The sequence below is a fragment of the Carassius auratus genome, chromosome 38, assembly GCF_003368295.1.
Source record: "Carassius auratus strain Wakin chromosome 38, ASM336829v1, whole genome shotgun sequence".
Taxonomy (NCBI): Eukaryota; Metazoa; Chordata; class Actinopteri; order Cypriniformes; family Cyprinidae; genus Carassius; species Carassius auratus.
In genome coordinates this window covers 1,047,390-1,108,337 of record NC_039280.1, presented here as the reverse complement: position 1 = coordinate 1,108,337, position 60,948 = coordinate 1,047,390, and the positions used below count along the sequence as shown (strand labels likewise).

The window sequence follows — 60,948 nt, the reverse complement described above, 5'->3', positions numbered from 1 at the left end:
AGATGGAAAGTTCTTGTCTCAGAGCTGTGTGTGTGTGAATCCATTAGAAGTGATTGTCCTCCATCTGCTCTTCTGTGTCACGAGAAGCACAGGTGTGAGGATTGTTTGTGAAATGATTTCACTCATCTCTCCGTCTATTACTGTCACCTCTGGGAGTATTTTAGGCCGTTTTAAATGTGTGCATTCATAGAGATGTGTTTATAAACAGTAGCTGGACTGTAAGGCTGTGTCTAAGGCCGAATCCTCACTAACAGGTTATCTACTCTCTGTCTGCTTGTTTCCCAGATCATCAAGATTCACTTTCCAGCTGCTTCAAAACAAAGTAAAATGTTATGTCCTTCACGGCCCCAGAGTGCAAAACTCTTTCCTCCGCTAATCCATAAATGAAACCTTTTAGGATTTCTAAATGAATTGAACTGAATTTTGTGCTGACTTGCAGGAAATGATTGAGTCAGAGAAAGGTCTCTGGGCTCCTGTGTGTGTGTGTGTGTGTGTGTGTGTGTGTGTGTGTGTGTGTGTGTGTGTGGTGCAATCAGCAGAAAGCATTTACTCTGACGCTGAAGAAACCCAAGTGTGTGTGTGTGTGTGTGTGTGAGAGAGAGAGAGAGAGTGTGTGTGTGTGTGTGAGAGAGAAGGTGTGTCTGTGTGTGTGTGTGCGTGTGAGAGAGAGAGAGAGAGTGTGTGTGCGTGTGTGTCTGTGTGTGTGAGAGAGTGTGTGTGTGTGTGTGAGAGAGTGTGTGTGTGTGTGTGCGTGTGAGAGAGGGAGAGAGTGTGTCTGTGTGAGCGAGAGAGAGAGTGTCTCTCTGTGTGTGTGTGTGTGAGCGTGTGTCTCTGTGTGTCAAGTCACCTATATTTATATAGTGCTCTTAACAATACAGATTGTTAAAGCAGGTTTACCGTATTAAAATAAGAGTGTGTAATGCAGAAGAACAACAGTAAACACTTTTCATTTAAAGGCAGTTCATCACTGAATTAAATTGTCATCATTCAGCTCAGTATCTGTGCAATCAAGTCAATGATATGACAACTTAGCAAGCCAGAGGCGACAACAGCAAGGAGTGTGTGTGTGTGTGTGTGTGTGTGAGAGAGAGAGAGAGAGAGTGTGTGTAGTGACACTGTGCAAAATCTGTCTTGAACACAGTGTATGTGAAACACTAGATTAAAGAAGATCCTTAAATTATTATTTATACCAAATGCTGAACCCCTAACCATGTCTTGAACCATTTATTTTTGGCTAAATGACATTATTGGTGAATTTAAAGGGACTTAAGTCAATAATGAAAAAAGAAAGACTGGGAAAAAATGTAAAATAATTTAAAGTAAAGGAACCTCTTTGAAACCCTGCAAATGTTTAACAATTGAATCATATTCTAAATATCTTGAAAATGGCTGAATGTTTCTTGCTTCATCATATTCGGTTCTGAATTACATGAATCACTTTTTTAGATATTTAAATCCCAAACAGCATAATTGTTGTAATGGTTGTCAAGTTTGTGCATATATTAAACATTTTAGCTTGTTTCCTCACACTCCTTCACTGTTAAAACTGAATCATGCTTCTGAGTTAGTGTTTCTCTGATCCGTAAGCCCCGCCTTCTTTGTTCTGATTGGCCATCTCAGTCAACATTTGACATTGATGAGTAGTGTTAGACACAGCAGCCTCATTGCAAAATAAACGCAAAAACTTTCAGAACAAACCGAGTAGAGTGAACATCAGATAGTGGACAGGACAGGGTTTCCACGTCTGATTCGTCCTCATTAGTGTCTGTGGTGGTTACAGCCCTGATTAGTGCACTACTCCTGATCTGTTTCAGAACGCTTGCATCATCTGTCATGTGTTCTCAAACCTGAGTTGCAAAAAATCATTAAAATCCCTCGGCTAAATCTAAACTGAATCACGTGTCTGGTGTTGAGATTCTGATCAAACTGCTGATGAAATCCAGCAGCGGAGGTGAAGTGCGTCTGTGTAACGTCATATCAGCGTGACGCACAGAGAGCCTGTGCTTTATCTGCAGGACTATACACGCGGTCAGTCGTTCTGAGGTGTCCGGTCAGGGTTCTGCAGCGGTCACCTGTGTGAGGTCCTCTAGGTGTCTCCTCACGTCTGTCCGTTCATGTCCTTTAGAGGATCCTTCAGGGAACTAATCCACAGTTATTGAAATCTGTGGAAGTGCTAGAACAGTCATCTATATCCACATGAGCCCAGGTGTATCAGACACACATGACAGGTGTCTCCAGAGCTTCATGAGATCAGTCTGGATTATGAACACATTATCAAGTATTTTACATATGTGCAGTGAGAATATGAACAGAGTTATTCTGCTTGCGTCGAGTCTGTGAGCGGTTTCTGACCACATCATGATATTAGGCAGTGAACAAGACTTCATCTGCGTATTAGGTTTCTGTTAAAACCAATTAAATCAACTTTTTGATTGTATTATGTTCCACCATTATTACATTATCATTTGCATGGCAGGAATAAATGAAGAAACCATGAAATATATGCTGGTTGCACAACCCCAGACCAGAAAACCTTCTTTTCTCTATTTATAGGCTGTAGCGGTTTCTCCATCCTTCATATTACAGGAGTGTGTTCTTCAAGCGCCCTACTCAGTGAGCACTGACTGTACACTGTAATCTTATTTTACTGTGCATTTTTAAAGAGCCAGTAAGATGAAAATTCTAAGCATCCTATCACTGTTTATAAGTCCTGTACAACAGGTTTAAATCCATCCAAGGTTAAAAAACATTGTCATTTTGTCAAAATATCATTTTAAAATTACCTCAATTCTCAGAGATCCCCAAACGGTTCGCGCGAAGCTGTTCAAAAGATTCAGTTTCCTTAAACCCCACCTTTCGGTAGCATACTGTGTTCTGATTGGTCAACTAACATAGTCAGGTTTGATTGGTTGTTCCGCACACACCTCCACGCTAAACTATGCGTTAGCATCTGTTTGGGGTGAATTATGTCTTATTTCTCCCATCGCGAAGCAAACAGTAAAATAAAAAACTTGAACAGTCCCGCTGCTTTTCTTCTGTGTGTGTGTATTCAAGCCGCACGCTTCAGTTTGAATCTGAATAGGTTGGTTTCACGTGACGTCACATTGCTTCTTCGCGAACGCGCGAAATTCAGATGGAGGGCAGGAAGTGAATTCGCGAGGATCTGCCGTCTGTAAAAATGCCCATGTTTTGTGCAGTTTACGGCTGCTCCAATCGTTCTAACCGTGAAAAAGGAAAGGGTTTTTTCAGAGTTCCAAAGATTGTCGTCCATAAAGGTGAGAAATGTAAAAAGCTCACAGAACAACGACGTAAAAAGTGGATTTTAAACGTACGTCTGCGGTCGGGAGGAGCAGAGTCTGCTAATGCCCGTGTCTGCAGCGACCACTTTGTCGGAGGTATGTTTGCTAGCTAACTTTTTTGTGGCTGTGTTTATATATCTATATAGGTTGTCGTTAAATGCAAATTTACTTAGTAATAATTATTACGTTACCGGTAGTCTAATATGGACTTCATTGTGACTGTTTAGGCTGCCCTAGCGCTTTGGTTGACGTTGAGTCGGTAGACTGGGCTCCGACAGTCAACCTCGGTTACCAAAAAATTAAGCCCAAATCAGAGGCATCTCTGCAACGAGAGCAGAGGATGAAGCTCAAGGAAGACAAACAAAGACGGTCGGAATGTGCAGAGGCTATGTTGAATCTCCAACAGACAGCTGAGAGCCCGGATCTAACGCAGACAGCCGAGAGCTCCGAACCGAAGCAGTCAGCTGACATCTCACAGTCAAAGGACATCAGTGGGAATGGGACATTAAATGATCAAGGTAAATTATTGTGCTAAGATGTGTAACTAGCATTATTATTAAATGTTACAAATGTGATTGTCAGAAAATCACCCTGTGTAATTGGACCAGACAACTTGCATGTTTGTAAAAAGGTTGTCAATAAGATAACTTCATATAAACGCACATAATTCATATTCATGAATTTCTGGTGAAACTAATATATTATATAGAGTCATGCAAAGTGAGATAATTCATGCCGATATCTGTTATAATTGAAATGATTATGGCTTACAGCTTATGAAACCCCAAATTCAAAATTAGAATATTGTGAAAAATGTTTTGCCTTTTAAGTTGAATTATTCAAATAAATTAACTTTTGCACGATATTCAAATTTTGAGTTTCACCTGTTATGTTTCACCTGTGAGTTTCACTAATTATGTTCCCGACTGCTATATTGCAGACTATGCAGATGCCGGATGCCAGACGGAACTAACGATGGATGATATTGAGAAAATGGAGGATGTTCTGAGACAGAACACAACAGAGCTGGGAGATCTTCGGACCAAAGCACTGGACTCACAGTTCAACCAGGAGTCCTTTGAAAAAAATGAAGACAAGACAAAGTTCTACACAGGGCTTCCCAACTTCTTTGTTTTAATGCAGATTTTTGAGCTGTGTGAACCCTACATCACATGTGGTCCTATGTCTGTGCTGTCTAAATTTGAACAGTTCATCTTAGTTTTGATGAAGCTAAGACTAAATCTCCCGCTGAAAGATTTAGCTTTTAGGTTCAAGATCTCTCTGCCCACTGCTTCTAGAGTTTGGCATAAAGTAATTGACATACTTCATGACAGGTTAGAATTTCAAATTGAGTGGCCAGAGCGGCATGTACTTCAAGCTACAATGCCAATGGCATTCAGACAGGCATTTGGATGTAAAGTTGCTGTGATAGTTGATTGTTTTGAAGTTTTTATTGAGAAGCCCTCTAATTTACTAGCCCAAGCTCAAACGTGGTCAAATTACAAGCATCACCATACTGTAAAATTTCTGCTTGGTGTTGCACCCCAAGGCTATGTCACTTACATATCTTGTGCCTGGGGAGGGAGAGTCAGCGATAAACAGATCACAATAGAGAGTGGCCTCCTAAAAAACCTGTTACCTGGAGATATTGTTCTAGCAGACCGTGGGTTCAATATTGGTGATAGTGTCGGATTTTACTGTGCTTCACTACAGATACCTGCATTTACCAAGGGGAGAAAACAACTGTCAGCGTATGAGGTGGCAGAAACTAGAAAAATAGCGAATTTGCGTATTCATGTCGAGAGAGTCATCGGTTTAGTCAGAAGAAAATATCAGATTCTGCAAAGCAGGGCTATGCCCATAGAGCACATGGCAACAAAACCAGGTGAGGCACTAGCAATGATTGACAAGATTGGGGTTATTTGCTGTGTCTTGTCTAATCTTTGTGAGTCTGTTGTCCCATTAGAGTAAGGAGGAAGGGAAGGACAAGAGGGAGGGACATCATTTTGTTAATATGTTTCAAATGTAATATTTCTATCCAATAATCCAATTGTACTGGCGATATCTATTATATGTAATGAAATGGATTCCAATGTACTATTGCACACCATGTTCTTGTAGTTATTTTAACACTTGTTGAAAAATCTAATCTTGTAAATAAACCACCATGTATTATTCTGTATTCTCAATAGCATTTAATCATAACAATATTCAAAATGTCATGTCTCATACAACAGTATTGATATAACGGCAATGTATCACACAGCCCACTTTCAAGAGTGCCTGGAACTAAGTAAATAATGTTTCATCATATTTTACACATGTAAGTTTGTAACTTGCTGTCCCAGTACTTCTGGAAGTAAACAGTTTCTAAAAAAGCACTCAACTTTAGGAATCACATCATCCCAAAGTTCAAAATCAGGCAAAATCCTTTCCACAAAAATGTCATGACAGTTCCACACAACAAAGTCACAGTACTCAGCACCTACAATGTGAAGCTGTGCCTGAACTTGGTAGTAGTAGTCATGACTTCGGTCCAGTTTAACATTATCTCCATCATTGACGAGGCAGAAACTCTTTTCCCCTGCACACATGCGCAGATTGGCTTCATCTTGGTGAGAGTGTGGGCACTAAAATCACAGTGAGAAGAACATATGAAAAATAGATTAAAGGAAAACACCATCGTTTTTCAGTATTTTTGAAGGGAAGGTGTGCTGATTCTTAGGTATAATTCTTGGTCATCGCCATGGAGTGTCGGTAAGGACACGGAGACAGGAATTCCAGTTTGGTTACTTTAATATCCATCAAGTTTGCCGGTTACATTGGTATGTTGGCATTGCTTTATACAAACTTGTGCATGGTCATATGGATATAGGCATGAGTGTGTATTTGTGGTCTAAAGGAAAGGAGAAATAAAATTACATAAATCAAGTGATTTAGAACAAACAAGATAACATTATCAAATGTAAACAATCAGTTTAGCATATAAACTTATAGAATGTAAACCTTAGAAACTAAGCAGCATATGTAAACATATGGAGATATGCATTAAATGTACATTTGAAACATTAACCACACTTCTGAACTGATTAGCATTCGAATTAGGTGGAAATATTGCACAATCACAATAATGATTTGAATATGAAGATTCTACGTATACATATTTGGTCTACAGCGCTTATGTTTACATAAACAAATGATCTTGCGGAGCCGCGGGTCTTCCGCGCGATCGTCTAATCTTATACATAAACATCTCAACAAATGATCTTAATCAGCGTTAACAACACCATCCAAGATAAACAAACACTTACTTTTGGTCATTAACGCACACGACTTTGACAGGAATCAGGAGAAAACGACACAAACCATCTCTTTCTGACCATGCAAAACGAAGCTTAAAGGTTCTCCGATAACACAGTGATTTGATTGGCTGCCCTGTCGCGTGATCAGTGCATGATAACTACGGTGGCCTGGATGCTTGTTAACCTGGATACCCAAGAGTGTCCAGCAGATGGTGCAGTTGACTTTACTTTTCTACAGCCGCCCCTACATTTGCTGTGCAAATGTAATTTCTAACCTCCTTGTTTAGTCTGTTGCAGGGTCATTATCTGGAATGGCGGGCAGTGTGATAAGACGAGACACTGGTCGATGGTAGTGCTTGTTTTTTACTTCAATTTCTGCAGAACGGACATTGCCATCTGATCCAGGGTATATGGTTACTACTTTGCCGACAGGCCAAAGAGCTCGGGGGAGTTGGTAGTCAATTATCATCACAACAGTCCCAGGTGTGAGGTTGCTGGAATCTCTCATCCATTTCTGCCGTGGTTGCAGGGTGGGCAAGTAATTCTTTATAAAACTTGTCCAAAATTGATCTGCCAGTACTTGTGATTGCCGCCATCTTTTCCGACTAAGAATTTCGGATTCTGGGTAAATCACTTGTGGTAGTGATGCATCTGGCCGCCCCATCAACAGGTAATTTGGGGTCACTGGATCTGGATCCGCTACATCAGAAGAAACATAACCCAATGGCTTTGCATTGAGTATAGCCTCAACTTCTATAAGGAGTGTTCTGAGGACTTCCTCTGTGAGAGTTTGGGACCCGATGATGGTACGCATGGCAGTTTTAACAGAGCGGATTTCACGCTCCCACATACCTCCAAAATGTGGGGCATTTGGGGGATTGTATTGAAACTGAATCTTCTGTTTTGCTAACTGGGTTTGGAGGTCTGGGCTCATGGAACTGAAAGCTGTCTGTAGTTCCTTTTCACCTCCTCGAAAGTTGGTGCCCTGATCTGACAGGATTTCAAAAGGCGTTCCACGTCGAGCAACCATACGCCTAAGGGCCATCAGAAACGAGTCTGTATCCATGTTACTCAGTAAATCCAAGTGGACACAGCGGGTCGTCATACATTTAAAAATTATTCCCCACCTCTTTTCATTACTCCTTCCTCGCTTTACCAGGAATGGGCCGAAGCAATCTACACCTGTGGAGTAGAAAGCTGGTTTCATCAGGCGGAGTCTGGCGGGGGGAAGCTCTGCCATTTTTGGAATTTTAGGTTTAGCTCTCCACTTTTGACACTCGACACAGGAATGCTGATGGCGCCGTATTGCTTGTCTCCCTCTGAGTATCCAGTAATATCTTCGCATTTCTGCAAAGACCCTTTCTGGACCAGGATGGCCGAGTTTGGTATCATACTGCTTTATAAGGAGGCGGGTAATCGGGTGTTTTGGGTCCAAGACTATGGGATGCAGAGTACTGTAACTCAGGTTGGTAGTTTGCCGCAGTCTTCCTCCTACACGGATGAGTGCAGTCGTTTTATCCAACTCTGGTGACAAAGTGAGCAGACTACTGGACAAAGGGATTGGCTTGCCATTTGTTAGGGCCTGATATTCTGTAGGGAAACTGTCTAATTGGGCTTGCCTCAAAAGACTTGATTCAGACTGCTGGTACTCCAGTGCTCCTGGGTCACCCGTTTCCCCCACCAACCCCTGACTGGATCTGCAAGTAGCTTCCAGAAGTTCTTCAAAGGTTGAGAATTGGGTAGCATCTGGCAGTGATAATCCAGTACAAGTCAAAGTGAGGCCACAAAACTTTGTGTTACGAAGCTCGGTGGGGTCCTCATTCAGCCCAATGACAGGACTTTCTGGCCATGTTGCGGGTGGTAGGTAGAGGAAGTCTGGCCCTTTATACCATCGATTGGGTTGGGATAATTCAAGCAAGGTTTTGCCACGTGTGATGTCATCTGCAACGTTGTTTCCTGAATCTACATAACGCCAGCAGTAACCTTCTGTGAGTTCTTGTATCTCGCTTACTCTGGTTCCTACAAAAACTTTAAATCTGCAGGACTCTGATTTTAGCCAAGTGAGTACTGTTGTTGAGTCACTCCACAAGAATGTGTTCCTAATTTCCAATGATATCTCATTATGAAGTATCTTGGCTAACTGCGCTCCAGTGAGGGCGGCACAAAGTTCAAGCCTAGGCATTGATTGTTGCCTTTTTGGAGATACTCTTGATCTGGCATGGATAAATGCCAATTCCACTAGGCCTTGGTGTTCAGTGCGAAGGTATGCTACTGATCCATAGGCTGTCTCAGAGGCGTCACAGAAGATGTGAAGTTCTCGTTCTGCCTCTGGGATATCCAGCATGGCTGACACATAACACCGAGGTATGGTGATCAGTGGTAGATGTTCTAGTTCTGCTTCCCATTTTTGCCAGGCTTTTAGCAGATCTGATGGAAGAAGGGGGTCATCCCATTCTCTTTCCTTCACCCACAGTTGTCGCACTAAGGTTTTAGCCCTGGTTGTGAAAGGTATTATGTAGCCTAAGGGGTCGTACTGGCTGGCGAGAACACGGTAGATATTTCTCATCGTTACCTCATGGTAGGATAGAGGACGATGGCGGTAATGGAGGGTGTCTACCACACAGCGCCAGTTTAATCCCAGGGTCATCTCTTGTGGATCTGATTGGCTGAGGGAAATCCACAACTCTGTGTTCTCTGACCTAGCCTCTTTGGGGAGATGGCTAACCACTGAGGCCTCATTGCTCGCCCACTGACGGATTTCAAACCCGCCTGAACCCAGTAGGGACCTTAACCCATTGATCAGCTCCTTGGCTTCTGTCAAGGATGCAGTACTCTGTAAACAGTTGTCAACATAAAAGCAGCGTTCAACTGACTGTCGTAGCTTATCACCAGGTTGGCAATGAGTAAAAACGTGTCGCTGTACTGCGAATGTCGCACAACAGGGGCTACAGGTTGTGCCGAATGGAAGAACCTGCCACTCGTACACATCAGGTGGGTTTTCTGGCTCTAGGTCTCGCCACAGGAACCTTAGGAGGGGTCTGTCTCTGGGGAGCAGGCGGACCTGATGGAACATTCCCTTTATGTCTCCACTAATGGCTACTCTATGTTCTCTGAAGCGGATCAATACTCCAAGGAGAGAGGGGCCTAGAGTAGGTCCAGGTAACAGCTGCTTGTTTAGATTTTGACCATTGTAGGTGTATGAGCAGTTAAACACCACTCTATGTTTGCCATTGTGGGTGACAATATGGTGGGGTAGATACCATGATTCTGTAGATTGGGCTGCTTCTTCAGGTGATATCTTAGTGGCGTAACCATTTTTCTCCAATTTCTGGATCTCGTCTTTGTACTTGTTAGCTAATGTTAGGTCCTTTGCCAACCGACGTTCAGTGCTACGGAGATGGCACATAACAGCATCCTTTGGAGCATGTAACAGAGGCATAGTTTTAACTCTCAAAAGTGGAGTGGCGTATCGTTCAACTCCATCTACTTTTACTCTGACAGTCTGTGTCTCCAGCATGTTCAGTGCTTCTCTGTCCTGTTGTGACCTTATTACCATCTTTTCACAGCGATAAGGCAGGATGTCCATCTGCCATAACCGTTCAACGTGATGAAACAGATCTACAGATGGGGAGCAGTTGGATGTGAACAGACAATGGGATACTGATAGTTGTTCCTGCAGATGTTTGGAAGGGCCTTGCAGGGTCCAGCCAAGGCGAGTTCTGACTGCAGCTGGACCCCCAGGTGGACCCAGTCGCACTGGTTCAATTGGGGTGATAAGCTCAGGGTGATCTGAACCAATAAGAAGAAGTGGGCAAGCTTTCACCAGAGGTGGTATAGGAATCCCTCTCAGGTGTCTGTACCTTTCCTGCAGGGTACTCACAGGGTAGGTGTATTCTGCTAAACCAAACTGATCAGCTGTGAAGGCCCCCTGAATGCTGAACCTTTTCTTAGGGTCAGTTGGAGTGGATAAGCTGAAGTTTATGGAAGTGCCATGCAATGTCCTGATGTCTTGGTGTACTGTCCGTAAATTCAGTTGCTCAGGTTTGCCTTTTAATCCTAGATGCTGTGCAGCTGTGTCAAGCAGAATGGTGCGCTCTGAACCGTCATCAAGTACAGCAAATGTGTCCAAAGCTTTCTGTTGATGATGTATGGTAACCTTTACAACTTTCAGGAACACCTTGCCACCACAACGAGGTTGGTCTAAGTAAAGAGTCTCTGTGGTGGAGTTGTACAGACTATTGTTCTCACTGGTAACCTCACCTTTCCTTTGGTTGATGTCGTGGAGTATGGAGAGGTGTTTGGCTTGGCAAAGATGGCACGGTCTCTTTAGGTCACAGTCCTTGGCCATGTGAGAGCGTGCACATTTCCAGCATCGTTTATTGTCTTTGATCCATCCAACCATTTGCTCCTTAGTTAATGTTGTGAATACGGTACACTGGCTGAGGTAATGTTCTGCACAACAGTATGGACAGACGGCTTTGCGCTTGGTAGGTAATTTGGGATGAACTGCTTTGGATTCAGGTAATGGTTCTGTGGCCTGTCTTTGTTCTACACCATGCAATACGGTCGTTTGTTTGCTATATCCCCGAATCACTGCCCTTTGTTCTCGTTTTATGGTTTTTGTCTCATCAGTTGGGTCAAATTCCATACAGTTGGCTTCTAGCTGTAGCCAATCTGCAAACTCGAGGAGGGAGAACTTGGTCTTATCTGGGTTTCTTTTGAGGTGATGTCTCCTAAATTGGGTTTGTTGTGAACGAGGAAGACGGTTCAGAAGGCGTTTCACATTTGATCCACTGTGCAGTTCTTCAATCCCCTCCTCCTTCAAGGCTTTGAGCATACCGACTATGGCTTGGACTCTAAGGGAAAAGCTGTCAAATGCCCGCTCATCACCAGCATGGATAGGTGGCAGATTCTCCAAAGTCTCTATTTCCCTTAGCACAAACTGGTAGGGCCGGCCATACCTTCTGTCAAGGGCTTGTAGAGCATTAGTATACGGCGTAACTGACTCTGCATGTGCTAGCACCAGTCTGTGTGCATTAGGTACCTTTACATGTTTAAGCAGGATGGAGTATTTGTAATGCTCTGGTAGTTGGGGGTGAAGCAGGTTGTCTAGGGCAATCCTAAGTTCCACATACTGGGCTCTGTCTTCTTTAATGAAATCTGGGAAGGTAGGGCCCTCTACTGTTGGAGGCCAGTATGATGAGGGATGGGGAATGTAGGGCACTGCATCAGCTCTAAGATGAGATGTTGTAACTGGGTACGAAATTCTTGACATTGGCTCAGTCTCTGGAGCAAACTGACTTTGCACTGGGAAAGCTTCAGAAGGTGGTGGTACTTGATAGTATGGGAGCTGGGTGGTTTGTCTCGGTCTCTGGTCTGGGAGAGGAGGTAATGGTTTCATCCAGGGTTCTGCACTGGCATGTACATGTGTTCTAATCGGATCTGCTGAGGGGCTGCAGCATGGTGAGGCATAATGGTGTGTCGACAGACTGGTCTCTCTGCTCACTGGGGGTGGTGACTGGAAATTAGTGTCTCTGATTTGGGTTCTCCTCAGCATTTGAGACAGCTCCTCAACGAAAGGGGGTTGGGTGCTTTGGGTTTTCCCAGGCTGTGGCCAAGGATGACGATCTGGAGTTACAACATCAAGACTGGCATCGGATTTTGGCCTTCCCTTTTCCACTGATTTCAGGATCTGGGTTCTAGGTGTCTGATGCCGAGATGATGCTTGTGAGGAGTGAGCAGATGTTTGAGGAGTACTGTGTAGCAGGACTTTTTCCAAGAGTTCTGTTTGGCGTCTAGCAGTCTCGCTCTGTTGCCTTGTAATTTCCATTATCTGCAGCATGAAATCTTCTGATGCCCCAGCTGTTCCAAATAGGTGGTGAGAGGAGATGGGGGTTGAAGTCACCATTACCTTCTGTTTAGGTTTAACAGTCTGTCCTGATGGGTTCCCAGTATAGTTGACCACATAGTCGTCTAGGAAGGCAGGCCTCTGGATTGTTCTGCGTGGGCGCTGGGATGAGGCAGGAGCAGATTTAGATATTTCAGACTCTGGAGTTGCCATGGTAACGACCCGGATCCGGCTCGAAGGACCAAATTTGAAGGGAAGGTGTGCTGATTCTTAGGTATAATTCTTGGTCATCGCCATGGAGTGTCGGTAAGGACACGGAGACAGGAATTCCAGTTTGGTTACTTTAATATCCATCAAGTTTGCCGGTTACATTGGTATGTTGGCATTGCTTTATACAAACTTGTGCATGGTCATATGGATATAGGCATGAGTGTGTATTTGTGGTCTAAAGGAAAGGAGAAATAAAATTACATAAATCAAGTGATTTAGAACAAACAAGATAACATTATCAAATGTAAACAATCAGTTTAGCATATAAACTTATAGAATGTAAACCTTAGAAACTAAGCAGCATATGTAAACATATGGAGATATGCATTAAATGTACATTTGAAACATTAACCACACTTCTGAACTGATTAGCATTCGAATTAGGTGGAAATATTGCACAATCACAATAATGATTTGAATATGAAGATTCTACGTATACATATTTGGTCTACAGCGCTTATGTTTACATAAACAAATGATCTTGCGGAGCCGCGGGTCTTCCGCGCGATCGTCTAATCTTATACATAAACATCTCAACAAATGATCTTAATCAGCGTTAACAACACCATCCAAGATAAACAAACACTTACTTTTGGTCATTAACGCACACGACTTTGACAGGAATCAGGAGAAAACGACACAAACCATCTCTTTCTGACCATGCAAAACGAAGCTTAAAGGTTCTCCGATAACACAGTGATTTGATTGGCTGCCCTGTCGCGTGATCAGTGCATGATAACTACGGTGGCCTGGATGCTTGTTAACCTGGATACCCAAGAGTGTCCAGCAGATGGTGCAGTTGACTTTACTTTTCTACAATTTTACTATGTTCTTATCTCAATTTAGAGAAATTAATACATACCTGTCTTTTTCAATGTGTGCACTTCATCTTTGCCCAGTGCGTTGTGAATGTGTTAGCATTAAGCCTAGCCCGATTCATTCCTTAGGATCCAAACAGGGATGAATTTAGAAGCCACTAAACATTTCCATGTTTTCCTTATTAAAAGACGGTTACATGAGTAGTTACACGAGTAAGTATGGTGGCACAAAATAAAACGTGGCGATATTTTAAGTGGATAAAAAATGAGAACTATATTGTATGGCGGAAGAGCACTTAGTTTGCAGCACTTCGACCTCAGCGCGCAGTAACATCATCGCTCCTAAAAACCCACCCTCCCCCACTTAAACTTCTGTAGTCAGGAGTGATGATGTTACTGAGCGCTGAGGTCGAAGTGCTGCAAACTAAGTGCTCTTCCGCAATATGATGTAGTTATTTTTTTATCCGCTTACAAAATCGCCATGTTTTCTTTTGTGCCACCATACTTACTCGTGTAACTACTCATGTAACGGTCTTTAAATAAGGAAAACAAGGAAGTGTTTTAGGAAATTCATCCCTGTTTGGATCCTAAGGAATGAATGGGGCTAGGCTTAATACTAACACATTCACAACGCACTGGGCAAAGATGAAGTGCACACATTGAAAAAAGACAGGTATGTATTATTTTCTCTAAATAAAGATTCGTTTTCCTTTAACAAAGATAATTTCTGTGTTTTTGCTCAGTTTAGGACTTGATACTAGACTCGTACTAGAGATATAGGGAATTTAATACAACAGAGACTGTAATGTTACCTTAATCTCGCAGATGCCAGTTCCGTGACAGTCACAAGCGACAATCCCATCAGGGGAGGACCCCATGTATGGCCACTTGGGGTTCAGCCAGAGACCACTGTCCATACAGGAGAAGCCTGCATGCTCCCGAACCATCAGCTTCTCATATGCTCCTCTTGCTTGTGCTTCATGTTTGCATCCATAACTGTACACAGTACACATGCAACACATGAAACAGAAAATTATTACTTTGTATTGCACATGTACAGCAAGTTCAGTGATTTAAATGCCATTAACCTAACCCCTATACTTAGTTCTAATCCTGCATAACCCTAGCTTTATAACCCTATAACTAATGTTTATCTTTCAGGGCTGTCCATACCATGAATCAACTATGAAAACAGTAAACATTTGTTCATGCCTCATACCCCAAATCTTACCTTTGCCTTTCCCTAATTCAAACCCTAAATACCTTGTAGCGGCTGTGATGAACCTATATGCTTCTGGGTAGCATATGCCCTTGATCAAGCTCTTGGATGGCTGCTGGGGGTTGGTCTTAAGCACTTGTTTCAGCTTTGAGGCCGTTACACGTCCTGCTCTTTGCCTAAACCAAACCCTGCTTGCACTCTGACTTCGAGTTGCCCTCTCTACAGCCTGAACATGAGACAGGGTGAGCTCTTCTAGCAGAAAATCCTGGCATAGCTCTCCAAGCTCTTTGGGGGGTAGCTGCAGAGTCTCCGGTGTTCTGTATTCAAGAACAGTTTTAGGAAGCATGCAAGATTTGGGGATGAATTCTTTGTGGTAAGGCTCCCTAGCCATCAGTGCTGCACTCCTTGGACAGTTTTTGCTTAATGTTTCAAAAAACCTAGCATATGTTTCTGACCCTCTCTTAACTCTTGGGCATGGTAGTGATTTCCCAACCTTGTTGTCAGTTGTCCTGCCATCAATGGAACGGTCAAGCTTTATTTTTTTTGCTTTTGCTGAGGAGAAGTCAATCAGAGCTACTGGAGCAGCAGGAATCTGAAAATAAGTTAACACTGTTAAACAGTGTCCCAAAATAACATTCTCTGTCCCACATTAGGTTTGCTGTGAACGTGTCACCTTACCTTTTTTACATGTGATGGCATCAGCCACTTGCACTGCTCTGTTGTGCAGGAAGCGGAATCTCGCATCTTTACCCCAACTTCAATGGAAAAAAGAACTGCCCCTACATGAGAACACGATTCTGATAGTCTGTGAACAGAATACAATATGACATTTTTTAAACCTCAAATGCAATCTGCACAAGTGGCAAAGTGCCATATATATCAGCACATTTTGATTATGTGCAATATAGCCCACTTATACTAAAATGGATGGAGTAGCACTTAACATTAATCAACATGTTTATTCCTTAAAGCTCTCTCTCCGCTGGTTCTGAAGTACACAGTATGCTAGCAGTACGGTGTGTGTGTGATCTCGTTGTAAACATCCCAGCCAACATAAATTACCTACCCTGCCATGCAATTGCAATGAGCTGCAATGACTTCTCCAACCTCCTTCGCAATAATCCAGGTCTTCAGAGGTGTTTCGCTTGACCTCTGAGAGTGGTTTACCTTGGAACATAGACGACTGTCAGACTAACGTCGTCGTTAAGATGTGTTGCATTACTGCTAGCGTCTTAGCACAAAAAATATAAGAACACTCACTCTGGCGAAGACCAAACGATGATCATCGTGGAGCCGTTTGACACCGAGGTTGTGGACCCATCCGTTGACAAAAAAGTTGTATGCCTCCATACTTTTGTAGGCCTTCATTTGCTGTCTGGTGTAGTACGATGTCTGAAGGACCAGATAGTTGGTGATGTCAACAGCCTCAACTGTCGGTAAATCTTTCAGTTCTACTGAAAACTCACTCATCTTCATGAGGTACGGGTCACGTCCAACATATCTGTTAATTAACTCCTTGTATCTATATCTTGAAACTGGATCTAAATCCGTACAATACTGACTTTCTGCAACGGTTTCCTCTATAGACGTATTCTCCATGTTTACTTCCTGCCCTCCATCTGCCTTCTTCCCGCCCTCGCGCGTCATCTTAATCACGTGACTGAAACCCTGCTATAGAGTTCAGCGCGGGGGCGTGGTCACATTAGATATAACGAAGGGAGACATGAAAAACAGACATCGCGTTGTTTTCATATGGATTACTTTATCACAGAATATCTGTTAGCAGCACCTGGTTAGTTTTAAAGTAGACATGTCAAGCTTTCTATAGATATCTCTCTCACGTCTCTTCGTTGAGTATTCACGGAGTTACACTTCACTTTAATGAAAAATGGCAAAGACAGACAAAATATGGTCATGGAAATGATTGAAAGGTAAATTACAGAAGATATTAATGACTTGAGAAAGATCTTTTAGTAAAAGCAGTTGACTGCAGTTGAATTTAAGAACACATTTTAATAATTTGTGATCAAGACACAAGACGCATGTTTCTGAATGAATTTCTTTGTGATCCTCGGTCAGTTAGTGTTGGATGGCTAATGTTTTAAAATCTGTTTCAGCCTTAAATTAAATCATTTCATGGCTAGTAATAAAACCCCAGTTGAAAACACTTTTATTTGTATGTATATATTAATAACAGGTAATGCACAAACGCATATAAACAAGCAGCTGATGAGCTGTAAGAGGCAGCATGGGCTTATAGTTCATCTCTGCTTCTAGAAGTTGCTCATGCGGTCTCAGATTTAATGTTTAATGGCATTAATGTTGACATAAATGCTGAATTGCCACTCATCTGTTTTCTTAGATTCTGCTGAGAGTAACGGTGAGAAGGATCTCTGCTCTCTTCAGGAGAAGTTATTCTAAACTAATACGTTTCTGAACTTGTGAAAGAGTTATTTCATGCTGCTGCACAGAAAATGTGTGAAACATCTGTCGATTTATATCAGTCTCATTATATGATGAAGCTGTTTTAGAGATTTCCGCTTTAGCAGAGAGCAGAAGCTTTTCATTTCAGATGAGGAACTTGTTTAGCAGTCAGCGTACAGTTTTTAAGAACGTAATGCAATTCAGTTCAAGTTTATTTGTACAGCGCTTTTCCTGATGCAAATTGATGCAAAGCAGTTTTAGAGAAAATTAAAGTTTCTGCATTATATTTAGTAGCTAATAAGTGGTGACTATCTCAAGTTGATGTCCATTTGGCAGAAATGTACGGTAAAAACAAGCCGTCAGTTAATGACCTGTAATCAGACCGATGGAACATTATTAATGAACATTATCCAGACTGAAGCTTGTGTAAATCACAAACAGAGAAGGAAGTAGAGAAACATTAGTGTAGCTGCTGTTCCAACTAAGCAGAAAATCATGTGTTCAACTCAAGTACAATAATGTTAATGCACATTTGATCAGATATAACTACACTCACAATTTATGAGATACATTATTCGAATGCTTGGAGAAAGAGATGCGTTTTTAATCTAGATTTAAACAGAGAGTGTGTGTCTGAACCCCGAACATTATCAGGAAGGCTATTCCAGAGTTTAGGAGCCAAATGTGAGAAAGCTCTACCTCCTTTAGTGGACTTTGCTATCCTAGGAACGACCAAAAGTCCAGCGTTTTGTGACCTTAGGGAGCGTGATGGGTTGTAACGTGGTAGAAGGCTAGTTAGGTATGAAGGAGCTAAACCATTTAGGGCCTTATAGGTAAGTAATGATAATTTGTAACTGATACAGAACTTAATAGGTAGCCAGTGCAGAGACTGTAAAATTGGGGTAATATGATCATATTTTCTTGACCTGGTAAGGACTCTAGCTGCTGTATTTTGGACGACCTGTAGCTTGTTTATTGACGAAGCAGGACAACCACCTAGAAGTGCATTACAATAGTCCAGTCTAGAGGTCATGAATGCATGAACTAGCTTTTCTGCATCAGAAACAGATAACCTGTTTCGTGGGGTTTTAGTGCTCTTCATGTTTCTCATCCAAAGTGCACACACACACACACACACACCGCAGTGAACAGTGAAGCAGTAAAAGCTGCACATTTGTGTTTCAGGACAAATCCTCTGTGTCCCAGATATAGTTTTGTATATGTCTGGAGAATTGTGTAATAGAAACTGTATGAACTGACCTGGTGTCCCAAGCTTACTGTATGTGTAAAGGTCAAATTTCACATATTGTTTAAAATATTACAACACGACCTTTTCAGTGTGTCACATGAAAAGTATTTTCCCCCGGCGTAATTAAACTGTGTGTGATAAAGGGTGGAAATATCACACTTCACACCCGCTGTGGTCCAAACACATCTCGAGCAGTTATATATATCATCTGACACGATTAAACATTAAAAACTAGAGAAACACAAAGCCGGAAAACATCACATACATCTGTTGGAAAGCGCAGAATAATAGAGAAAATGTTTAGAATGAAAAGTTTTGATAAATGATATTAACCATATGAATGAATAAATACAAAAGTTGTCTCTTGCAATTTTTTTGGTCACACATTGTTTTAGCAAAGCTGCTTAACACTTTACATGAAATATTTACTCATGCTAGATGCATCTTCTTGTTAAGTATTTGACTTGTTACTTATTCTGTTTTTTTCCATGAAGATAGCCTTGCTGCTGACATGGTGTTCAAATTAAATTAATAAGTCATGCTTTCCACCAGTGGTCTCAGAAGAGCCCAAATAAACTGGAGATGTCTTGTGTTTGAGGATATTTGGGAAAGTGAGAGAACATGTGGCCAATTCATCCATTGTAATTGGATTCAGTAACCCACAGAGAAAATAAGATCTCCCCTCTCCGGTGTGTGCAGAACGATGGATATGATTAAATGTCAGCGTTCAGGGATTTCTTAATGTCAGTTTTAATTGTAGAGAAAATAATTTATGGATTGCCGCCTCGAGTCTCTCTTTATGGCAGTCAGACGTGAAAATATGAAGAACAAGAGTAGCGCATCGGTTAATGTCAGTGCGGTCTGTGTGTGTGTGTGTGTGTAACGCTGCTGTTTAATCGTGCTCTGCCTCATGAAACACACAGGAAGTGACAGGCTGTCAGCTGCTTTATTGGCCGTTTGACATTTAAACAATTAGTGGCATCTCTGGGCTGTGTAATGTGCTCGTGTGTGTGTGTGTGTGTGTGTGAATGTCCCAGCTCTGTGCCTGCAGTACTCTCACACTCTGATTGTTCTGGAAAACAACACCAGAGGCTTCGAAAATTCTGTGTCTTGTTATAACAAACATGTCCACAAACAAACCTACAGTGGAAATCTGTTCAGCGGTGATGATGGCCATCAGTGTGTGTAACCACAGATTGCTGTGACCACAGACACACACACACACTCTCACACACACTCACTTTCACTCACACACTCACTTTCACACACACACACACACACACACACACCTGTGGTTATAAGAAAAGCTGGTTCCAGTAAAGGTGAACATATTTAATAATCACACAGGTCTTTCTATTCCCAGAGACTGATATTGAGGACACATGTTGTATCTTCTGTTCACTGGAGGATCAAAACACAAACATGTTTCTCGGTTTATCTGTGACTACGACAGCTGAATGATCACATGCACTAACCACTAAAGTGAGCATAAGATATAAAAATGAACTAAATATTGTAAATATAATCCGATGTAAGTAATTTTGGGTCTCTTCCAGTCTGGATCCTGAAGGACACGAGTTGAATGAGAACGACTCTTTCTCTGCTCTAAATAACTCAAACTATTGACCTGTGCTCATCATCAACGCTGTGAAACACATGAAATAATCTAATATCAGATTTATCCAAGCTGCTCTCTTACATGATGATTAATATTAGTTATTATTTCTGAAAGATGGCATCATCTGTGAGGTAATGTGGAGGATACGATCATCTACAGCTTCTGTCAGTGATTAGGGACAGGCCTCAATTACTGCTCACAGAATAAGTTCATGAAACTAGACAATCATTCCAGTCAACAACTCCTTTACATAAAGCCGTCTAAACATACACAAACTACCACTAACAACTATTTTTCACTGCTTCTCTCCCCTGGGCTCCTCTTGTACCAAACATGACAGATTTGCCTGAAGCGAAGAACAGCTTTCTGAAGTCAGAGGATGTGTTTCCTCTCACAGATGGAGAAGGAGTTTGGTTATTACACATCGGCTGCTTGCTTCAACACTAATCCTAATGAGCTGTGCTGAAAAAGATCTAGAAAGGGTTGAAGGAAATGGCACTTATAGACTGACAATAAAGAGTGAAAGAGCATTATGAAATATAAACTAACCTGTGTGTGTTTGTGCATGAATACGTGTGTGTGTGTGTGCCTGCAAACATGCGTGTGTGTGTGTGTGTGTGTGTGTGTGTGTGTGTGTGTGTGAGCGAGCTTGTTTATGTGGTTAATGAGGACACAAATTTGTATAATGACACCGGTATTACAATGAGGAGGTGGTTTATGAGGACATTTTTAGTGTCCCCGTAATTCAAAACACTTATAAATCATACAGAATTAATTATTTTGAAAATCCAAAAATGCAGAAAGTTTCCTGTGAGGGTTAGGTGTAGGGTTTGTGAAGGGCCACAGTTTGTACAGTATAAAAACCATTACACCTATGGGATGAACACACGTTACACAAAAACAAACGTGTGTGTGTCTCTCTGTGTGTGTGTGTGTGTGTGTGCCTGCATACATGCGTGCGTGTGTGTGTGTGTGTGTGTGTTTGGACTCTCAGCTTATCTACCCACCTGCTCCGTCTACATTCGTCAAACTGCCGAGGGAAACAAACGCCGCCCCGTTCTCATAAATCGTGTGTGATGGTGAACGTAAAGCAGCTAAACTCAAAACCAACTGATGTGGAAAATTACCTGCAGGAAATCTGCATAAACACTTCCTGACCACCTTCAGAGGAAACTCTGGGCAGAAAGACAAATTCAGTTATGTGATCAATCGCAATCGAACATGTTGAATATCAGTCTGGTCATGATTCGTTTCCATCTCTGCAGTAATTATATCAGTATCAATATTAATAAGTGAATGTCACTGCAAGAGAATTTCCTCTAGCACAAATTCAGTTTAGTTATTTTTTATTTGATCCCTAATGCCTAAAAAAAGATCTTCAGAGAGAACAAGCGATTTAATGAACCTAATGAGCCGCTATATATCAGTGATTTCTTCTTTTATGAGTAGAAATCATGTTTAATTTCAGGCTTTTTGTTGTGAAGATCACCGCAGATCAAACTCTGTTTGCTTCAGTCTGTCCATGCTGAGCTTTCATTTCTAAACTGTTTAATAAGAACATCCTTGTTTTATTAAAGGAACAGCCACACAACAAACTAACACTTACATAGATTTTTAATTTATTCTTTTAATGGGCTGGTCCATCAAGTGTTCATAAACCGTTTTAATGTTTAGAGTACGTGCGGCAGACTGGCTTGTATTTTTTAGATCTATGCAGTTAAAGTGTTTATGAGATTTAGGTTTGGTCTGTGCCAGATCTGAGCCCTGTTTCAGTCTCACGGTGCCCTTGAAACTGAGACATGCGGGAAATCTCCAGGGCTTTATCTGTCGAGGAAATGAGCAAAGAGACCTGAGGTGTTTTCAGCTCTATCAGCTGTTAAACAGAGCTCTCTCGCTCTTTCTGCTTGATGTTAAATGTCCTCGTGTTCAGATAATAATACGGGTAGCTCCATGTCTGTATGTGTTAATGTGTTTGTCTCCTCCATTATTAGTGTGTTTTCTGTGTTCTGTCTATTGGATTGTTTAGTGGTGTCTCAGATAGGGTCAGATAGGGTCAGATAGCACTGATGTTCTGCTGCTGTGTGTCAGTGAGGGAGGATAGTGCTGTTAGTCTCTCAGTATTATAGTGGTCCACAGCATTAGTGTGACTGCAGTCAGAGAAACATCAGGACTGAAGACAAATATCACATCATTTGATGTTGATGATTTTACAGGTCTCGTCGTTCTGCTGTTCAACACACACACACACACACACACACACACACACACACACACACACACACACACACACACACACACACACACACACACACACACACACACAGGTCTCGTCGTTCTGCTGTTCAACACACACACAGACACACAAACACACACACACACATACACACACACACACACACACTTCTGAGTGTTTAGAGTCTGGAGCTCGGCCAGCGGAGGCTTCGGGTCGCTGTCTGACTGATGTGGAGCTGGAGGCGAGACACACATTACACACATTACACACATCTTAACTTGCCCTACAGCTAATGAAGTGTATCAGGGATCATGAAGAGTAAACACAGATCTAGACACACGTCAGGATCCTCAGCTTGGTGTCTGTTGTGTGCTCATTATCTGGGTTTAATGGCAGCTGCTTCAGTGTAGATGAATCATATCAGTATTTCATTTTGCGCATCATCTTGTAGTCTGAATCTTGTCTGCTTTAACACATTAGCATATAACTTAAAAAAAAAAAACACATTGTTGTGTCTTAACATTTGGTTCCAACATTTGAAGCCATCAGTCAGACGGTGTCTCGATCTTAAAATGAGCCCCGGAGCAGTGGAGGGACATCCGTCATATTTACACTAGCTGTATTTACCACGATTACGCCTGTCACCGCAAGGAAATGAAGGTTAGGCTCATGGGAGAAGCGCAGCATGACTCGGTGATGTGGGGCTTGATTTCTTCCAGCAGTTTATTCCTTGAGTTTTATATCTGAAAAGGCATCAGCAGTTATAAAGCTACATGTCCAGCCACAAACACCGAACCTTACATTAGATCAGAAACAGAGGTGTAGTGGTAAAAAAAAGAGGTGGGTAAACTATAAATTCTGTGTGAGCACATCGTGGTCCGGGTAAGGTGGGCCACTGCTGCCGGTGTATGTGTATCCTGATGACATCACTGTAGGCTTTCATTTGATATTACTACCACCGTATCACTGGTTATAGGTCACACAATCACTATTCAATTCTTACATTAATCTAAGTTCTCGTTAAAGAGACTCAAGGAATAATAAGGTTGAAATCAATAAAGTATATTAAATGACAAAACAGAGTACAATTTTTTTTTTTTTTTAAAGAGGAATAGAGAGGGAGTCTTATATCCAGGGTCCAATGCACTTGTACGCAATGATTAGGGATTTGGGATTATTTTCATAGTTGATTAATCTGTTGAATATTTTCTCAATTAATCGGTTAGTTGTTTGGTCTATAATATGTCAGAAAAAATGTGGATCAGTGTTTCCCCAAATGCCCAGGAATGGTCCTCAAATGGTCCTCTCTTTTTGTCCACAACTCAAAGATATTCACAGAGGAGAGAAGACACTAGAACACATTTAACAAGCTGGAATCAAATATTTTTTTACTTTTGTCTTTCATATATTTTATCAATGACACAGACCGCTTCATTGCAGAAGGACATCCTTTTGGTCACGTGGAGATGATTGACAGCTTTATAAACCAATGATATTGCACTGATGTCATAGCGGACGCGAATCAATAAGAGGAGAGTAATCGCTAGCTAGTGTAAAATGAATAGAAATGTTATTCTGTATGATGAAATATTTTACAACGTCATAAAATTATCTCTTCAAATGTGCTCACCATTGGACTATAGCCCTGGCCAGTGTTGTCTTGTTAATTGATATTGTCTCGGTGTTGCTGGTGTGTGTCAGAACCAACAGAGATGCAAAACACGTTTCTTTTTTATATCACTTGCGTTGCATTCAGGTCTACTTCATAGAAATGAGTCATACTTTAGATACTACGTTTTTTCAGTTTGATCTGTTTAAAAGAATGAAGTGATTGGAATAAAGTATTACTCTGTTTAATATGATCCCTGAAGTGCCACACATTAGATGTGCTGAAGATCTCAGTCATGGGTAATGAACTCCATTTCACTGACTTTCTGCTTTAAGCTTCATCGTTCTCTGAACTCTCTGAATCACTTTTCATTTAAAGCTGACAAAGTTTACAGTCAACAGGCATGAACCTGAATTAGATCCTTAACTGAACCTCTTGATTTGTGAACGCAGGATGTTTGTATTCCCAGCCCACACTGAGAGTGAAACATCTCTCATGTCTGGCTCTCGTCCACCCGCTGTCTCTTATTCATTGAGCAGCAAAACGCCATCTGATCAGTCTGCCAAACACCAGCCAGATCTGGCTCAGAAACACCCGTGTGTGTTCAGTGTCGCCTGTCAGATGCTGGCCTTTTTGTTTCTTTCATGTTTATAATCCAGAACAAGCTTTTTCAGTTGAAGCCTTGAAGCAATAATATTACACTCTAAACATGTGATTGTGTTCACAGTCGCTATACAGTTAGCTCAGGTGTGTGACCTAGAGCAATGGAACATGAAGTCCTTTCACTTAAACATTTTATAGCGTCAGGACATGTTGGTGTTTGGCTGCTTTAACTAAAGATTGTCTTTCTTAAAGACCGAGAACTTATGGTCAATACTAAAGCATTAGTATAAAGACTTCTTATTCTGTGGATGTTTGCACTCGAAACTTATGTAAAATAGCTTTGATTACTTTCTGTCGAAAAACAAACCCAAGGAACAAATTTAGGCACTAAAAACATTATTTTGAAGTGTTCCAAGAGTTGTCTTTTTGTGATGTTAACAGTATTTAAAGGTTACAAAAAATGTTTCTTACAACATTCTACTAGCTTAATTTTTACCCAAAATGTAATGTTATATGAATGATTATTTCTAGCATTCCAAGAGCTTTAAAATATCAAGTCTTCATGATTATAGCATTAAAAAAATTCTTAGAATGTAACAAATAAGTACAAATAATATAATGTAATTCTAAGATCATTGTCTATACGTTATGATAATGTATATCAAGTATTAATAAAGAAAGACAGTTCCATAAACATCGCTATAAGAATGTTTTTTCCTAACATTTATTTAACTCCTTAAACACATTTGTGAAGTTAGAGAGAAAATTCCCCATTAACTGTTTTTGAGCAATGTTGTTCTAGACATTGATCTACAGGAAGGTAGTTAGTGTTGTTAACTAGCAGTGAGCAATCCTGAGCGACTGCAGCTTAACCAGCTTCCAGATGGATCCGGTAATTCCCAGCATGCTTCACCTGCCGCACTCAGGACCCATGATTATATCTGGATTCACGAAGCTCTGATGGCTGAGGACATTACTGTGGATATCAGAGCACCAAAGTGAGAGATTCTACATGATATAGGAGTTCATTAAGGATGGCTAATAATAATAAAAGCCATGGGAGAGATGGATGTGGCACAGTGTTTTATATAAGCTGAATGATGTGACTAAAGGTGCCTCAGACCATATGAAGAAGAGCATCTTTTCAGGACTCGCAGGAGGATGAGTAATATCACGAGCTCCTGCTACTGTCTACATCACATGAGGACAGAGAGAGATCAACGGCTGTGTGGAAGTTGCTGTTTTTCTATCATTTGACCTAGTTTCCCTGCGTGCCTAGTTAATGGATTAGTTCTCGCCTGTTTCCATTCCCTGTCCATGCAGCAAAGCCCTGAGTTTCCTGAGTTCTGTGTCCGGTATCTTTGTTTTTATTGTTGGTATGTGTCATGGGCCGGCAAAGAAAGAACAGGGTCTGGGTCCGAATGCAGGAAAGAGGTTACTTTAACATAAATGAAATAAAAAGCTAACAAGACAAAAACAAAAAAGAAAAATCTGAAAAGGACAGGAGAGAGCACATGGCACCAAACAAACACAACACTCACAGAAGACAGTGACAGTATGTTTGTTGGTGATTTCCCTCTGGATTTATTAAAAATGACCACTGGGACTCTACTCATTTAGTGTGCACTTTATTGTACAGCCAAATTGTGACATGAATATTCATTTATAGTTAATGTTTTGGTTGCACTTTATTTTGGTAGTCCACTTTAGACATTTTAAAAGCTTCTTCAAGCAATGTCATAGAAAAACCATTTTTGGTTCCACAAAAAAGCATTTAGTCAAAGGTTCTTTAAAGAACCATCTCTCTCTTAACTTTTTATAATCTTAAGAACCTTCTTTTGCCACAAATAACCTTTATGGGGGTTCTTTATGGAACCATTTAGAAAAAAAGGTTGTACTATGGCATCATGAAGCACCTTTATTTTTAAGAGTGTAGTCAGGAGAATGTTCATCAAAATAAAGTGTTAGCAGAAATAAAACAGACCGTCTTCTCACGCAGCTAACAGAGAACATTCTCACTAATGTTTTTTAAACATTCTATAAATGTAACGACAAATATATATAGTTCAGTCGTGAAACTCTAGATGGCGCTGGCTGATGGGCTGTTAACTGATGATATTCAGAGAGTTAAACGACTTGGCACAAGCTGATTGGTTCATCCAGCAGCGTGCTTTCAGAGTCCTCCGAAACCCTCCACCTTCCCCAGCTCCACCTGTATATATCTGCTATGGGTTATTTTATATGCTATTGTGCAGCAGCAGTATGTCTTAAATACTCACGGCACCATATCACTACATGCTTTGGCAGCAGCAATAATCTACAACTACAGCAATAACCAACAGCAGCAGCAATTCAGCCGCAGCGTAGCAGATCTATTCCTTCAAGACCAAACACATTAACCTTTTCTTATCCATCACCGTGCTGAAATGTTCTTAGAGTTGTCCTTATTGAACTAATGTTAGCATTAATGAAGCATTGGTGTATCTGTAATGTGTTCGCAGTGGAGCAGATCTTCATAGCACAGGTCTGAAAGAGGCCTTAACAAAGCTTTAAACTGATGATAACCCATATTTATTTTCCCAGCATTTTCCTATTCCGGTGTGTCCTCACATCCTCTCGCTTCATTCCGAACGCTTTGATTATTTTAACAGAGCAGTAACTCATCTAAATAAAAGCCAGCTGTTTTCATTCTCTGCTCTCTGCCTCACATAACCTCCCTTGAGAGCCAGTGCTGGCCGGATCTTCACGCAGACACATGCTTCTCAATCTCACTGCGTTGTGTTTCTGCAGCAGAAGCCGTGCTTTGGAGCTGATCTTCAGCTGTTCGTCTGAATGAATAAATGTTGTTATACCTCGCTCCTCGACAGTGATTCTGCATGCAGTGGTTTTGTCACTAGGGCTGGGAGATATGGCTGAAAACTGTATCACGATATAAGGGTTTCATATCAGTCGATATCGATAATTGATATTTTTATGACCTATTTAAAATAAGGACCAGGAGAAATATATAGTACATTTAAACATTTTTATTTTAAACTTAAAGGATTAGTTCACCTTAAAATGAAAATTTCCAAATTATTTACTCATTCCCAATGCCATCCAAGATACCCATGTCTTTCTTTCTTCAGTGCAAAATAAATTTTGAAGAAGTTTTTGAAGAAACAATAGCAACTAACTGAGTTGTCTGACATTGAAGTCCATAATATGAAGAAGAAATCCTGAACTGTTTTCCTCAAACTTTCTTTTCCACTGAAGAATGATAGACGTGGATATCTTGGATGTAGAGGTCTTCACAGTGCCCCCGAGACCCCTCGATCCGGGACCCGTACGGGTAATGATCAGCCGGGTCCGAGTCGGGTCTGAATCTATTACCTCGGGTCCCGGGTCTGTTTAACATTGTGAGTAATACCCGTGTGATCGGAGTCATCAGACTCGGAGAACACCTGGCCGTGATCAAACACTGTTTGTGTTTTTGTAACTTGCAACTTGTGAAAAGAAAAGAATGGACCCCCCCAAAAAACGATCTCTCTCTGCTGTTAGAAGCAGAGCGTGCAGACTCCGTTAACGCACGGTAATAATGCTTGCAGACTTGACACACTAATATTTCGAGTCAGCAACACAATCTGAAGTGAACTGTCACATGAATGTTTTCTATGACGCTCAAATTGCGTTAAAGCATATTTTTAGGTTTATCCAGCTTGCACGCATGTGCAGTCTTGAGCGCGTTTCATGTTTTTTTTATGGCAACCAGTGAGGCACATCTTCGACCGCCAAACCGTGCTTTAAACTTAACGTTTTAATGGTCAGATTCGGAATTCTCACAGATCAGAGAGCACAGAAATGTTATCAAATAAATAACATCAGCGGCCATGGCACTGAACGAGCGATCATTATTATAGTTAAAAAAAGGCAAATAGTCGAAGTTATTATGGAGTTAACTCGTGTCAGAATGTACATGTGCACAGTTGCATTTGTCATCCGTCACCGTGACATCAAGTGGACTTTTGAAGCTGAATTAATGAGTGTATTAAGCTTGGACTTGGAATAATGAGAGGAATAACATGGAAAACTTTCTTGTCGGAGGATTGTAATGCATCACAAGCAGTCAGGTACAAGGAAGAGAGACTACAAATCCTTAAATTAGGTAAGAAAAAAAGTTGTATTTTTTGTAACCGGTTTATTGACTTGTAATAGCAATTTAAGGTTGAATATGTGACAGTCGGGTCCAGTCGGGTCTATGTCTTCCCGGCGGGTTTGGCTCCAGCTTTCAAATAATAGACGAGTCCGGGTCGGTTCGGTGTAGTACATTACGGGTCTCTTTTGGGTTCAGGCATGGATTTTTTTACCCGTGAAGACCTCTACTTGGATGGCATTGGGGGTGAGTTAATGATTAGGACATTTTCATTTTGGGGTGAATGAATCCTTTAACCTTCCTCTGATTCACAGGTGTGATTGGCAAAGGACAAAAAAGCAGGAAAATATAAGGTGCACCTATCATGATGCGGCGACAGCTCGTGTGATTATCCTGGTAGTTAGGACATCGCACAAGATTTGTGTCAACACGGAAACATTTAATCAGGGCTGGTCCAAGATATTTGGGGGCCCTTGGCAAAAGACTGAAGTGATGTCCCAAGTCCTCCCTCAGGAAAATGTTTAAAATTCATTTTAAGAGTCATGAATAACTCTGTAGTAGGCTACACAAAGTGGCCACTAGAGTGTAGTAAAGGACACAATGTCTTCAATGAGGCATTGTTGATGGGAATGACACAATTTGATTAATGTTTATTTTTGTCAGCAAGACACAAACAAGGTAAAAACATTTATAATTATTTATATTATTATTATCATTCTTAAGAACTGTCTTCTCTTTATGCAGAGCAGTGTTATCTTGAGCTATACTGTTATTATATTATTGTTGCGATCTTAATCTGGGCTCATGCATCAAGAGGATTTAGCTCAAAGGAAGTTTTCGAACGCTGTAGCTACTACAGTGAAAGGGTGAGAAGGTGTATAGTGTGTATTTTATGCATAAATTCTGCAAACAGAACAAAGTTTTGTATGACTTTAACTTTTTCACCCTCTAACAACGCTCACATCTACCGTTGTGTTTGGTCACTGATGTCAAGGTTTATGTTCGCAGAGATGTGAAAACATGTCAGTTGTATTTGGAGATAATAATGGTTTACTTACCACTGTGTCTTTGGCATTTTTCCTTCTTTCTTTCTCTGTCTTTTGGAAAATCGTGAAGGGTATTAGCGCATCATGATGACATTTTTAAATTTTAATTTAATTTAAAAAGTGTTTGTCGTTGCATAGTGGAAATCCCTTTAGTTTGGGGGGCCCCTCTCACAGAGCAGCACTGGATAGCGCTGTCTCACTGTGGTGGTTTGTTTATAGTGGTTGATAATGTTTGACGAGGGCAGACACACAACCTAAATGAGCGTGCGGCCATCGGGGGCCCCCTTCAGCTGGGGGTCCTAGGCAGCTGCCTACCTGCCCCATTGCTACGGCTCTGCATTTCATCACTGGATAGGTTTTGTTCGTTTATTTAAAGTGTGGTTTATGTCACCTGAATGTGCTGAACGCTTTTCAGAGAAAATAAGGCAACGTTATTTTAGTACAATTCACACCCAGTGGTAATTTGGGGAAATCTCTGAATGGTTTACGTGAAACTTCCGACCTAGCATTGTTTCAATTCTCAGTTGATTTTGATGGTAATATCAATTTTGATTAATATGCACGTAGGAGGGAGGGAGAGCAAGACTGTAAGAAGACTGTGAGAGCACGCGTGCATTGCCCGGGGAGGGTCTCTCTCTCTCTCTCTCTCTCTCTCTCTCTCTCTCTGCTTGTTCTCTCAGTAACATATGCGGGCGCCTGTCAGAATTAGCACTGCAGTCAGTCTTATCTTACCTACATCAATCACTGATCAAATAAGGCTTTCCACTTATCACTCCACACCGGTTCTGTTACTGAAGAATCCAACACGAGACAATGATATGGCGCAACCAAACTGTTACATGATTGGCTGGTAGTGTGTCACTCTCTGCGTTGCTAGGTTACCAGAGATTGAGTGCCTTTGTTCATGCAACCAAACTTGCTTCGCACCTCTGGTTTCTTCCGACGAAGAAAAAAATATCGAACCTTTTTTCGAATGCATTTTTTATTGATATTGATTACATGTCTATCGCGATACATATCGTTTTACGTTTCGATGCATTTTATTGCCCAACCCTATTTGTCACATTTACTTACTTTAATGTAAAGAGAGGTAACATACAAAGGGAAAGAAATAAGGACATTCTCACTTTGAAATGAAAAAAAGAAATGTCAATGATGCAGAAATCAGAATAATTTAATGAGCACATACTGAATGCATTTGTCATAGGCTGTTTATTCTTGTTCTGTACACAGAGTTTGGTTTTTTACTGGAGTGACAAACACATTCTAAAACCAAAGTCATTCCTAAAATGATTCATCTCATGACAGTCATGTGCATGCGGCTAATGAGGAGATCCAGACAAATATCAGAACATGTTAAACCGAGCCGAGAGTGCAACACTGCTTTTTTTGGCAGACAGCTTAATCAAATCAGCCAGAATATTGCATAAACAAGCACACAAGGGACGAGCAGTGTGTGGGCCTCTGTGAATGATAAATGTTTGAAATGATCAGTAAAGAAACTGAACCACATTTTTACCACAACTTAAAGCACAAAACACCGTCTCCCTTCACATGCACAGCAGCGTTTGATCAGTTGGCGAGCCATGCAGTAGGATGTGGGGAATCTGTTACTCATCCTGGTGTGCAGCACTGATGGCAACCTTCATTACAGTTTTTCTCAGTTGATATGCTAACACACAATTCATAAAACCAATTCACTAACCCTGTTTTCCTCCCATTCAATGTTAAAGACAATTCAGTATTTTACATTCAATGCCATCCATTTGAGTAATGCTCAGACGCTCCCCATACTTCACTGGCCAACTAGCCATGTACTGAATGAATAATAGCGTAATGAAAGTTTAATGAATACATCGCTAATGACTTGCTATTGACCATTTATCCACTCAAACCACATGAGAAAGCTACTTCTCATTAAGTACGCTGGCATTCCTACCAACCACACCATTTATTTTTCATCTGTCTCTAATATAAAATACAAAAATCCATTTTAAGGTTCAATCACGAGCCAATTTCCTGGTAATAGATTTCTGTTGAGTCAATTTTCCCTGGAAACAGAAGGTTGATTCTTTTCCTTTCATTGGAAGAAAACAATTATTTGTGTCCATCTGCAGCCAGTGTCCATCTTAAGCACAGTGACTGCTGGACAATACTATCTTCTGTACGTGTTTCCAGCCGCTGAACGCTTGAGTGTGAAGAGCTCAGGGGATCTCTGGAACTCAAGCAAACTATTGTTTGTGAACATGCTCACAATGTGCCATTGTGATTGATATCTGGTATTGTTTTTGACAGTATTTATTTTGTACTGATGGTCATAATGTTCACAACAAAGTCAAATGTATAGAAAATGGATGGGTAGACATTTCTAGTTTTTATTGATTAATAGTAGAATTTATTCATGACTAAAATGTTGCCCATTCAGAGCAGTTAGATGGCTTTTGTCATTAGCATGTAAAGTCACTATTTGTAACTACTTTATGCGTGTTTATATCTGCATACATATAGTAAGGAATATGAAGTATGTATTGCCCCTTTTGGAAATATTAGTTCCTGTGTAGTTCCTGAAGCTGATGCTCATGACACAGTCCATGACTAAGAAGTGCATCTGTTGGCTAGTATTTATTTGTATCAGCAGCTATAGAATGCATCAGGGCCCAAAGCATCATGCTGTTTTTGCATTGCATTACTGGTATGAGTCATTCATCTAAAATTCCTGGAGACACCACTTGTATCACAACCGTCACTAAACATCACGCATGTCTCTCTTACTGTATGTACATGAAGACTCTTATGCACTGCAGACAGCGGCACTGACTTTCCCTGTCTGGCGTAGACATTAATCATTCTTCTCATTGAATTAATCTCTGGCATGGTTAAGTGGGGGTTCAAGATAAGTCCTTTGCCTTTAATTAGAGAAAACTGAAGGACTAGAATGGCCTGCCAGACCGGAGAGCATCACAGGACATTACTTATCCAGGTCTGAGCACTCTGGAAGTGCATTAAGTAGCTTTATTATATTGCCAAATTGTAATGATAGTCTGTGCCTTAATGTTTGAGAAGAATGTGTGTGTTGAGGAGTTGAAACAAGTGGAGGATCGTAAATGGCACAGTTACAGCTAATTAGTATCAAAGCGCTTGACTATTATACACATCTGTTTGTTGGTGATGCTCTCATGTTTCTACCATGAGGCTTCTATTACAGTTTTATTTGAAATAATTAATTTACCTTTAAAATTTGTGTTCCCTTCCACTGCAGCCATCAGTACTCATTCTCCATCCTGCATATTAGAACATTCTCGTCGCATTTGATTATGACTCATGTGAGAACCAATGGAGTTTGGCATCATTTTTGTTTCTGAGCGCAAACACAGATAATGTTTCAGAGCTCCAGAGGAGGGAACGATTATCTTTTAATAATGACTTAATGACAAAGCAACATGTGACCTCAGGGGACTGCAAATAAAGCACACAATATTCTGCTATGTTCTGAAGAGAAACTGACCTTTCGCAATGCCCTGCACCTATAGTTACTGTTGCTATGTCCGACAAGCTCATGCAGTAAAAAATACATTGCGGAGCAAAGAGGACACTGACAACACAGCGATAGACAAGACCAAGCAGGTTACTTCTCGTATGTAAATATGGTCTTTTTTTTTTTATTCAGACAATACAGATCAGGTGACAGATTGCTATGGCACCTCAGTTCACCAATCATCTCTTTGCTATTTATAGCACGAAAAAAACATGAATGAACGTCAGAAGGTATATAGTTTCAACTGCTGCAAGACGTCAATTCATGCCATTTCTCAAATTCAAGTCCACTGACATTAATCTACTTTTCGGTCTGGTTTATTTGTCAGACAACATGGTGGATTTGGGATAACATGTCCTCAGTGGTATATTCATTTAGATGTAGAGGATGTTTGAATTGTTCTTTGTGTCAAGTCAAGTCATAATGCAAAATGATAGTTAAAGGCAGTTCATCATTGGATTCAGTTATGTCATCTCTGTTCAGTTAAATAGTGTCTGTGCATTTATTTACAATCAAGTCAATGATATCGCTGTAGATGAAGTGACCCCAACTAAGCAAGCCAGAGGCGACAGCGGCAAGGAACCGAAACTCCATCGGTGACAGAATGGAGAAAAAACCTTGGGAGAAACCAGGCTCAGTTCTCCTCTGACCAGTGGCCTCACTTATAAAGCTTGCGTACAAACCCAACGGGCTGAAAACATGCATACGCCAGTTCCTGCGCAAAAGGTGGGATTTATAAAGAATTCTGAATGATGTGAAAATATGCGCACCTACATGCAAACTCTGACCCATGCGTACGCACATTTTGAAGACAAAGCAGTTTGGCGACACTGATGGTGAGTTGAGGAACTGACTGCGGATAAAGGGAATTAACCCTTTGCAAAATGGCAAAATTTACTTTGACATATTTCAATATTTACAATATTTACAAGTTGCTCATAGGTCCTGGTTACAACAAAAAATACAAATAACATTAAATCGCCATTATGGGTCCTAAAGATACATACATGCATGTTTAGTTGTCTAGTCTGCAAGAATAAGGACTAAACCAACTGTACACTCAAAAAAAATAAATTGTTGAATGAACATGATTTATTCATAGCACCCATTATGCATCTAATCAAATCAAGTAAACTTGCGCTGCTTCGAATAATAATTTAGTTACAAATAACAAGAATGAATCATTTAACACAAGTAAACGTGTTATATTTTTATTAATCAGACATATTTGTATTTTGCAAATCAAACAAGTGGCTAGTTGACTTTTTTGAGTGTATAATTTGTTTCATTGAGCACACAAGCAATAAAGTTATTTACCTGGTTCCCCTGTATCCAGCACATCTGTGTCTCCCTCCCTCTCAGACACAATGCCACACACACTGGTTTGGCCGAGAATCGAGGCCATTCGGGTCTCCATTGGGGACAAATCGGGGGCGCCTTTGCCCCCACCAGTCGCACACACACTCTGTCGGTGAGAGGCAAGCCGTTTCTTTGCTCCCACCTTAAGATCGGACCACTTCTTTGTTACATCTGGAACGTCCTGTTTACCGAAGCAACTGCGTTTACCGCAGTAGTGATGTGTTGCCATTCTAAATATTTTTTTTTTATTGGTAATTCCACTGCTGTGGCCACCAAACAAAATAGCCTTCCTTTCATCCACCTCACTCACAAGAACCTCTATTTCTGCCTCAGAGAAATTTCGCTTTTTGCCCTTGCTCTCCATTGCTGCCATGATTTTGTTTTTAAAAAACACAAATTTCCTTGCTCCTTTTAATATGCATGGCCAATGAGGTAATTTGCATTGTCTATATATGGTTGAATGTGGGCGGATAAAGGGTGGTAAATGATTTTTTTTTTTGCGTGCGCAAATTATCAGGTAGGCTGTGATTCGTACACATGGTTTTATAAATCTGAATTTTTTTTTGCGCACACTATTTTTGGCTTTTGTGTGTACGTAGAGTTTTAGTAAAGATCCTACGCACAGTTTTATAAATGAGGCCCCAGACCACCATCCACCCTCTGATCTGGACACAGACTGGATCTGGTGGCTACGGTGACCTCGGAACAAGAGAGAAACAGACAAATATTAGCGTAGATGCCATTCTTCTAATGATGTAGCAAGTACATCGGGTGTTATGGGAAGTGTTCCCGGTTCCGGTTTACCTAATTAATGCAGCCTAAAAATCCTTTAACGGATTTGGATATTAAAAGCATATTAGTATGTTATGTGTAAGCCAGGTTAAAGAGATGGGTCTTTAATCTAGATTTAAACTGCAAGAGTGTGTCTGCCTCCCGAACAATGTTAGGTAGGTTATTCCAGAGTTTAGGCGCCAAATAGGAAAAGGATCTGCCGCCCGCAGTTGATTTTGATATTCTAGGTATTATCAAATTGCCTGAGTTTTGAGAACGTAGCGGACGTAGAGAGCATAGGCCGTAATTTAGACATATTTTTGAGATAGAAAAATGCAGTTTTACAAATGCTAGAAACAAGTCTTTCTAAGGAAAGATTGCGATCAAATAGCACACCTAGGTTCCTAACTGATGACGAAGAATTGACAGAGCAACCATCAAGTCTGTTCTAGGTTATTACATGACAATATACCGTGATATAAACATGTACGATTATCATACCGTGTACATTTGCTTATCTACGGTATTGAGAGAAAATAACAGACACAATCTCACCTGCGCCTAGGAATCTCAACCGAGGAATCTCAACTTCCACCAAAGGGGCTGTTCATATATCGCACCTAAAAACACCTGCCGTTGCTAAGCAACCATGACCTGCTCTCTCCATGAAGACGAGGAAATTTCAGCAATGGATAAATGGATTTGAAGCACTAAAAATTGCTTGCAGTAGCTCTGCTACTAAATTAATTTAAAAAACGGGAATCCATATACAGCTATGATCAGTGGTTCCTTCATCTTGGCTGAGCTTTCAACGTTGATACGGAAAAGGTGAGGAAGCTACATGACCTGCGGTGCACTTGTCATTCTGAAAAGTTGAGATGTTTTAAACTCAACGTGGTGCGGACACTCCTGGAAAAAACGAGCACGTCACAGCGTCGCTTCCATTATAAGCACACACTGCACGCCTACATTTGAAATAACGAACATGAGCGCGACATGTGAACGGCCTTTACGGCCATACGGTGGCCGAGACAGCTCAACACGCTGCAACTTAAGAAAACACATGGAAATTAAAAACATCAGCAAATGAAGAAAACATCTTCATCAGTTTGACAACCCAAGTTTTGCAAATCATCACAACACATGCATATAACGAAACAAGCTGCAAATACTTCACAACACATGAATATAACGAAACGCACTTTAAAAAAACACTTTGATTTGCAGCTCATTTCGTTATATGCATGTGTTGTGATGATTTGCAAAACTTGGGTTGTCAAACTGATGAAGGTTTTCTTCATTTGCTGATGTTTTTAATTTCCATGTTTTTAAGTTGCAGCGTGTTGAGCTGTCTCGGCCACCGTAATCCCATGTCAAAATATGAGTTAAAATTGGCACTAGTATGCAAATACTTTTTGTATAGAAAAGACGAATGCTTATTTTTCCTTGAAGGTAGACACCGTTTGCAAAAACTGTGGTCGGAAAGCGGCTGCAAATGAGAAAACGTATCGAACATGTTTATCTGTTCAGAACATCATCCCGTGCAGATACAGCTATGTCCCATTTATAATTTAAGGTTAATGCATTGTGATTTCTGTGATGTGGAGTGAAGCACAGAATCCAGTCATGACAATGAATTTACAGTAGCTAGCAACAATGCAGATGTCACATAAAATGTGTGATTTGGTGGATTGATGAATAAATAAAAAACAAAGCTGTAAAATAATGACAAAGCACTGCTATATAAATATATAGTGTTACGTACCTCCCTGGTCTAGGGTCAGGGATGGCAGAAACAAGGAAATTTTTTTAAACAAGGTAGAAAACAACAAGTTCTCTACAGACCACCTGGAGACCTTCTCTCCTGTCCCAGCATGCCACAGAAAAACCACACAGACTTGTCACAGTCTAGAATTTTGGTTTATTTGACAAACTCAAAGAAAGATGCTTAGCATGGAGCAAAAATAAACTTCAGGAGGGGACCAGGCCAAAATAACAAACATAACAGGTCTAACTTACAAAAAGGAGTACTTTCTAATCTCTCAAAACAAAATCCAAAATAAACAACAAAAGTCTTACCTTACTCCCTTTCTAGCCAAAAACAGGTGAAAACATGGACAATAAAAGAAATGGCGTCCTCCTGCCTACGGCTCCAAAATTAATTAAACTTTCAACTTTAGGTCTAACCCTTGGGAGCTTACTAACAAACAACTAGCACACATGCTATGGTCTGAGGCAGGATGAAAAGTCTCCAGAGGCAGTAAAGAAGGGCACACTTCAGATGGAGTCTTCAGCTTTTATCCACAAGCTTCCCCTCCAGTAGCCAATCAGAGCAACCCGGTGATTGATGACAACCAGAACCAGCTGATCTTCATTAAGCTTTTGAATTGGCGTAGAGAGAATAGGGAGACAAAACACTGCACAAATAACACCTTAAATTACGCCCAAGGACGTAACAATAGGCTAATTTGTTTGTTTTGCATGTCTCTCTGTGAATGAGGGCCATTGTCATGTACTTATCAGTCTTGACACCTATCACCTGTGGTCTATTTAAATTCCTATTCTTCAGTGTCTCTTCCATCGCATCGCTGCTTGCAATTAACTCCCTCCTCCAACCCCAACTCCAGCAACTGAACCTGTAATCCGACCTAACCTTGTTCTTTCTTTACAGTCTCTTCATTGGAAGCAGTCTCGATCACATTTTGTTCACAACTCATGTAATAGTGAATTGTATGGTTCTGTTCTGTACCCCAGGGGGGTTTGTCTTGCTGCTCTCCCCGCTCTGTCCAAACATGGCTGCATTGACAGAACATAACCATACAGCCAACACTAACTGTATGCAATATAATTGTCATAAAATGTACATGACAGAAGTGGTCCTGATTGAAATAATAATAATAATTTGCATAAACATTAGGGAATATAATTTTTCCCTCATTTTAATTTAGTAAATCTCTGTTGTGCAGCCCTTTGCAAAAATATAAAAGAATAAAGGTTTTAAAACCTCAAACTTTTTTTTTTACATTTGTATGCATTTTCATTACCACCATTTTTAAATCTTATAAGTACAGACTACAGAAAAATTAAGTCAAACCAGAATTTATGAATTTGTATGAATTATTAATGATGAATAATTAATGATAAATAAGTTATCAAACTAATAAATAATGGTAAAATGTTCTTGTTTTTGATTAATGAAATTTGAATAAACCCTGTTTCGATTGTTTAATACAGTAAAACCATGAAACCGTGGTATTTTCTGAGATGATTATCATACCATGAAAATCTCATACCGTTACAACCCTAGATACGAATCAACTCATCTGTCGAGTAAAACACAAGCGAGAACGGTTTGTCGCGAAGCTCTCTTCATCTAGAAAATGCACCACCGATATTGATCCTCGCTCTTTCTCTCCTCTTGTCCCAAACTCTTCTTGTTTCCTTTGGTTGGCCGTACGCTTACCTTTACAGGAGCTGTCCTTGTTGACCGAACCAGCGGCAGATGGTAAACAGTAATTATGTTCCATAAATAAGTAACACAATCTACCATAAATGTGCAAGAAGTAAATAAGGAACTGCTTGAAGCAAGCAAGTGGTTTGCTGGACGCTAGACACTACTTCTGCATTTGTCCATGACACTGTTGTCATGTGGTTTCTACGTCAGTAAAGGTGCTAACAAAGGGTTAATTACGTCATTGACAGGCGACTGCACTGCCCAGTGTCAGAATGGGAATTTTCTCATAATTTACAAGTAGTTGAAAACATTATAGATATTGATTAGTATTGTTAGTAATCAGCTGGACAAAATATATAACACTAGCCTAGTGGTTTTTGGATATTTTACTGCAAATATCTTACAAATTGTACCTAATACACTTAATACATTAACTAATAAACACCTAGTCAAGCTGGTTGTTTTGCTGCAGTTAAAATGCCATTCTTTCTGTGAATATAATATAGATGTGAGATCAGATCTCTGTGTGGACCATAGCATCTGTATTCAGACTCCTTATGCATACAGAAATCTTACTGGATTATTATACAGTACTTAATGGCAAATTAATTCTTCTTTTTAGTGTGAAATCCAACATGCCTAAAGGCCTGGGTATAATTTTAATAATAATATTTAATAATAAAAATATATAAGAAATAATAATCTTTTCAGTGTTCCACTTCGTCTATCGCATGAAAATCTGGCTGCATTGCAGAAATAAGCAGACTTTGCTGATGACAAAAATGACACAGTACTGTAGGTGTCTGCGAGTGATCTAACATTTAATGTAGGCATGAACATGTGCACGCAGCAGGAATGACCCTCAGTGCAGGAGACGAGATGGGATGGGGGTCGGCCGGCTGCTTTATGGGCTGCATGCTAAAACGCACCCTACTTAGGATGCAAGCATGCACACTCCGTCCCAGAAAGCTGAAAGCTGAATTTGTTAGCGGTCTCGAGGGTGTTAGTGTGAGATATTCAGAAATACCCACAGAAAGCGACTTCCATCAATCTGCCATGATTCATATCCCCTTGTTTACACAGAAAGAGTTTTAATGGAGCCCATGATGCAGAGATGCATGATTGCGTGTAAATGGACAGATCTCACGGCAGTAATAAGATGATGATTTTCTTCTGGTACTGGAAATGTTCTGTTGCTTTCTTTGACGAGGAACATAATAAAAGTGTGCTGGATGTGTATAAGTGAGTTTTTATTACAATTTTAGCTCATAAACCCTTCTCCCACATGTAGATTAATAAATGATTGCTTTTCATTAGAAGCCACATCATAGTGGACCTCTTAATTATTAATAAAGTGGACTCTGGTTAATCCTAATGACCTGGCAAAAGATTCTTATTGGGTTCATTACAATGCAACTGCAACTCTGCAACTCTGACACTATCCAATTAATGAAGAAAATCCTTGGTCCATGATGGGAACAGGCCAAGGATTTCATCCAAACCAATTACAAACATGCAGCGTTTAGAAACACTTGTTATTTTGAGTATTTTAGTATTCAATCAGTACTTTTACAATGGTACTTTGATATTCAAGAACGTCATCACTCAAGTTTTAGTATAAAACAGCAGAACTGGCTTGAGCAGAACACATGATGCAAGAATATTTTTATCCGTTTATGTTCTGTATGACATAAAAAGCATTCGCAGATAACACAGAAGGGCAGTCTCTTAATAAATGGTGCACATTTCACTTTTTTCTCATAGCAGCTGGAGGAACTTGTCAAGTCTTCAATATTCAATAAATCGCATTTCCTTACCTTAGAGGACACCTTAATATTTCAGGTCAGCCTGCTGCCATCACTCTGACTATATTTGACACGTCACTGACACATCTGGACATCAGTTCTCCTTGGTTTTCATAGATCTGGCAGTATTTTGATGGGACTAAACTGCCACGCCAAATAATTTCGCAGAGAGTGTAAAATTGCATGGGCTTTGACCCAGCATCGTCTCTTCTGGCTGAAAAAGTGCTTGCATGCTCCAGTTTTTCTGCATTACAATACCATAATTTATCAGTCACACATTTTCACAGACTCTTGCCCTGCAAACTATCTCAGACACAGAATGAACCTGAACTTTTGGCAGCTCCTGTATGTTTGAGGATCATTTAACTTAATTTCCATTCATATTCTGTCCAGAAGAGTAAACCCATAAAAGGTTTGTTTTTGATCAAATATATAGTGTGTTTGTGTATATTGGCGGTCCCAGTCATTGGGACCAGTCTTCTCACTGTTAACTAACTATTAACTGCGACTTTTGCCTCAAAAAGCTCCTAATTTGCTGTTTATTAAAAGTAAGGTAGTTGTTAAGTTTAGGTATGGGGTTAGGGTTAAGGGATCTAAAATATGGCCCTGCAGAACTAGGCAATTATATGTGCTTTTACTAATTAAGTATACTAATTAACAGACCGATATGCTACTAATATGCATGTTAATAATAGTGAAAATTGGTCCCTAAACTAAAGTGTTGCCTATTATAATTTTAACATGTTGTTTTGTGAAAAGTGTTTTACAGATGAATCTGAATTTAAAGTTTCTTTTTATGCTAATTGTGTATGTAAAAAGTAGTTTAATGCAAAGTAAACATTTCATTAAATTTTGTTTTAAAACTGTGGCATTAATTACAAAAATAATAATATAAATAAACATTTATATTTATAATATGATGGCCTTTTTGAGCACTTGAGTTTAATGAGAGTTTGTAGATATTTAAGAGGTTGTTGTGTCCAGTGTTGGTGAAACTCTTAAAAAGAAGGCATTACAATATTGCATTGTTCCCTAAGAAAAGTAACTAATTATGTTGCTTAGTTTTTTTAATTTTTTTATTGAAAGTAATGCATTACCCTATGTTTTAGTTACTTTTTAAATCTGGGCAGGGCTTTGTTTTTAACATAAGATCTTCTTTTGTATGAATAATATGACACAGGAGAAGAAAGTTCAACACTTCAGAATTAACTCAAATGAAACACAAATATGTTATTTTTGTTTAGTATGATTTAATTTTTCGGAGTTTCGGTTCCTTGCCGCTGTCGCCTCTGGCTTGCTTAGTTGGGGTCACTTCATCTACAGCGATATCATTGACTTGATTGCAAATAAATGCACAGACACTATTTAAACTGAACAGAGATGACATCACTGAATTCAATGATGAACTGCCTTTTAACTATCATTCTGCATTATTGACACACTGTTTTCCTAATGAATGTTGTTCAGTTGCTTTGACGTAATGTATTTTGTTTAAAGCGCTATATAAATAAAGGTGACTTGACTTAATTGGATCATTGAAGGTCAGTAGCAAAGACATTGGTCAATAAAACTGGATTAAATATCCTATGTCACGACCGGCTCAAAGCCGTGACAAATGGGAAGGAGGACATAGTCAGGTTGGTATGTTGCAACAAAGATATTTATTAATATAAATAAAGAACATAAAAAAAGAAATCAACAAACCAAAACACGATTCCTTCAAACAAACGAATGCTCCAAGCATCCAACAGAACCGAGTTAAACTAATCATAACCTCAAAATAGCCAAAGCAAAACCAAACAACCGGGAGTCCACCCTCCACACCAAACAGAGCTGACACTATATAGGGAAGGAACAGGTGTACACAATTCCGTTGACGAGCCTTCCAACCACACCCACTGACCGGTCTAAGTGGAAGTAACGAGGGACTCGTCACACCTATCACAAGTTACCTCCTTCAGGCCATTTCTTCTTCAGTCATACCTTCACTTACAGTAGGTGGCCAACCAGAGTGTGCTTTCTACCATCGCTAGCGCCGCCGCGGCTGTAAAGTGCATTTGCAGCTTTTGACTGCTGGGTGGCGCTTTAACCACAAGTTGCATCAAACAAATGCATCAAAGCACATATTCACAAATAGCCGTCAGCTTTGCCTCATGTTACATTTCATGGTTGCAGTTGGGGAAAATTAAAATTTTATAGCCTACTTATGAAACAGAATAAAACATGACAGAGTTTTAACAAACAATATCAAAATTATTATTATTATTTACATTTTTTTCAGGTTTTTGTATCAGTATTAACAGAGTAAATTTTATTTACATACAATAATATATAATTTATATTTAGCTGGTGGTATAATTGATTTCTTGTTTATGTGTCTAACAGGATTTTAACCCTTTGCTAGCTACAGTGCAGAATGACTGTTCTGTAATAGCATCAGAAAGCCCTTCCAAGCACAGATGCTTCCTGCAGCTTGAGGTGAGTGTGTTTGTGCTAAAGTCTAACAGAGTTGCAGCTTCTTCACTGAACACACTGCTCTTCCTGTCTGAGCAGGAGAAAGAGAATTTAATTGTTCTTTTGAAGATAGTACTTGAGTGTCCTTGGGTGTTTGTCTCTGTCAGGCCTGTGGTAAGCTTTGGTTAGGATGCTCTATCTGTAGAAGAGCACTGTTATCAGAACATGAACCCCGTCAGAGCCGCTCACAGAGGACTACAGCAGTGCTGCTCGTGATGCGAGCGATATCAGACGATCACACTCACGGATACCAGAATTAAAATACACACAAGTCATTACACGCCAGTGTTGTTATCTGCGCAGAGAAGGTTCTGCCTGTATCACTAGCATACACACACACACACACACACACACACACACACACACACACGTTCTGCTATTGACAAATCTGGATTATTCTAAATGAGGAAGTGTGTGGCTGCAGTGAGCACGTTGCACAATGCACAGTCAGATCATCTTCATATGAAGGCTTTCCATTCCTCAGTTTCTCCAAACATTTCATAAATGTCATACTCAAAACCGGTTAAAACAAATACCTTTAGTATAGATTACACTCAACCACATGTTCATAAAATCCCATTTTAGTGGACTCGTACTCAAATAATGTACAAACACATTTTCCTAATGATTAATCGCATCCAAAATTTTTTTTACATTTTATATATGAGTGTGTACTGTATATATTTATTATTTATATCATCTTAGAGTGGTCTTTTATTATGGCTAGCCTCAGGCACACCTTATAATAATCCTGCTGTCTAATCAGCATCTTGATACGCCACACCTGTGAGGTGAAGGATTATCTCGGCAAAGAGAAGTGCTCACTAACAGAGATTTAGACAGATTAGTGAACAATATTTGAGAGAGATAGGCCTTTTGTATACATAGAAAAAGTCTTACATCTTTGAGTTCAGCACATGGAAATATGGGCAAAAACAAAAGTGTTGCATTTATAATTTTGATCAGTATATATACACACACTAAAGAGCCTTAAGTTGATTACCACACACACTTACACACTTATTGATGAATCCTGATTTCTGAATGATAGTGTTTGCATGCAGGTGTTTACACACAGTTAGTGACAGACTCATTCTGCATGTATCTGTATGTAGGACTTTCAGCTATTTTATGTTGCTGAATATGAAAACACAACCTTTGTTTCCACAGAAATGTATGAAGGACTTTAATCCACCCTAATTTATTTTCATATACTTGAAAAAGAAGGGTCTCATGTGGGTATTGAAGCTCTAAACGAATTATGGAGTGGGCTGAAGAGCTGGGTGTGTTCTGTGAGAGAGACCTGAGGGACAGATCTCTGCTTAATGAAGTTAATCAGCCTCGAAGCCCTCGAGAAGGCCAGTCCTGCCACTCTTTAACATCTACTAAATATGTATTTATGCTAATTCAGACACCAGTAAACAAAGCGGGCTGCATGTTGTGTGGAGTTTCTGACATGACTTCACAAACATCCTCATACGGCTAATTCACAATTCTTCTCTAGCACCGGTTAATTGAGTTGGTCATCAAGCTGTTGGTAGTTATCTCTGAAGAATCAGTCCCTGCCGTTATTCTTTTATGAAGAGCAAATAAGAATATGATGAAAGCAGTTGTCCCTGAATAAGCCATAACAGGATATTCTAGGATATGTGCTCATTTGCTGCTTAATCAAGGGAAATGGGAGTACCTCAGAGTTTTTACACTGATTAATTACTCTCACCACAGCTCAAGCTCTGCTGTTTCTGTCATCAAGAGCTTCTTTTGTCAAGTGACTGTGTGACTTTAGCTGATTACCGGGCAAGGCTTCTCGTATAGGCTTGCTGTGGCCTGTCACTTCTGTCATCTCTGATGCTGAACATAAATGATGCTGGTTCTCGTCAGGGCTCTGAGTTACCTCTTCTGTCAAAACTGCATCTAGACTCTCACAAGGCTTCTCTCTGGACCTCTGCTTCACACAGAAACACTCTGCTGACTGCCGAAAAACCTTATTAATCATGTACTCAACTTTTTTTTTGGGACACCATGAACATGAACTAAAAGTAGCTTTTAACATACTATCTCTATGTATATTATAGAGTATTTAGTCAGTGCTTGTAGTACACTTGGACCCATCTTTCATACACTTTTAAATATAATCATCGCACATAGAAAATACACTTATTAGTTATTTATAATTTAATTCAGTAGCACAGTTGATAAAAGGTACTTATATTTTCAATAAAATCAATTTAATATAAACTTAGGATAACTATATAAAAGTGTACTAACACTAAACTAATTTTTTAATCATGCAAAAGCTTACATTTAAGAAATACACTAATAAAAGTCCTCTGTATATTTTTTGCAGTAATATACTTTATTTTCATGCACTAAAAATTCATTTGAATATCAGTTCCATTTAGTATAATTTTGCAATCGCACTGAAGTACTACGGAAGTATAAATATTTTAATTAGTGTATATATAGTGTATAACTTACAATTTTAGGTTGCACTTTATTTTAGAGTACGTGTACTTGCATGTACTTACAGAGTACCTAACTAAGAAAGTACTGTAATATAAAGTTACTTAATGTAGTTAGTTCAGAGTAAGTACATAGTTTTTACCTAGTTATTGTAATTAATAAAATAATGTACATGAGTAACAGGACTGTAAAATAAAGTGCTACCCAATTTTATTTAACACAAAAAAGAATGTGCTAGAAATGTACTTGCTCATTAAGTATTTTTGAGTTCATTCAAGTACACATTATTTTTGACCTGTGTCTGAAGAGTCTGACTAGATTAACAGCACTAATGATTTCAGTCTCACACTTCAGGCTGGTCTGTGGGCATCTGAGGATCAGATCACAATACTCTGAGACACTATCAATGGGAACATCTCTGCAGCGCCTCAGAGGCAGAACTGTCTTTCTGAACCTCTTTTCTCAACAACAGTGAGTTTTTGAGTCCTGACAGGAGCTCATAATGACTGCATGAATGTTAGGAGTCTGTGAGGATGTGCCGTAAAAATGATGCACATAAAAAACTTGTGCTTAATCGAGGTGGATACTTCTGGACACAAACTACAGTAAAATGTGCATCACAAAAGTAATGCGAAGTCTTTGTGCTGAAACCGCACTCTGTCTTTTTACAATAGGAAGAACATCCTACATGATGAATGAACTTCATCTGATGAGTTACTGTGACTGTGATGCAGCTTTTCTCTAAAGAAGAAGGAACTATCTGATGCTCAGGATCCTAGATATCACGATCCCCTCGCGAGGGACCACCTTCCTGAAATATACAGACAGATGTATTAAAATGTGAAAACTATTAATCATTTATTCTTGAATTAATAAATAAAGTAATAATTGTACCCAACCTTAAGTAACTGGCTTTTATACAATTATTGTACTAAAGCAATTGTTAAAACTTTATAAAATCATTTTACAAGGTTTATATCAAATCCAGTTTATTCAAAGGCAGATAAAAAACAAATGTTGACCCAACTGCTCAACAAAGACATCAGGTAAAGCACAAGAACAAACATTTACCCAACACACCAGCGGACGGGTCAGCAGACTCTAAACCACACACAACAGAGGAGTGTTAAGAGATGCATTGCTCACTGGGGAGAGCTCTCTCAGATCCAGTCCATCTCGTGTTCAACACCTGGAGCCACGCGTCTGGAGCCGTAATCAAACACCATTCACAAGAAATCGATTTAAATCCTGAATAGGGTTGGGAATCCAAAATCTATTCTGATTCCAGAAGTGGATACTTAAGGTCAGGAATCGGATACTTGTAGTCAATTTTAAATTTCGATTACTCCTACTGATCCCTATGTGCCTTTTTTTCTCTTTAATCCGTGATCTGCCAGAACCTTGCTCACTAACCTCAGCACTGCAAAGTTTGGCTACATCTGCGATCAGAAGCCAAAAAAGCTATAATATCTTTGATCGCTAAACATGTTGCAATAGAGGTTACACCACCAACATGACAAAGCACTTTAATTTAATTGTTAAGTTCACGAACACAATGTGATTCTATTCCTAAATTACAATAATTCATCCGTTTCATTCCTCTAACTTTGACGTGCGATCAATGTTATGATCAGTTGCTTCATCCACGAAGCGTACGTTAACATCAGTGTGATTTGAACATTTAAATAATTTAAAACACACCTATACTAACACACAAAATAATTTTATTTTGATGTGTTTGATAAATAATGTCAGCGCGCACTGAATCTTCTAATATTCTTCTGTTAGGAGTTGTGTTGCTTTTTAATGTAACCCGGCTTTTTCTGGGGAAACTGCATTTTACTATTATGCACTTTGGTAATAGAATAATTTCTTCAGACATCTTCAACCTTTCTCACATTATATCACAGTTTATTTGCTATAGTTTAGAAAATAGTAATAAAATATGAGAAGAACTCAGAGTTAAACTGTATGTAATTAATTCAGTTGAATATCTGTCACCTGTTAATTTTAAGAACACAATTAGATAAAAAGAAAGATAATAATGAAATATGTTAACGTTGTGGTAAAATAAACAATATTCATACTGATGTACAGTAAGCATTTTTCTGTTATCTGGTATATAAGCCAAACAGTCTCACAATATGTAGTTGTTTCTTAGAAATAATTGAAGACTTCATTTAAAAATCAGTTTGTTACATGGAAAAATTTTAGAATTGTAAAAAGTTCTGATGCAAATTATACAAGATAAAAAACAGAAAAAGTGTATACATCAGCAGTTTCTCCTTCAGGGGATAGTTCTTGTGCTCCAAACCTGTATGAGTTTTTCCTCTATCAGGTTCGTTGCCAGCTTATTGAAAGGGGGGGTTCTTTTTTCAAAAAGTGGACCTTTTTGCAGTTTTTCTCCATCGTTTGTATTTAATTATGAGGTTCAAATACTGAAATATATTGCGTTTTATTATTATAACCATGGCCATAGCCAGGCTTTGAAAATTAGTGAGGTCCAGGGAGTTTCTATAATAACCCCCTTATTATAGAATCGTGATATAATAACCCCTATAAATTCAACTAATTATATTTTTCTACCACTTGAAAAGAGACAGAAATGTAGATGTTTTTGGAGGGATGCTCTTTTTAAATCATGCCCTGTTTATTGCATCAAAGTTTGTTAATATTACTCACCAAACGTGTTTTTTGCATAGTCAAGATTACAAAAGACAATTCTTAACTAAGTTCCAGTGGCGCAGAAGATAAACTGTGTGTCATTGATGTGATCAACACGGGTTCGAATCTGCCTTTTGGCGTTATTTCTTCTCCCTTTTCAAATTTCAAATCACATCAGAAAAGTATTTATTTTCAATGTAAATGAAGTAAATAATCAAAAAGTTAAGGGTAGGTGTAGGGAGGGTTTTATTGTCCCAATAAGGTGACATCCATTAAATTACACTCAATAAGTTATTATTGCATTCTGTTTTATAATGTACTCCAATACTGAGGTGCAGATAATTGCCACTATTTGAAGTAAGTAGCCTAGTATAAACAGCAGAAAATCCTGCTATTTGAATAGAGTATACATAGAATCTATTGATATTTGCACTTAGTGTAAATAGCCGCTCACTTTTTTGATAACTCCCAGACTAATGCAGGGCGAAGGAATGTTGCCAGATTTTCTATTAAAATAAACAAAAACCTATAAATAAATAAAATGGACTGAAATTATTTCAGATTTTTTGGAAATTATAAAGTTATCGCTGACCCTAAACCTCAACTTCCTACTTTATTAACTTTCTAAAGTGTTAAATTAAGTGGAAAAACAAGTAAAAAACCCCTTATAATAGCTGGATCTGACAACATAGATGCTGCGTCTCGCGCTCGCGCTCTCAACTCTCTGAAGACTCGTTCACTTCGGAAGCGAGTATTTTCATACCACGGACGCTAAACATGCTGGATTATACATGCAGACATTCATATGAGGAGTTTAGCAGAAAATTAGTCGATCAGAGAACAATTTTTTTTCCAAACATGAGCAATTTACCGAGGTCCGGACCTCGTTGACCTCATAGCTGGCTACGTCCATGATTATAACAACAACTGTATTTAATAATATAATTAAAAATATAATAAATATGTAATATAGAAGGAATACAGATAATTAGCTAATTGGCTAGATAATTGGCTTTCTAGCCAACTAACGTGCTACATATATGGTATTTAAATGGCTTTCCTGAGGTAAATGTTATGTGACATAATTGTTCTCCAGCAGTTTTATTGACCTCTTTGGGCATTGAAAAAGACGGATTGATCGATATGAGGAGAAATATTAATTTATGTATCTTTCAACATTGTTCATTCGTGTATATTTACTATTAGCTAGAGATGATCCTGCCACTATAGGGATCTGTCACGTCACATTTACAAGCGGCAAAACTTATTACTTGAATTTTGTAATAAAATTGACCAGAATCTGAGAGCTTAGATTATTTTTTAGAACATAAGTAACCTGCTCTGTCTTGTCTGTCGATCTCCGTGTCCTCTATGCTTTGCGATTTTACTGTGCGTGAGAAAATTGATGTGTGGCATAAGAGCGTGTGGAAAGTGTCTCACAGTGAAAGCATGAGAGCTGGCAAGCTTCGCAAATTAATTATTCATTCCAAATAATTTACCTCAAGCGGTCTGCTTCGAAGTTCTCAGAGGAATAAGACGCGCGCAGAAGGAGAAGCATTTCCATTGGCTCCAGTCTGCCGGTATTGGCCAATGAAAAAAGTTGATATTGCACAGCCAATATCACTGAATTTCCTACTATGTTTTATTATTATAATTACACTACGCTTATATGGCTATTGTATTGTAGACTATTGAGTGGAAAAAATAGAGAAATCCTTTTAATAATAATAATAATAAAAAATACCCCCCCCCCCCCCCATCATCACTCAGAGCCGATGCATGAAAAAAAAAAAAAACTTAAATTCTGGACCTTTGGCAGTGAGGGGGGGTTCGTTCGAACAACCCGAACCCTCCCTGCCTACGGGCATGTCTATGAAACACGTAAGAAGATATTTTGAAGATTGTTGGGAATAAAACAACATTGAAGCCAATTTCCTTGTGTTTAAGAGACAAAAGCATTGAGATTTCTTTAAATCAAATCCTTAGATTTCCACAAAAGGAACAGTCTCATACACGTTTGGAAAGAAACGAGGGAGAATAAATGACAATTATCTTTTTTTTGTTGCAGTAATCCTTTAAGAATGATGATGTTCTATTGCTGCAGATTTCAGAGGAGAGAGACATGTATTCAGCCGTCGATGGTGTCTGGAGCTCACCGAGAGTCAGGTAATGAACGCTCACTCACGGAGAGCCACAGCATATTGATGTTTACCAGCAAGAAAACAGCATTTGTAATGAGCTGCTGAAGTGTAACCTCAGTGTACTGGGCCTGCAGACTGCATTCTGTGCGAAACAGCTGCCAAAATGCGATATGAGGGTGAAAATGTGACCATACTATGAGAGTCTTATTGAATCAGCTAGAGAGGGAATGTGAGAGCTGAGGCTTTCTGGCTCTCACACAGTGCATTGCATTTGAATGGCTGCTGCGCTTCACTGCAAATTTATTCACATTGTAACCTTAACATCTGTATTAGTTTAGCTGTTTCGAGCCAACATTTGATTTCGACATTTTAAGCTCTTCAGCTAACATGACTCTGATTTTAGAAATAACTGAATTTAGAAGAAATTTTGAAAAAGTTTGAAGCCCAGACACAAAATCTACAGCCTGAGACATACACATATATATATATAGAGAGAGAGAGAGAGAAAGAGAGAGAGAGGGAGAGAGAGAGAGAGTTTTGACTCTAAGGGTGATGCAGTACAATTCCTTTGACTTGACTTGACAACAGCCCTCATTTCCTTCAATAAGTGTGAAGAGGAAAACCCAAGTATCTCCCAAACCCCATGTGGTTTCTTCTTTTAATTTCCTGTTTAATATATTTAAGTGCTTTGCTGCTTCCTAAAGCCTCTCTGAAAAGTGTCATGGGTTTTAGTGGTTCTTGCAGTGCATCCATTGCATTTGCCCAAAATCCTCTGGAATAATAAGATAAAAAGAGAAGGTTTAGTCTGTCCCCAAATACCCATGTCTTTCACCAGACCTCACTCGTACTGTCAAAATAATTTTTGCAGCTTCAAAGCATGCCTTTATGTGCCAAGAATGATTTCTTAAACAGGTTGCTTTTGTTCCCCCAGAAAAAAATCACTCTGGCTTTTATTTGTCCTCTGTTAAACGTGTGTCTCTCTTTTATATTTATAGTGTACAGGAGAATTTACAGGCACGCAAGCGGTTCCCAAACACTCAGGGCGGGAAGATAATTTACCTGGAGCTTCGATCAATACCGTAAAGAAAACCTGCATTATTCAATTGCTTGGCTCTGCTGACAGGCTCTTGTTTCTGTGGAGAAAATGCAAAGGTAATGAGGGAGACGTCAGATTTGATGAAAGTTTGGATGCTTTCAGAGTCTTTTGCAATCAAACAGTGATGAAATAAAAAACTGTTTCAGCTGTTTTTTTTCTCTCTCTGTGGTTTAAAGGTTTGTCATATTGCATAAATGTATATTTAATATAATCTGTTTATTCATATATTTAACTGTTCATTCTACATTGCTACTACAAATGCAGATGTTTTTATCCAAAGTGTTTCCGGTTCCGGTTTACCTAATTAATGCAGCCTAAAAATCCTTTAACGGATTTGGATATTAAAAGCATATTAGTATGTTATGTGTAAGCCAGGTTAAAGAGATGAGTCTTTAATCTAGATTTAAACTGCAAGAGTGTGTCTGCCTCCCGAACAATGTTAGGTAGGTTATTCCAGACTTTAGGCGCCAAATAGGAAAAGGATCTGCCGCCCGCAGTTGATTTTGATATTCTAGGTATTCTCAAATTGCCTGAGTTTTGAGAACGTAGCGGACGTAGAGGAGTATAATGTAAAAGGAGCTCATTCAAATACTGAGGTGCTAAACCATTCAGGGCTTTATAAGTAATAAGCAATATTTTAAAATCTATACGATGTTTGATAGGGAGCCAGTGCAGTGTGGACAGGACCGGGCTAATATGGTCATACTTCCTGGTTCTAGTAAGAACTCTTGCTGCTGCATTTTGGACTAGCTGTAGTTTGTTTACCAAGCGTGCAGAACAACCACCCAATAAAGCATTACAATAGTCTAACCTTGAGCTCATAAATGCATGGATTAACATTTCTGCATTTGACATTGAGAGCATAGGCCGTAATTTAGATATATTTTTGAGATGGAAATATGCAGTTTTACAAATGCTAGAAACGTGGCTTTCTAAGGAAAGATTGCGATCAAATAGCACACCTAGGTTCCTAACTGATGACGAAGAATTGACAGAGCAACCATCAAGTCTTAGACAGTGTTCTAGGTTATTACAAGCAGGGTTTTTAGGCCCTATGATTAACACCTGTGTTTTTTCTGAATTTAGCAGTAAGATATATCTCATCATCCAGTTTTTTATATCGACTATGCATTCCATTAGTTTTTCAAATTGGTGTGTTTCACCGGGCCACGAAGAAATATAGAGCTGAGTATCATCAGCATAACAGTGAAAGCTAACACCATGTTTCCTGATGATATCTCCCAAGGGTAACATATAAAGCGTCAGGTCAGGGTCAATCCAGTCAAAATGATATTGTTTGAAGTTTGTGACTTTCAGGAAACTTGGAGTTCAGCTGGTCGCTGCGTTGATAAAAAATAGCCGTCAGCCTAACTTGAGTTCCACAACTATTGAGGTCTCTCTGACAGGACACGTGTGTGTGTGTGTGTGTGTGTGTGTGTGTGTGTATAGGGGATGTAAAAGAGCAAAGCAGGCATTTGGACCAAAGCACTGTGAGGCAAGGGAGGGGGAGACTAAAAATCTTTAGAACAGATAACTCTTTACCCATTTAAAAAAAAAAATCTAAAGACTCCTCTTTTTCACCAGCACTTGACCAACTAATACTATCACTTACCTTTTCTTGTCTATCCTATTCTTTAAAAAAAACATAGCTATGTGTTCTGTACTAGACTAACTGAGACTTGTCATGGCACTTGTATTCTGTTGTTGTTCTCTTGTTGACCTGACTGCTTCTATTGTTCTCATTTGTAAGTCGCTTTGGATAAAAGCATGTGGTAAATAATTAGATGTGAATATAAATGTTCTAAACTTAAAATGCATTTTTGCCCCATTTGTGTTGTTTTACTACTTTCACAATTATTTAAAGTATAAAACATTATTTACATTACACAGCCGAGTTTTTAACCCTAATTTTAGGGGGGATTTACGCCTATGCGTATGCCTCAGCACATAGAGACTCTTTCACCTAGATATCACACTATAGAGACTGTGTCTGTTCCCCGAACTAGAAAATACAAAAAACGTCCAAACGAACTTAATTGAGGTTCAACAAATAAAAAACAAATGCAATATGGATAAACAAATGATAAAGTTTGGCTTATTGAATATCAGATCCCTTTCTACGAAAACACTTTTTGTAAATAATATGATAACTGATCATAATATAGATGTGCTCTGCTTGACAGAAACCTGGCTAAAACCTGATGATTACATTATTTTAAATGAGTCCACCCCCCAAGATTATTGTTATAAACACGAGCCGCGTCTAAAAGGCAAAGGGGGAGGAGTTGCTTCAATTTATAACAACGTTTTCAGGATTTCTCAGAGGGCAGGCTTCAAGTATAACTCGTTTGAAGTAATGGTGCTACATATAACATTATCCAGAGAAACCAATGTTAATGATAAATCCCCTGTTATGTTTGTACTGGCTACTGTAAATGCTAAATTTTCAGTTAAAGGCAGTTCATCATTGAATTCAATGACGTCATAATCTAGCTCAGTTCAGTCTGTTAAATCAAGCCAATGATATAACTGGAAATTAAGTGTTCCCAAATAAGTTCAATAAGCAAGCTAGAGGAACCGAAACTCCATCGGTGACAGAATGGAGAAAAAAACCTTGGGAGAAACCAGGCTCAGTTGGGGTCAGTTCTCCTCTGACCAGACGAAACCAGTAGTTCAATTCCAGGCTGCAGCAAAGTCAGATTGTGCAGAAGAATCATCTGTTTCCTGTGGTCTTGTCCTGGTGCTCCTCTGAGACAAGGTCTTTACAGGGGATCTGTATCTGGGGCTCTAGTTGTCCTGGTCTCCGCTGTCTTTCAGGGATGTAGAGGTCCTTTTTAGGTGCTGATCCACCATCTGGTCTGGATACGTACTGGATCCGGGTGACTGCAGTGACCCTCTGATCTGGACACAGACTGGATCTGGTGGCCACGGTGACCTCGGAACAAGAGAGAAACAGAATATATTATATAATATGTACAATACTAGCGTAGATGCCATTCTTCTAATGATGTAGCAAGTACATCGGGTGTTATGAGTTTTGAGAATGCAGTGGACGTAGAGGAGTATAATTTATGCAGGGCTTTATAAGTAATAAGCAATATTTTAAAATCTATAGGATGTTTGATAGGGAGCCAGTGCAGTGTGGACAGGACTGGGCTAATATGGTCATACTTCCTGGTTCTAGTAAGAACTCTTGCTGCTGAGTTTTGGACCAAGTGGAGTTCATTAAGCGTGCAGAACAACCACCCAATAAAGCATTACAGTATTCTGACCTTGAGGTCATGAACGCATGAATTACTGTTACTGCATTTGACATTGAGAGCATAGATCTGTGACAGTGCGATGAGGACAGAGGACTCAAAGGCTGAGGATTAGATGCAAAGAAAGTTTATTCTCCAAAGATAATCAAAACAAAGATAACAAAAAATTGCTTGCCAGTCTCTGGGGGAAATCCAACTTCAGTTGGCAATATGACCAGAGGAGTAGAAGATTGCCTAAGTCTCAGTGCTCGCACAGGACCAACAACCTGAGAGTTGAGTGAAGCAGAGAGGGGCAGTCCTTCTTTTTATACATCCTGGGAGCAGGGAAGACAGAGGTGAGTGTAACACCAGAGAACAAAACAACCAGCACAAAGGACACGAAACACATAGAACACAAAACAATCTACTAATAACAAGGACAAGATGGAAGAGGAATATAAAGGAAAGGGGAAATCAGCAACAGGTGGGGTAGAGGCAGCCAGAGACCAGCCCAGCCCCACTGTCAGCACTGATCACAAGCCGCCGAAAAAAGTCATGACCTACAGACAGCAGAGGGATCTGTGACAGTACCCCTCCCCTCAGGGATGCCTCCTGGCATCTCCGGAAGACTCACCATGATGCCGATGAAAGTGGTCGATGGTAGCACGATCCAGAATGTGGTGAGCCGAAACCCAGCATCCCTCCTCTGGACCGTAACCCTCCTTGTCTACCAGGTATTGGTGAACACTACCCCCGTTTCTATGATGCACCTGATGAAGTTTCACTGCTAATCTAATTCATAGCATGGCCTTGGTGTAATCTCAGATTTTGTGGTTTTACAGAAATTTGAATGACTTTAGAGGCAATTTCATTTAAATACATTAGGGTTCTTAAAATGATTAAGAGAATATTATTATCTGTTTATTTATTTAACTGACTCTAAACGTTATTTTATGTATCCCATTTAATTTTCAAAGATGTGAGGAGAGAATTTTAAGTGCACCACTAACACACCAAATTAGCAGTGTTCCTCTAAATCCAATGGAGCAAGAGCTTTATTAGACGTGGCAACTGAAGCTCATTCTTTAATTACAGAGACACATGCAGGAGAGAGATGAACAGAGAAGAGATGCCCCAGTGCTGAACTCAGGATCAGCAGATCAGAGGATGGACTGAGCAGCTATAGGGAGATGTGGAGGGCAGATGGAGATCATAGAGTTAAAGATCAAATTCATATCGTCCAGCTTGATCAGACGGATAAGAGGGAGTTAGAAATACACTTTCTGCTGGCATTCCTCCTGTGTGTATTTTAATGGATTGTTTTAAACTAATTTACCTTCATGAATGAAGCATCTTTTATGCATAGGTTTTTGCTGTTAAAAAAAAAACCTAAAGACAAGCATCAAAGGTAAAGAAGAGCCTAACAGTGCAGGGAAAGAGATGTGTGCAACAATGGTTAAGAGAAGAACATCTTGCACATCTCACACTTGCAGTTTGCATGTAATTTAATTATATTTTATGTTCATTTGATATGCAATATCCACAAGCCAGCTTTAAATTTTTCACATTTGCAATCTAAGATTTAATCTGACCAGTTTTTATTTTTACCTATGCAGCCCTGCTCAAAAATAAAGAATGGGTCTTTGTTCACTAACCAATCTGGACTGCGGGTGTCAAGTACTAAAAAGTACAAATAGATTAAATAAACCATTCTCACTTAAATTTTAATCTGAAAAGCATTCAGAGGAACTTCTTATCTGATCTCACCTCACGCACCGTGTGAATTGGGACTGACTGAAATAATTTCACTGTTAAAGCTGCGGTTGGTAACTATTGACGCTCTAGCGGTTAATAAACAGAACTGCTTGCGTCTTGCGGAAGAACATCGTAGCCGGAACTACTTCTCTCTGTTTATGTCTATGAAGAATCACAAAGGTACTGGGTTACTCCGCCGCGGTACCCCGAAGCAATCTAAAATAGTCCGAATATAAACACTTATTATAGGTGCACCCTAGTGATTCAGGACAAGCCAAAAACACGATTCATGGTGTACTCGCTTATTATATACATTTTTCTACATTTTGAACACAAACAAAGTTACAGACCGAGCCAGAGGAGCTTGATTTTTTCACAGATTATCTGTCTCATATTCTACTGTCAGGACATAATGACAGGTTTAACAAATATGTAAAAAATATTTTTTTTACAAAAGTTCCCTACAGCACCTTTAATTGCTTTACATTGTTAAATCAGAAAGTATTGCAAGTCTCTTTGAGGCAGAATTTTGCATCTTTAAAATTAAAGTTAAAATCGGCAGGACTTCTGCTCTGGCAGAATGTGAAGAGGCGATAAGTTGAACTGATTTAAAACTCTGTTGGTTAGTTGATTTGTCTCAGTGGGAGAAAAATATCCCAGCATGCTCTGCACACACATTATATACCAGTGACAATCAATGGCAGAATTCAAAGACGAAATGCATGCCAAATTAGATATTAATGTGTAAAAAGCACAACAAATGGATGTGTGAAATATTCCAATAGAAAGGTGACAGGCTGAATGCCCAGTTATTTGTTCAATCCAGGCGCTTTCATAGAACATCAATAAGAAGTCTCAGTCATCATTTATTTTAGTGGTTACAAATATAACCTGAGAATATTACCACCACTGAACATCCTGCTTTTGTGGGAATGATGAAGAAACATGCACATACACCAATACGAGAGAAATACAAAGACAAATACAAGTCAACACCAAAGCTTTGTCAATCAAATGCTTAAAGTAAACATGGAATCTAAATTTACTAAGTTATTTAAAACATTCCTGCTTTCAATTACTCATAGATAAAATAACAAAAAGCGTCAGATCATGAAGGAATAAAGAGGCATGAATGCTGTTTCACATAGACTTTGAAGTGACTCCGCGGTAACGTTTTTCTCTCTTCTAGGACTTTGCAACTTTAACAGTGTTCTGAGACGCTTCAGTTTAGCAGGATTCTGTTAAAGTGAATCTCTGTCAGCTTCATTCATTATGTGTCAGGTAAGCAAATGCATGAGCAGTTATAGGCTTGTTAGGGCAGTGAGTTTTCTTTATCTGTTGGAAGTCATTAACACAGCAGTACATTCATTCTGTTAATTATTAACTAACATCGAACATGATAAAATTAAACAATCTGAAACCGTAGCATACTACAATAGTTTTTTCTTCTTTCATTGAACATTTAAATCATTGAAAACTAAGTAGGTTGGGCAAGGTGTTAAAAGGGCTTTTTCAGATAAATGGTGTTGGCAAGAAGGAACTACATTTGCAATTAAATAGCAGCTAACTGGAGAATAAAATGAAGAGATTAAAATTAAAATCCAACTCATCAGAATTGTAATTAGGAAATGAGACATACTCTATCTTCAGTCTAATCAGTGTCTGACCTGAGTAAAACATGCTGTAACAAACACACAACGCAGATATGTACACAACTCTTTATCAAAGCATCAAATTGAAAAAAAAATCTTTCCCCATTTTTCTACTAAAAGGACATTTGTTGCTTTAGTGTTTTTTGTTCTTTTTTCTTTTTTATTTCATTTATCTTTACAAACTGGCATAGTATGCAAAGTAAATGTAATTGTCAGGAAGGAAGTTTAGCATTATGCAATTATTGACTACTGTCATACCATTATTCTCCACTTACATTTCTCTCGGATGAAAATAATGAAGCTAGCAAAATGTTGTAAAAGCTTACATCCACATTGTTTCATTAGAGATGTGTGTTTCCTTGTGCTGGTAGTCTCCAGATTCTGGGTCACGTATGTTCACACCTGGTGACCTCGGGAAGCGGTGTTTGCTCCTGCAGCACCCCCTGTGGAGGAGTCTGACCAGATCGACCCAATGCCACAGAGTTCTTCTGTAATTCCACTCCAAACCCAGGTGGGGCGCTCTTCAACTGTCTCCTGTACTGCACAAAGCTGCACGTCTTCAGAACAATGGCGAGGATGTTCTTAGCCATGAGTATCCCAGACACCCTGTTGTCCTTATAAAGGAGCATATTCCCTCCACGGATGAAGAGAGTGATGACGTTAATAGTCACCAAACTCAGAATGGGGTAGAGCATCATCTTGTGAGGACTGATGTTGGTGCCTTGCATGCTGATCTCACTCAGAGACACACAGGGCAGCACTAAAAGAAGAATATAACAGTAGAAAAACATCAGTCCCTCGGCCCAGAGTGGAAGCCCTTTCTTCTGTGGCTCCCATAGGTTGGCCTGGATGTCCAGAACGTCCAGCAGATCCATCACCACCCAGAACAAACGGTTTCTGATCTCCTCCTTCTTCTTGAAAGCCTTCACATACTCCATGTGGTCGATGGCGACCAGGATCACGAAAAGCGCTGGTATACTGATGGAGAGCAGGAGCGTCAGAGCTTTCCGAGCCAATGCGTCGAGGCTCTTACGGTCAGCCTTGTAGTTCTGGTAAACAAAATACACCTTAATCTCCAAGACAAAGATGTAAAGGAACCAAAGTATCATGGCGTAGCCTCGTTTTGCCATCCTTACTTCAGCCCCAACCCACACTGCCACATACCGCAGCACGATGAGGAAGCAGAGGTCTCCCACCGTCACCATGATGCAGATGCCAATCTTCCGCGGGCCGTGGTTCTGCTCCACCAGGTAGGCGTCCATCAGTGCCATGCTGCTCATGATGATGATGGTGGATAAACAAACATGTGGCTTGTTGGTGGGAGGCGGTGGAACCATCCTGCTGACCTCTTCCCTGAATCAAGAGGACTCAGAGTCTTCTGCTCCTCAATGCTGCTCCCATGGAGCTCCAGGAATCACTAGCTGGACACAAACAAGTCACCAAGATGAAATCTAAATTATGAAACTCTCTTCCCAGATCACTCTGTCTTGACAATAACCTGTCTGATTTGAAATCGCTGATCAAAACTCACTTGTTTTCAGAATTTTTCCTTTCTTAAAAGGTTAGTCTGCCCAATTTGCAAAATTATGTCATTAATAACTCACCCTCATGTTGTTCCAAACCCGTAAGACCTCCGTTTATCTTTGGAACACAGTTTAGGATATTTTAGATTTAGTCCAAGAGCTCTCAGTCGCTCCATTGAAGCTGTGTGTGCGGTCTACTGTCCATGTCCAGAAAGGTAAGAAAAACATCATCAAAGTAGTCCATGTGACATCAGAGGGTCAGTTAGAATTTGTTGAAGCATCGAAAATACATTTTGGTCCAAAACTAGCAAAAGCTACGACTTTATTCAGCATTGTCTTCTCTTCCGAGCCAGATAATGACTCATTCACGAGTCAAGAACCGTTTCTGTCAGACGCGTCCAATTCGTGAACCGAGTAGCTGATAATACTGCGCATGTGTGATTCAGCGTGAAGCAGACCGACACACAGAGCATCTGAACTGAACTGATTCTTTTGGTGATTGATTCTGAACTGATTCTGTGCTAGTGTTATGAGCGCGGGTAAACCAAAGGCTTGAATCATCGGCCACGACGCCATTACTTCGAACGCAAAAGAACCGGTGAACCATTTTCTTCAACTGGTTTATTGAATCGAACTGTCAGAAAGAACTACTGGTGATCCGAAAACCGATGCGACTGGTTCTTGACTAGAACCGGTTGCAAGTCATTATCTGGCTCGGCTCGGTGTTCATCTTCAGTTCTCTCTTCACAGCAGTTCAGTCAGTCTACTGTTTGAGTGCATGAATTACTCCTGGATATTGGTTTGTTGAACTCAGAGGGAGTGTCAGCCACATTAAACAAATTAACAGCTTAAGTCATTTGTGGATTAATGCGTAATAGAGACGCGAACCATTTAAAACATTTCAGTTCTATTTGGTGAACTGGTTCAAAAACATCTGGTGACTTTGTTCGCGAACCGGATATCCAGACTGCTTTGTTTTGAACTCTCTCTCACAACAGACACGAAAGACAATGCTGAATAAAGTCGTAGTTTTTGCTAGTTTTGGACCAAAATGTATTTTCGATGCTTCAAAATATTCTATCGGACCCTCTGATGTCACATGGACTACTTTGATGATGTTTTTCTTCTCTTTCTGGACATGGACAGTAGACCGTACACACAGCTTCAATGGAGGGACTGAGAGCTCTCGGACTAAATCTAAAATATCTTAAACTGTGTCCCGAAGATAAACAGAGGTCTTACGGGTTTAAAACAACATGAGGGTGAGTTATTAATGACATAATTTTGCAAATTGGGCGAACTAACCC

At 39.7% G+C, this 60,948-nt stretch overlaps 3 protein-coding genes across 3 annotated transcripts in view; 1 reads left to right on the top strand and 2 right to left on the bottom strand.

Annotated features, from left to right (window-relative positions):
• Positions 1 to 3,083: 3,083 nt before the first annotated feature.
• On the top strand, positions 3,084 to 5,592 carry LOC113057465 (uncharacterized). Its single transcript, XM_026224898.1, has 4 exons — positions 3,084 to 3,395; positions 3,527 to 3,817; positions 4,240 to 4,517; positions 5,566 to 5,592. Exons 1-4 carry the CDS (start codon positions 3,179 to 3,181, stop codon positions 5,590 to 5,592), a joined length of 813 nt encoding a protein of 270 aa, XP_026080683.1. The 5' UTR covers positions 3,084 to 3,178.
• Positions 4,438 to 16,413, bottom strand: LOC113056598 (uncharacterized). The gene is made up of 6 exons (XM_026223358.1): positions 16,017 to 16,413; positions 15,823 to 15,923; positions 15,435 to 15,561; positions 15,250 to 15,348; positions 14,350 to 14,533; positions 4,438 to 5,929 (listed from the first exon to the last, which is right to left on the bottom strand). The coding sequence occupies exons 1-5, from the start codon at positions 16,401 to 16,403 to the stop codon at positions 14,516 to 14,518; spliced, it is 732 nt and encodes a 243-aa protein (XP_026079143.1). The 5' UTR covers positions 16,404 to 16,413; the 3' UTR covers positions 4,438 to 5,929; positions 14,350 to 14,515.
• Positions 16,414 to 57,741: 41,328 nt separating this feature from the next.
• LOC113057487 (transmembrane protein 121-like) overlaps positions 57,742 to 60,948 on the bottom strand; it is a 5,089-nt gene continuing 1,882 nt past the window's right edge. Inside the window, exon 2 of the mRNA XM_026224912.1 lies at positions 57,742 to 59,539. Within this exon, the coding sequence (XP_026080697.1) occupies positions 58,505 to 59,455 (951 nt within the window). The 5' untranslated portion in view covers positions 59,456 to 59,539 and the 3' untranslated portion in view covers positions 57,742 to 58,504. The remainder of the gene's footprint in view (positions 59,540 to 60,948) is intronic.

Excerpts from the sequence above, each read along its gene's own strand:
- LOC113057465 (XM_026224898.1), top strand. The coding sequence starts at position 3,179 with ATGCCCATGTTTTGTGCAGTTTACGGCTGCTCCAATCGTTCTAACCGT. Across the intron at positions 3,396-3,526 it reads CAGCGACCACTTTGTCGGAG|GCTGCCCTAGCGCTTTGGTT; the intron begins GTATGTTTGCTA and ends GTGACTGTTTAG. Across the intron at positions 4,518-5,565 it reads AATTTGAACAGTTCATCTTA|CCCACTTTCAAGAGTGCCTG; the intron begins GTTTTGATGAAG and ends TGTATCACACAG.
- LOC113056598 (XM_026223358.1), bottom strand. The coding sequence starts at position 16,403 with ATGACGCGCGAGGGCGGGAAGAAGGCAGATGGAGGGCAGGAAGTAAAC. Across the intron at positions 15,924-16,016 it reads ATCGTTTGGTCTTCGCCAGA|GTAAACCACTCTCAGAGGTC; the intron begins GTGAGTGTTCTT and ends CTATGTTCCAAG. Across the intron at positions 15,349-15,434 it reads TGCCATCACATGTAAAAAAG|ATTCCTGCTGCTCCAGTAGC; the intron begins GTAAGGTGACAC and ends ACTTATTTTCAG.